The sequence below is a fragment of the Salvelinus namaycush genome, chromosome 18 (genome assembly GCF_016432855.1).
Source record: "Salvelinus namaycush isolate Seneca chromosome 18, SaNama_1.0, whole genome shotgun sequence".
Classification (NCBI taxonomy): Eukaryota; Metazoa; Chordata; class Actinopteri; order Salmoniformes; family Salmonidae; genus Salvelinus; species Salvelinus namaycush.
The window spans coordinates 37,880,194-37,952,282 of record NC_052324.1 but is presented as its reverse complement, the minus strand read 5'-3'; the positions used below and the strand labels follow the sequence as shown (position 1 = coordinate 37,952,282).

The 72,089-nt window shown below is 41.5% G+C and overlaps 3 protein-coding genes across 3 annotated transcripts in view; all 3 read left to right on the top strand.

Annotated features, from left to right (window-relative positions):
• Positions 1-30,616: 30,616 nt before the first annotated feature.
• Positions 30,617-39,660, top strand: fam169aa (family with sequence similarity 169 member Aa). The gene is made up of 9 exons (XM_039012994.1): positions 30,617-30,628; positions 30,794-30,893; positions 32,375-32,460; positions 32,735-32,906; positions 35,535-35,714; positions 35,865-35,987; positions 36,132-36,265; positions 39,521-39,555; positions 39,654-39,660. Exons 1-9 carry the CDS (start codon positions 30,617-30,619, stop codon positions 39,658-39,660), a joined length of 849 nt encoding a protein of 282 aa, XP_038868922.1.
• LOC120063419 (titin-like) lies at positions 39,660-63,200 on the top strand. Its single transcript, XM_039013787.1, has 7 exons — positions 39,660-39,747; positions 39,871-39,991; positions 40,105-41,189; positions 42,670-42,787; positions 42,883-46,088; positions 46,224-46,329; positions 52,077-63,200. The coding sequence occupies exons 1-7, from the start codon at positions 39,665-39,667 to the stop codon at positions 59,814-59,816; spliced, it is 12,459 nt and encodes a 4,152-aa protein (XP_038869715.1). The 5' UTR covers positions 39,660-39,664; the 3' UTR covers positions 59,817-63,200.
• An 8,192-nt stretch (positions 63,201-71,392) lies between these two features.
• Positions 71,393-72,089, top strand: part of LOC120062810 (ectoderm-neural cortex protein 1-like) — a 13,775-nt gene continuing 13,078 nt past the window's right edge. The window contains exon 1 of the mRNA XM_039012883.1: positions 71,393-71,631. The gene's annotated coding sequence lies outside the window, so the exon portion shown is untranslated. The remainder of the gene's footprint in view (positions 71,632-72,089) is intronic.

Genomic DNA, 72,089 nt, shown 5'->3' with positions numbered 1-72,089 from the left:
ACACTATATAGTCTACACTGTGTTATACTATAGTCTACACTGTGTTATACTATAGTCTACACTGTGTTGTACTATAGTCTACACTGTGTTGTACTATAGTCTACACTGTGTTGTACTATATAGTCTACACTGTGTTATACTATAGTCTACACTGTGTTATACTATATAGTCTACACTGTGTTGTACTATAGTCTACACTGTGTTATACTATAGTCTACACTGTGTTATACTATATAGTCTACACTGTGTTATACTATATAGTCTACACTGTGTTATACTATATAGTCTACACTGTGTTATACTATATAGTCTACACTGTGTTATACTATAGACTACACTGGGTAATACTATATAGTCTACACTGTGTTATAATATATAGTCTACACGGTGTTATACTATAGTCTACACGGTGTTATACTATATAGTCTACACTGTGTTATACTATATAGTCTACACTGTGTTATACTATATAGTCTACACTGTGTTATACTATAGACTACACTGGGTAATACTATATAGTCTACACTGTGTTATACTATAGTCTACACTGTGTTATAATATATAGTCTACACGGTGTTATACTATAGTCTACACTGTGTTATACTATAGACTACACTGGGTAATACTATATAGTCTACACTGTGTTATACTATAGTCTACACTGTGTTATAATATATAGTCTACACTGTGTTATAATATATAGTCTACACTGTGTTATAATATATAGTCTACACGGTGTTATACTATAGTCTACACTGTGTTATACTATAGTCTACACTGTGTTATACTATAGTCTACACTATGTTATACTATATAGTCTACACTGTGTTATACTATATAGTCTACACTGTGTTATACTATATAGTCTACACTGTGTTATACTATATAGTCTACACTGTGTTATACTATATAGTCTACACTGTGTTATACTATATAGTCTACACTGTGTTATACTATAGTCTACACTGTGTTATACTATATAGTCTACACTGTGTTATACTATATAGTCTACACTGTGTTATACTATATAGTCTACACTGTGTTATACTATATAGTCTACACTGTGTTATACTATATAGTCTACACTGTGGTATACTATATAGTCTACACTGTGGTATACTATATAGTCTACACTGTGGTATACTATATAGTCTACACTGTGTTATACTATAGTCTACACTGTGTTATACTATAGTCTACACTGTGTTATACTATAGACTACACTGTGTTATACTATATAGTCTACACTGTGTTATACTATAGACTACACTGTGTTATACTATATAGTCTACACTGTGGTATACTATAGCCTACACTGTGTTATACTATATAGTCTACACTGTGGTATACTATAGTCTACACTGTGTTATACTATAGACTACACTGTGTTATACTATATAGTCTACACTGTGTTATACTATAGTCTACACTGTGTTATACTATATAGTCTACACTGTGTTATACTATATAGTCTACACTGTGTTATACTATAGTCTACACTGTGTTATACTATAGTCTACACTGTGTTATACTATAGTCTACACTGTGTTATACTATATAGTCTACACTGTGTTATACTATATAGTCTACACTGTGTTATACTATATAGTCTACACTGTGTTATACTATATAGTCTACACTGTGTTATACTATAGTCTACACTGTGTTATACTATAGTCTACACTGTGTTATACTATAGTCTACACTGTGTTATACTATATAGTCTACACTGTGTTATACTATAGTCTACACTGTGTTATACTATATAGTCTACACTGTGTTATACTATATAGTCTACACTGTGTTATACTATATAGTCTACACTGTGGTATACTATATAGTCTACACTGTGGTATACTATATAGTCTACACTGTGGTATACTATATAGTCTACACTGTGTTATACTATAGTCTACACTGTGTTATACTATAGTCTACACTGTGTTATACTATAGACTACACTGTGTTATACTATATAGTCTACACTGTGTTATACTATAGACTACACTGTGTTATACTATATAGTCTACACTGTGGTATACTATAGCCTACACTGTGTTATACTATATAGTCTACACTGTGGTATACTATAGTCTACACTGTGTTATACTATAGACTACACTGTGTTATACTATATAGTCTACACTGTGTTATACTATAGTCTACACTGTGTTATACTATATAGTCTACACTGTGTTATACTATATAGTCTACACTGTGTTATACTATAGTCTACACTGTGTTATACTATAGTCTACACTGTGTTATACTATAGTCTACACTGTGTTATACTATATAGTCTACACTGTGTTATACTATATAGTCTACACTGTGTTATACTATATAGTCTACACTGTGTTATACTATATAGTCTACACTGTGTTATACTATATAGTCTACACTGTGTTATACTATAGTCTACACTGTGTTATACTATAGTCTACACTGTGTTATACTATAGTCTACACTGTGTTATACTATATAGTCTACACTGTGTTATACTATAGTCTACACTGTGTTATACTATATAGTCTACACTGTGTTATACTATATAGTCTACACTGTGTGTTGAGACTACTGCAGTGTGGCATCATGAACATGACACACTGATGGCCAGTGAGAGACATTCTTTATGATAAAACTTTGCAAAGCCAACACAAAGAAGGCTGCCGGACGGTCTGGAATGTCTGGATTGTGGTAACACATCACAAGCCCAGGGTAGTAAAGGATCCCATTCACTCATGTCATGGTTGGTAAACACGCTTTGAGTAAGGGCATTGTGTTTCAAGAGGACCAATATATTACTATTTCAAAGCAATAACTCCATTCATCTTGATACCACCGTTGAGGAGCTGCCGAGGTAACCCAACACCCTGTATTCCTCTCCCTAACACACTGCAACGATTGTTGACGCAAAATGTCATAGTCTCCATTTTGATCATTGTCTGCGTCCCAAATAGCACACTATTGCTTACTTAGTGCATTATACGGAACAGGGTCCCACTGGAGATGCATCCCGAGTCTCTGTTTAGTCAGTCTAGTGGGTAATTACAGGATATTGTCTGCTGACTTACTTTATTCATTTATTCAACAGGCTGGCAGGGTTTCAGTTTAATAATTGATTGTAAGTCTTGTGTGTCCTGTCCCCACACACGCACACTCTCTGTCTCTCTCTCTGTCTCTGTCTCTCTCTCTCTGTTTCTGTCTCTCTCTCTCTGTCTCTCTCTCTCTGTCTCTCTCTCTGTCTCTCTCTCTGTCTCTGTCTCTGTCTCTGTCTCTGTCTCTGTCTCTATCTCTGTCTCTGTCTCTCTCTCTGTCTCTGTCTCTCTCTCTGTCTCTCTTTCTCTCTCTCTGTCTCTCTTTCGTTCTTTCTTTCTTTCTCTCTTTCTTTCACTCTCCCATCACCCAATTAGGTATGTTCATGTGGGGGATCCATTCAAAAGCAGTGTCTGTCTGTCTTTCTGTCTGTCTGCCTGTCTGCCTGTCTGCCTGTCTGCCTGTCTGTCTGCCTGCCTGTCTGTCTGTCTGTCTGTCTGTCTGTCTGTCTGTCTGTCTGTCTGTCTGTCTGTCTGTCTGTCTTTATTTGTATGTCTCTGGCGGTGTGAGTTGAGAGGCGTGAGCACAGACAGTAGCCTGACAGACAGTAGCCTAACAGGCAGTAGCCTAACAGACAGTAGCCTAACAGGCAGTAGCCTGACAGGCAGTAGCCTGACAGACAGTAGCCTAACAGACAGTAGCCTGGCAGACAGTAGACTAGCAGGCAATAGCCTGGCAGACAGTAGACTAGCAGACAGTAGCCTAACAGGCAATAGCCTGACAGGCAGTAGACAGTGGCCTGACAGACAGTAGCCTAACAGACAGTAGCCTGGCAGACAGTAGACTAGCAGACAGTAGCCTAACAGGCAATAGCCTGACAGGCAGTAGACAGTGGCCTGACAGACAGTAGCCTAACACACAGTAGCCTAACAGACAGACAGTAGCCTAACAGACAGACAGTAGCCTAACAGACAGACAGTAGCCTAACAGACAGTAGCCTAACAGACAGTAGCCTAACAGACAGTAGCCTGACAGACAGTAGCCTAACAGACAGTAGCCTAACAGACAGTAGCCTAACAGGCAGTAGCCTGACAGGGGAATACCATATGCCATATAGGATGTGGTGTGGGTGTCATGAGGTAGGCGGAGCTCCAGTTACCCCTCCAGCCTCATTCAGCAGCACCCCACACACACACACACAAACCACCCCCAGCAGCCTGACAGTATATTCAGCATTGATGACATGATGACAACCACATGTGACCAGAAATGACCCCTCAACCCAACTCCCTCTGGTGGTGTATTAGATAATTCCTCTCCACTGTTGTTATGGACAGGTCTAATGATGTTATAGACAGGTCTAATGATGTTGCTATGGACAGGTCTAATGATGTTGCTATAGACAGGTCTAATGATTTTGCTATGGACAGGTCTAATGATGTTGCTATGGACAGGTCTAATGATGTTGCTATGGACAGGTCTAATGATGTTATAGACAGGTCTAATGATGTTGTTATAGACAGGTCTAATGATGTTGCTATGGACAGGTCTAATGATGTTGCTATGGACAGGTCTAATGATGTTGCTATAGACAGGTCTAATGATGTTGTTATAGACAGGTCTAATGATGTTGCTATGGACAGGTCTAATGATGTTGCTATGGACAGGTCTAATGATGCTGCTATGGACAGGTCTAATGATGTTGCTATGGACAGGTCTAATGATGTTGCTATAGACAGGTCTAATGATGTTGTTATAGACAGGTCTAATGATGTTGTTATAGACAGGTCTAATGATGTTGCTATGGACAGGTCTAATGATGTTGCTATAGACAGGTCTAATGATGTTGCTATGGACAGGTCTAATGATGTTGTTATAGACAGGTCTAATGATGTTGCTATAGACAGGTCTAATGATGTTGCTATGGACAGGTCTAATGATGTTGCTATAGACAGGTCTAATGATGTTGCTATGGACAGGTCTAATGATGTTGCTATGGACAGGTCTAATGATGTTATAGACAGGTCTAATGATGTTGCTATGGACAGGTCTAATGATGTTGTTATGGACAGGTCTAATGATGTTGCTATGGACAGGTCAAATGATGTTGTTATAGACAGGTCTAATGATGTTGCTATGGACATGATGTTGCTATGGTCTACTGTACCAACATGAGGTGGTTGGATCCACTCTCAACTTATTCTCAGTTCTTTGTATTTCACAAATTAAATGTTATGCTATGCCCTAGTCAACTACATTTTGGTAACTGTGGCATAAAGGTATTTGTCCCCAAATGTTATTCCATGAAATGCAGGTAATTTAATCCAGGAATTAGAAAAGGTTCTTCAGAATGCCATTGGATGTCGTTCTATGTGTCTTTGTCTCCATACACACACACACACACACACACACACACACACACACACACACACACACACACACACACACACACACACACACACACACACACACACACACACACACACACAACCATAAAGATTTAAGTAATGAGACACCAGATACATGTGATTTTCAAAGTTTATGTTCACTGAATATGTTTCCTTTTGTGGGGACGAGGTGAAGGCAGACAACGTACTGAGACTCGAGCTGAGACAGACAGTGCTGAGTTAACGGTCTGTAGCCTTTCAACTGCTGGATCGACATCACCACCTGTTGGCAGAGAGGCGGCTGCACTGTTGGCCGTTCTTCACCTCCAACCCAATAACTTGTATTTGAAACGGGCCAGCTACAAGCCAGTGCTGCCATCTTGTGGTAACCTTTTTTATACAGTTTACGGGATCAAACAGAGAAAAACTAACAGACAGTTACAAATTATTAAAGCTACAGTCTGGAACTTGGGAATCTGTTCAATGGTTATTTAAATTCTTTACAGTCTTGTATCTGGAGAGCTGTCCATGAATTTGAGAGGAGTTCCATTTCCCTCGCAACCCTCATCCCTCAAATGTATTAGTTTATGTTGAAGTGGTATGCAATGGTTCTTTGTATACCAATTACATACTGTTGTAGTCATGTGATACACTATATATACAGCAGTATGTGGACACCCCTTAAAATAAGTGGATTCAGCTATTTCAGCCACACCCGTTGCTGACAGGTATATAAAATCGAGCACACAGCCATGCAATCTCCGTAGACAAACATTGGCAGTAGAATGGCCTTACTGAAGAGCTCAATGACTTTCAACGTGGCACCATCATAAGATTCCACCTTTTCGACAAGTCAGTACATCCAATTTCTGCCCTGCTAGAGCTGCCCCGGTCAACAGTAAGTGCTGTTCTTGTGAAGTGGAAACGTCTAGGAGCAACAACGGCTCAGCCTCGAAATGGTAGGCCACACAAGCTCACAGAACGGGGCCGTCGAGTGCTGAAGCGCATAGCGTGTAAAACTCGTCTGACCTCGGTTGCAACACTCACTAACGAGTTCCAAACTGTCTCTGGGAGCAACGTCAGCACAAGAACTGTTTGTCGAGAGCTCCCTGAAATCTCTGGAGTGATGACTTACGTTTCACCATCTGGCAGTCTGATGGACAAATATGGGTTTGGCGGATACCAGGAGAACGCTACCTGCCCCAATGCATAGTGCCAACTGTAAAGTTTGGTGATGGAGGAATAATGACATTGAAATATTCTCAAACAGAATGAGAAGTTTGATCAATTCCATTTAGATAGAATACATGTGTGTTGAGAGGAAGTTATAGTTGCATTTGTTTACATTTGAGTAATTTAGCAGACGCTCTAATCCAGAGCGATTACAAGCGCTTCGAACCAGCGACGTTTCGGGTTACTGGCCCAACGCTCTTAACCACTAGCTAGCTACCTGCCGCCCTGCACTGTTTAACTGGTTTAGAGAAAACCCATCAATAACATCTGACATACAAACATGTGTTGATCAATTCTTCGTGTCATTTGTTGTCTCTCCTGTTTCCCTTTTCAGGAAACTTCAGACTCAGGTCACTCAAATGTCTTGCTATGTACGCTTTTATTTGATTATTTTCTCAGCTATCTTAATTTTTTTTTTTTTTAAATACCTTCATTGAAGAGATGACTGAATTCATTCAAATTTTAATTACATTGTAATGACATGATCAGAAATCCTTATTTTGACACATCAGACATTACCCCGACCAAAGACGCAGGCTATCGCCCAGTAATAGGCGATGCTGATTGGCTAGAGAGGTTTAACAATGTATCAATTTACAAAATATTTCGCGGAATAGTTTATATGTTGTGTCATTAACAGCCTATATAAGTATTTTTATTTCAATATTTTCTAATTCAATAGGCTATTAGTCTGATAATTCATCAAACAGAAGATACACAGTATTGTCTTTTGGGGTCATTTAAATGTTTTAAAATGTATTTTGACTGCAGGCAAAGTCGATTATGTAACGAGATTGTGTGTGCGCACTCATCTCCAGTTGGCCGCTTGGGCACGCAATTATGGGTAACTGCACCGGGCAATGTGAGGCGAGCATGCGCTAAAGCAAGCACAGACTTACGTAGGCCCAACACATAATAATACCATCACTGATGTTTACGTACGGAATTTAAATAAATCAAATACTTATTCGCGGAGAAAACATTCTTCAACAGAACGAACGTGAGTTATATTGTTATTTTACGGCTCTTTTACGCGCCGCACTCGTTTAGTATGGGTGAATAATTCGGTATTTTTATTGTGCGTTTATTGAGCAAGTTTGATCAGCATCTCGGACGCACTGGTTGGATTAGGGATTGTTTGAACCGTCACTCCAGAAAGCTTTTTCAAAACAAACGGAGCCCCTACTACGTTGTATAAACAGCTGAATTTATCTTAGATCAAAGCTTTTTACTCAACTTGCAGAGAGAATATATGACCTCAATTGGTCGAGAACAAAATGTTCCAAGCTCAGGACGTGGACTTTGTTAAATGTCCGTCAGACCGTGATTTCATCCCGATTCCATGGGAAGTATGTTGCAGAATACGTTATGTAACGGATGCGGAACGGAGGGTATTTAGGTAATAGAGTTAATGCTATAGAAAACGACGGTAATTTCGCAACCCAGGTCTAGCAAAGGTAAAATGCATGTCGCTCTCCCGCCAAATCGGTTCCGTAGGCTAAATGCAAATTCGTAGATTGTTATGTTTAGATAAAGCCTATATTCTGCCAATGTATTGGTTTATTAAAAGGGGCAGTAGACCAATGTTTTCCTTGTGAATTGGTTTAAAGATCGAATGTATTGTCGTGCGAAATACAGTAAATCCAACAAGCCATTCAACTTGCACTACTTGATTTCTGTGTGATCAGCTGGTTGACAGGTTCGAACGAAGTAGACCGACCACTTGCTTCACAATGGTCTTTGCGTGGCTTTATTTTGATCATTATTTCATAACTTATTTTTTTGAGTAGTATGTATGTATGTGTGTGTGTGTGTTTTGGTGGCTCGTGGTTGCAATCCTTGGATTCTAGTCTTGCAGCATGGCTACAAGGCAGAGTAGAGTACACACCCACTCTTTGTGTTCGCAAAAAATAACCCCCCTTTTCTTTCTTCTCACTCTCTCTTGGTTTCCCCATTCTGTGTTGTTGAACTCTTTGTTCCAAACGTGAGAGAGAGCCTAGTAATGTCGGTATATTGAGAAAGGTGTGCATAATCACTGCAAATGTTATGCCTTCATATCGTGAAAGAACAGGATTTAAATATTTCAGCGCGCCACCTATGCAAACGTGTGCGTGATAACTGCGCAGTCAGCATTTTATGCAGTTCTGCTTTTTTGTTGTTGCGTTGGATACATTTTGTTACATTCTAGACATACTCTTCGGTTTGATTTTCATGTTGACTTGGTTACTTTTGGATTTAGCTCGACGGCAGTTCAAATGTGTAGCCTATTTTGAAGAAGCATTTAATTTTTATTGTGATTTAAAACGGTTTTGGTCCCAAAATGCACAATAAATGTGAAATGTTATGTGAAGTAGGGGACAAAGAGGGTATTTCAAATGTTATCTGCATTTCACTGTACTTGTTACATTGAACTTGCATTTGCAATGCCCCCCTCCACCCTGTTTGTACCCTATGCAATGGCAATGGCTAAAGGGGTAGTTCACTATTTTCAACATGATGTTAGATGTTTCCTCACCATAAAAGTAGTCTATGGGACATGAGAAATTGTAATCCAGTATTCTTTTTTAAAATTTCTTTTTTTAACAGCCACTACAAATTTAGCTAACTTTAGCCACCCCTAGCTAAAAATCTATGGATGTGAAGGGGGGCAAAATCACTTGAAAACAACTCCATATTTGGTTTGATGTTACTTAAAAGTGATTAGATCATTTAAAAAAAACATGTTCACATGCCCCTATCACTATCATTGATTTTTAGCTAGCGGTGGTTATAATTAGCTGATGTTTGTTGTGGCTGTTTAAAGAAAACCGAACCATGGATTACAGTTTCTCCTGGCCCATTGACTATGTTCAGGGTGATGAACCATCTAACATTTATCTTGTAAAATAGTGAACTACTCCTTTATCTACATCCTGCACATAGCTGTCAATCGGTACATGCAAACAGTTGCCAACTTCTACATATAGAGCCTGTTGCCCAACTATTAGGTACTTTAGTTATGTTGTCTTCAAGATATCACTTTCTCTCCTAAATTTACTTAATATTTTATTTGGGTTCTAGTGATGGGAAGTTCGGCTCTTTTTACTGACTCTGATCTATTTGACTCATTCAGTCAAAAGAGTAAAATCTTTCAACTAATTTTGTTCATTTGAGTCAGTAATGCCCAGAGCGTGCAGGACCCCCAACCGACGAACAATGAACTGAAAACTCAAAAAGAGTCATGATTGTTAGTTTATTTTTTTTATTTCTATTCTATTTATTCCATTCCAGCCATTATTATGAGCACATCCTCCCCAATTAAGGTGACACCAGCCGCCTGTGCTGTAAACTCATAAACGTGACGTATACAGTGGTCCGGGGAAAGACAGATTATGGTCAAACACAATGAATATAAGACAAAAGAGAAAGAATGACTAGACCCAAAATAGATGATCTCTACATTAAAACACTCTCCACTCCCGATCACAGAGAATCAAAATGATCTTCTCAGCTTGAGGAAATAGTTAATCACCAGCCTGAATCCTCCTGGTTGTTGTGGCCTATCAGGCTCCAGTAGAAAGCGGCTGTCTTTTATAAAGGAAGGAGGATAGATCACTCTAGTATTCACTAAAAACACCCTGTCCTGGGGGTGTGTAGAGAGAGAAAGAGAGACAGGAATGGAGTACAGTATTCACTACTAACACCCTGTCCTGCGGGTGTGTAGGGAGAGAGAGGAGTGGAGTACATCTGGGTTTCAATGGAATTACACACATGGGGCCTGATTCCGACCCGAGTTAAGCTCGCTTAAATGGAACGTAATTCCCTTTTTATGCTCTTTTCTTTCTATGCATATTTTGAGCTTAAGCATGAGCATAGTGTGTCATGTGGTTGTTGCTGAGGATCATTAGTAACAGGTGATAATATAAAAAAGACATGTAGGCTAATTAAATCGTTATGGAGCGCAGACCAAGCCATAACAGTTTGAACCCAACACATGGTGCAATAGTTGGCTGTGTCGTCACACAGTTCAATGGTTAGTACAGGAAATAGATGAGGGTATATCCTACTATTGTACACTATTCTCCCTATTATAATTCTATGTACACTAATCTTCCAACATTGCCATGGATTAATGAACTGAATGTGGAAATGTCAGAATTAATCAAACCATCGTTTTTTTTTTTTTTGGTTGTGTGTAAAGGCTCTCCAAACCAGTTGTTTATGACTCATAAATACTTTCATAACCCTAAATAATCTACAAGATCAGAGTATGTTTTTAAATCTACCAGTTGGTGCTGAAACAGAGACTAATATCCATATATTGAGATGGCTTTCTTTCATTGGTCCATAATATTCTCAACCTGTTCTCTCCATATATTCTATTGAGTCTGTAGAGAAAATTCTAATTAAAGGTAAACCGTATCTAAATGGATGGCTTAAGATAAATATACTGAAAACCATATTGAATGAAAACTCCACAAGAAAATCTGTTGACCAGCAAGTAGGAAGTTTTTAAGCGGTTGAATTTATTGGAATTTATTTATTCAGCGTTTCCAAGGAACCACGCCTGCGAAGCCTGTTATGCACCTTCATAAGGTAAGTCTGAACACCAACTACTGAGAGGTGCGTAAGAAAGGCGTAAAGTTTGAATCGGGCCCACACTTACTTTGGCTTTCTCTCACTTACAGACATGTTGGTCTGCCTCGCTGCCATACTTTCTTTCTCTCTCAAACACACACAACACAGACTTTATGCTTGGCTGTTAATGGCCTCTGACATTACAGAGTGTGCCAGCAGAAACCGTGATGGTGGTGGATGAGACAGACTGACAGACAGAAATAAGGGATTTGAGCCTGTCACCATTCAGTTCAAATGAAAACACACACACAGCTGGAGCTCTATACACTCGACTCTATATAATGACCTGTTACAGCCCTGTTTTCTCCGTTCATATGTGATGTTACACGGATGTTTGTGAGGCAGTGACACAAAACTTAGATACCTACACACTGCATTCTGAGTCTGTTCTCTTGGTTGTGGAGGAAGTAGCACAAACATATAGCTTCAACTTGTTCTTGATAACCCAGACACAAGTAGCATTGTGATGAGTCAAGTTGTGTACAAGTGGGTGCTGCACATTGGTGGTGGATGAGGTGAGTTTCCTCCTTACTAAAGACCTATTATTATTATTATTATAGCCTTCTGATGATATCGGAGGGGGAAACTACAAAGCTAGCTAGATCTACTCAAGGTTTACTAAAGCTAACTAGCGTTAGTTAGATCCACATTCCAGCTCTGATGTCTGGTCAAAAAGAGTATGACATTGTTGCTGCCCGTAGCACTGAATGCAAGGGAAGCCAGCGAGCATTTGGCCTCCTTTTGATATTTAAAAAAATAAAATAATAGCCAATTAGCATTGAGCTAAACAGAGAGCTCAGAGAGCTCAGCTGTGAATGGTCCTGGCACAAAAAAGTGCCGAGCATTTGACACACCAAAAAAGTGTCAAGGGAAGTCAGTTTGGATTTGGCTTCAGACCAATCACATCAGAAGGCAAACGTCAATGACAGAAAACTAGAACAGTGTGCGGGGGTACAGGTTAGTCGAGGTAATTTATAGATGTAGGTAGGGGTGAAATGACTATGCATAGATAATAAACAGCATAGCAGCAGTGTAAGAAAACAAATGGTGGGGGGGGAGTGTCAATGTAATGCCCTGCGGTAGCAGAGAAAACAGTCTATGACTTAGGTGACTGGGTTCTTTGACAATGTTTTGGGCTTTCCTCTGACACCGCCTAGTCACTAGTATATACAGTTGAAGTCGGAAGTTTACATACACTTAGGTTGGAGTCATTAAAACTCATTTTTCAACCACTCCACAAATGTCTTGTTAACAAACTATAGTTTTGGCAAGTCGGTTAGGACATCTACTTTGTGCATGACACAAGTAATTTTTCCAACAATTGTTTACAGACAGATTATTTCACTTATCATTCACTGTATCACAATTCCGGTGGGTCAGAAGTTTACGTACACTAAGTTGACTGTGCCTTTAAACAGCTTGGAAAATTCTAGAAAATTATGTCATGGCGTTAGAAGCTTCTGATAGGCTAATTGACATCATTTGAGTCAATTGGAGGTGTACCTGTGGATGTATTTCAAGGCCTACCTTCAAACTCAGTGCCGCTTTTCTTGATATCATGGGGAAATCAAAAGAAATCAGCCAAGACCTCCACAAGACTGGTTCATCCTTGGGAGCAATTTCCAAATGCCTGAAGGTACCATGTTCATCTGTACAAACAATAGTACGCAAGTATAAACACCATAGGACCACGCAGCCGTCATACCACTCAGGAAGGAGTGTCTCCTAGAGATAAATGTACTTTGGTGCGAAAAGTGTAAATCAATCCCAGAACAACAGCAAAGGACCTTGTGAAGATGCTGGAGGAAACAGTCACAAAAGTTTATTTAAATGTTTTTATTTCACCTTTATAGGCTAGTTGAGAACAAGTTCTCATTTACAACTGCGACTTGGCCAAGATAAAGCATAGCAGTTCGACACATACAACAACACAGAGTTACACATGGAATATACAAAACATACAGTAGAAAAAAGTATATTTGCAGTGAGTGCAAATGAGGTAAGATAAGGGAGGTAAGGCAATAAATAGGCCATGGTGGCGAGGTAACTTACAATATAGCAATTAAACACTGGAATGGTAGATGAATGTGCAAGTAGAGATACTGGGGTGCAAAGGAGCAAGATAAATAAATAAATACAGTATGGGGATGAGGTAGTTGGATGGGCTGTTTACAGATGGGCTATGTACAGGTGCAGTGATATGTGAGCTGCTCTGACAGCTGGTGCTTAAAGCTAGTGAGGGAGATATGAGTCTCCAGCTTCAGTGATTTTTGCAGCTCGTTCCAGTCATTGGCAGCAGAGAACTGGAAGGAAAGGCGGCCAAAGAGGAATTGGCTTTGGAGGTGACCAGTGAGATATACCTGCTGCCAAAGAGACTTGTCTGCCAAAATTGTTTCTGCCAAAATTTTAGAAAGAGAAGGTCCAGGTTGTCTAGCCTGGCTGATTTGTAGGGGTCCAGATTTTGCAGCTCTTTCAGAACATCAGCTATCTGGATTTGGGTGAAGGAGAAATGGGGGAGGCTTGGGCGAGTTCCTGCGGGGAGTGCAGGGCTGTTGACCAGGGTAGGGGTAGCCAGGTGGAAAGCATGGCCAGCCTTAGAAAAATGCTTATTGAAATTCTCAATTATAGTGGATTTATTGGTGGTGACAGTGTTTCCTAGCCTCAGTGCAGTGGGCAGCTGGGAGGAGGTGCTCTTATTCTCCATGAATTTTACAGTGACCCAGAACTTTTCTGTGTTTGTGATACAGGATGCAAATTTCTGCTTGATAAAGCTAGCCTTAGTTTTCCTAACTGCCTGTGTATATTGGTTCCTAACTTCTCTGAAAAGTTGCATATCACAGGGGCTATTTGATGCTAATGCAGAACGCCACAGGATGTTTTTGTGCTGATCAAGGGCAGTCAGGTCTGGAGAGAACCAAGGGCTATATCTGTTCCTGGTTCTACATTTTTTGAAAGGGGCATGCTTATTTAAGATGGTGAGGAAGGCACTTTTTAAAGAAATACCAGGCATCTTCTACTGACGGGATGAGGTTAATATCCTTCCAGGATACCCAGGCCAGGTCGATTAGAAAGGCCTGCTCGCTGAAGTGTTTTATGGAGTGTTTGACAGTGATGAGGGGTGGTCGTTTGACCGCGGACCCATTACGGATGCAGGCAATGAGGCAGTGATCGCTGAGATCTTGGTTGAAAACAGCAGTGGTGTATTTGGAGGGCAAGTTGTTTAGGATGCTATCTATGAGGGTGCCCGTGTTTACGGATTTGGGGTTGTACCTGGTGGTTTCATTGATAATTTGTGTGAGATTGAGGGCATCAAGCTTAGATTGTAGGATGGCTGGGGTGTTAAGCATGTCCCAGTTTAGGTCACCTAGCAGCACGAGCTCTGAAGATAGATGGGGGGCAATCAGTTCACATATTGTGTCCAGGGACATCTGGGGGCAGAGGGTGGTCTATAGCAGGCGGCAACGGTGAGAGACTTGTTTCTGGAAAGGTGGATTTTTAAAAGTAGAAGCTCGAATTGTTTGGGTACAGACCTGGATAGTAAGACAGACCTCTGCAGGCTATCTTTGCAGTAGATTGCAACACTGCCCCCTTTGGCAGTTCTATCTTGTCGGAAAATGTTATAGTTAGGGATGGAAATTTCAGGCTTTTTGGTGGTCTTCCTGAGCCAGGATTCAGACACGACTAGGACATCCGGGTTGGCAGAGTGTGCTAGGGCAGTGAATAAAACAAACTTAGGGAGGAGGCTTCTAATGTTAACATGCATGAAACCAAGGCTTTTTCAGTTACAGAAGTCAACAAATGATAGCGCCTGGGGAATGGGAGTGGAGCTAGGCACTGCAGGGCTTGGATTAACCTCCACATCACCACAGGAACAGAGGAGGAGTAGGATAAGGGTATGGCTAAAGGCTAAAAGAACTGGTCGCCTAGTACATTCAGAACAGAGAGTAAAAGAAGCAGATTTCTTGGCACGGTAGAGTAGATTAAAGGCATAATGTACAGACAAAGGTATGGTAGGATGCGAATACAGTGGGGGTGAACCTGTGCATAGAGTGACGATGAAAGAGATATTGTCTCTAGAAACATAATTTAAACCAGGTGATGTCATCGCATGTGTGGTAGGTGGAACTAAAGTGTTAAATAAGGCGTATTGAGCAGGGCTAGAGGCTCTACAGTGAAATAAGGCAATAAGTACTAACCAAAACAGCAATGGACAAGGCATATTGACGTTAGCGAGAGGCATGCGTAGCCGAGTGAATCATAGGAGTCCAATGAGTGGCTTCAGGCAGTTAGCGGGCCGGGGCTAGCAAGCTAGCAGAAAGGGCCTTGGAGGGACGTCGCGACGGACGAAAGTCTGTTGGGGCCCCCTCGTGCTATTACGTCGGCAGACGGATCAGCAGGGCTCCGTGTGGTAAACCAGGCCAATTGGCAAAATAGGTATGGTTGTCAAAGAAATTGTCCGATGGGCTTCTTAAGCTAAAAGTCTGATGTGCTCTGGACAGCTAGCAGGCCGCTGTTAACAGGCTAACAGATGGGCATTCAGGGGGACGACGCAACGGCGGAGCCAGTTGAGAAAACCCCTCAGGCAGATCACATCGGTGGTCCAGTCGTGATGGGTCGGGGCCGGTTGGCAAAATAGGTATTGTAGCCCAGGGAGTGGCTGATGGACCTCTATTGGCTAGCTGGGAGATGGGCCTGGCAAGGCTAGCTCCAGGCTAATTGGTTCTTGCTTCGAGACCGGGACTTTAGCCAGGAGTAGCCACTCGGATAGCAGCTAGCTAGCTGCGATGATCCAGGTGAATAAAAAATAAAAAGGTTCAGAGCTTGCGGTAGGAATCCGGAGATATGGAGAAAAATAAGTCAGATTTGCTCTGGTTTGAGTCGCGCTGTGCAGACTGGTGAAAGTTTCCGTGCTAGAGGTAGCTGATGACCGCTAGCGGTGACTAGCTGACTACTAGCTAAGTATCTATAAAAAAAAAGTATCTATATCCACAGTAAAACGAGTCCTATATCGACATAACCTGAAAGGCCGCTCAGCAAGGAAGAAGCTACTGCTCCAAAAACCGCCATAAAAAAGCCAGACTACGGTTTGCAACTGCACATGGGGACGAAGATCATACTTTTTGGAGAAATGTCCTCTGGTCTGATGAAACAAAAACAGAACTGTTTGGCCATAATGACCATCATTATGTTTGGAGGAAAAAGGGGGAGGCTTGCAAGCCGAAGAACACGGGGATGGCAGCATCATGTTGTACTTTGCTGCAGGAGGGACTGGTGCACTTCACAAAATAGATGGCATCATGAGGGAGGGAAATTATGTGGATATGTTGAAGCAACATCTCAAGACATCAGTCATGAAGTTAAAGCTTGGTCGCAAATGGGTCTTCTGAATGGACAATGACCTCAAGCATACTTCCAATGTTGTGACAAAATGGCTTAAGGACAACAAAGTCAAGGTATTGGAGTGGCCATCACAAAGCCCTGACCTCAATCCTATAGAAAATTTGTGGGCAGAACTGAAAAAGCGTGTGCGAGCAAGGAGGCCTACAAACTTGACTCAGTTATACCAACTCTGTGAGTAGGAATGGGCCAAAATTCACCCAACTTATTGTGGGAAGCTTGTGGAAGGCTACTCGAAACGTTTCACCCAAGTTAAATAATTTAAAGGCAATGCTACCAAATACTAATTGAGTGTATGTAAACTTCTGACCCACTGGGAATGTGATGAAAGAAATAGAAGCTGAAATAAATCATTCTCTCTACTATTATTCTGACATTTCACATTCTTAAAATGAAGTGGTGATCCTAACTGACCTAAGACAGAGAATTTTTACTAGGATTAAATCTCAAGATTTGTGAGAAACAGAGTTTAAATGTATTTGGCTAAGGTGTATGTAAACTTCCGACTTCAACTGTAGGTCCTGGATGTCAGGAAGCTTGGCCCCAGTGATGTACTGGGCCGTACACACTACCCACCTGTAGCGACTTGCGGTCAGATTCCAAGCACTTGCCATACCAGGCGGTGATGCATCCAGTCAGAGTGCTCTTCATGGTGCAGCTGTAGAACTTTTTTCGTATCTGGGGACCCATGTCGCGGATCCCTCCGGAACTTTCATCACACACACCTGTCCCCTCTTCCCACTGATTGAATTTATATATAGGTGCCCTTTGTTCACCATGGTCTTGTCGATTATTGTTACTATGTCCGTTGGTGTGTGTAAGTACCTGTGCTGTGTGTTTTGAGCTTTCATGCCCTTGTGGATTGCGCAGATGATCACGGGTCTCGTCCCGTATGATAATCATTGTGCGCTTGTGTTATTTATTCAAGGTACTCCTCGCTCTTTTGTTAGGGTTACTACCCTATGTTTTGAAATGTGTTTGTTTGGTCTTCGTCCCTGTGCCTTTACACGGCACGCCGTAATTTGGGCTTAATAAAAAAACTATTACACATTCCTGCGCCTGTCTCCCGAATCATTTATACCAGCGTGACGACACATGACTAATCTTTTCAGTCTCCTGCGCGGTGAAAGGTGTTGTCGTGTCCTCTTCATCACTGTCCTGGTGTGTTTGGACCATGATAGTTTGTTGGTGATGTGGACACCAAGGAACTTGAAACTCTCGACCCTCACTCTCCGCTACAGCCCCGTCAAGGTTAATGGGGGCCTGTTCTGCCCGCCTTTTCTTGTAGTTCATGATCAGCTCCTTTGTCTTGCTCACATTGAGGGGGAGGTTGTTGTCCTGGCACCACACTGCCAGGTCTCTGACCTCCTCCCTATAGGCTGTCTCATCGTTGTCGGTGATCAGGCCTAACACTGTTGTGTCGTCAGCAAACTTAATGATGGTGTTGGAGTTGTGCTTAGCCACGCAGTTGTGGGTGTACAGGGAGTATAGGAGGGGACTAAGCACACACCCATGAGGGGCCCCCATGTTGAGGATCAGTGTGGCAGATGTGTTGTTGCCTACCCTCACCACCTGGGGGCGGTCTGTCAGGAAGTCCAGGATCCAGTTGCAGAGGGAGGTGTTTAGTCCCAGGGTCCTTAGTTTAGTGATGAGCTTTGAGGGCACTATGGTGTTGAATGCTGAGCTGTAGTCAATTAAAATAATTCTCACATATGTATGTGTTCCTTTTGTCACGGTGGGAAAGGGCAGTGTGGAGTGCAATAGCAATTGCGTTATCTGTTTGGGCGGTATATTAATTGGAGTGGGTCTAGGGGTTCTGCGAAGATGGTGTGACCAGCCTTTCAAAGCACTTCATGGCTACAGATGTGAGTGCTACGAGTCGGTAGTCATTTAGGCAGGTTACTTTGGCATTCTTGGCCACAGGGACTATGGTGGTCTGATTCAAACATGTAGGTATTACAGACTTGGTCAGGGAGAGGTTGAAAATGTCAGTGAAGACACTTTCCAGTTGGTCAGCGCATGCTCGGAGTACACATCCTGGTAATCCGTCTGGTCCTGCGGCCTTGTGAATGTTGACCTGTTTAAAGGTCTTACTCACATCGGCTGCGGAGAGCGTGATCACACAGTCGTCTGGAACAGCTGATGCGCTCGTGCATGCTTCAGTGTTGCTTGCCTCGAAGCGAGCATAGAAGTAATTTAGTACATGTCCTGGTAATCCGTCTGGTCCTGTGAATGTTGGCCTTGTCACGCCTGCTCCCGATCCCCCTCCCTGGCGCTCGAGGGCACCAAGCTACTCTTATCTACATGCACCTGTCACCATCTTTACGCGCAGCAGCGCTCATTGGACTCACCTGGATTCCTTCCCGTGGTTGATTACCCCCTGTATATATGTCTGTTCCTCTGTAGTGTTCCCTGTGTCCCCATTAATTGTTAAGTGTTCATGTCCAGACGCTGTTCCTGTTCAGTTGCATGTCCGTCAGCTATTAAACCTTCACTCCCTGTACCTGCTTCTCGTCTCCTACGTTGCTTCTTACAGGCCTGTTTCATAGTGTAGGGCTAAGATGTGAGGAGGAATATATTGAGTGAGATTTGTCACGTGAATTTATTTGACTCATTGACAGACACCATGTGAAAGTGCACATTCTGTCAATAAAGAAGGGCGGAGATTGAGGAAACCCGTTGTGCAAGTACAGGAAACTTTATGGTGCGCTCGCTGCTGATCTTAATGTCTGAAGGGACTGAGGGGCGAGAAAGTGGAACAGGGACTGAGGAGAGAGAGAGAGAGGGGTATGCACTGGAACAGGGACTGAGGAGAGAGCGAGAGGTCTGGACTGGAACAGGGACTGAGGAGAGAGAGAGAGGGGTCTGCACTGGAACAGGGACTGAGGTGAGAGAGAGAGGGGTCTGCACTGGAACAGGGACTGAGGAGAGAGCGAGAGGTCTGGACTGGAACAGGGACTGAGGAGAGAGCGAGAGGTCTGGACTGGAACAGGGACTGAGGAGAGAGAGAGAGGGGTCTGCACTGGAACAGGGACTGAGGTGAGAGAGAGAGGGGTCTGCACTGGAACAGGGACTGAGGAGAGAGAGAGAGAGGGGGGTCTGCACTGGAACAGGGACTGGAACAGACCACATGGAAAGTGTTTGTGTATATATGTGTAAATTCGTACCATAGACTGTAGTCCATTATTGTGTGTTTATATTTATTCAGGTGTCCATACATATGTTTTTGTTTGTTGATTATGTATGTTGTTTGTGGTTTATGTTTGTTGTTTGTTTGTGTTTGTTGTTTATGTTTGTTTGTTGTTTGTGTTTGTTGTTTATGTTTTGAATCTTTACATGTATTGAGTGTTTATTATATGGCCTTGTGTGTATATGTTTATTTGCGTATGTTCACTGGTGCATGTGTGTGTGTGCTCAATAGTGTGTGTGTATGTGTGTGTGTGCTCAATAGTGTGTGTGTGTGTGTGTGTGCGTGTGCATATAGTGTGTTTATTTCTTCATGTGTATTTCTGTGTGAATCACAGGAGGTTGGTGGCACCGTAATTGGGGAGGACGCGGTCGTGGTAATGACTGGAGCGGAATCAGTGGAACGGTATCAAATACCTCAAACACATGGTTTCCACGGTGTCCAGGTGTTTGATGCCATTCCATTTGCTCCGTTCCGTTATTATGAGCCGTTCTGCCCTGTTGTGTATGTAGATATCTGTGTACCAGGGGTTCCGCTGCTGTCATGTAGCTGTGGCGCTGCGTTGAAGCGCAGGTTGAAGACGGTAGAACAGTCCCTCTGCAAACAAAACGAGTGATGACTACAACAATCTGACAACCCCACAGTAGAATAGTATATTTAATTACCTAGTTGGCTCGTTGTTGTGTGTTTTATTCAAGATAAATATTTATCTCGAGGCGCATGCAAGTTACGAATGCCACAGGGAGAGAAACATGCATTCTGACAAGCAGTCAATGCACAACAATTCCTGCAATCGCGGGCAACATAGTAGTTTTTATGGTCTTTGTTAAAAAGAGGGGGATCCCAGCTTTCCATTCCTACTTGATTTATTTCGCTACACTTAAATATGTGTGAACTGCACCATTTAAAACCCAGAGTTTTTAGCAGTGGCATGGTTAAGCACGTTACCACTCCACAATTCACCCTGAGTGCATAGGGGAGATGTAGAGGTCCTGGGCTGGTGTGGTTACACATTGTCTGCGGTTGTGAGGCCGGTTGGACGTACTGCCAAATTCTCTAAAACTACATTGGAGGTGGCTCTGGTGGACATTCCTGCAGTCAGCATTCCAATAGCACGCTCCCTGAAATCTTGAGACCTCTGTGGCTTTGTGACAAAACTGCACATTTTGGAGTGACCTTTTATTTTCCCCCAGCACAAGGTGTTCCTGTTTAATGATCATGCTGTTTAATCAGGTGGATAGATTATCTCGGCAAAGGAGAAATGCTCACTAACAGGGATTTAAACACGTGTGTCGGCACAAAATTTGAGAGAAATAAGCTTTTTGTGCATATAGAACATTTCTGGGTTCTTTTATTTCAGCTCATGAAACATGGAACCGACACGTTACATGTTGCGTTTCTATTTTTGTTCAGTATAGATAAATGCCTGCTTTGTTGACAAACTCAGTATATTGTTGAATTAATTGTACTGAAGGTCACAAACGGAGATCCTAACCAGTTATTGTCCATTGTTACTTCGGTTCAGCGTGTACTACATTTTGCATCATAGTTTAGTTGACTTGTCCTTGACAGTCTACAGGTAGATTTAAACATAGGCTGGTCTTATGTCATAACAGGATAATCAACTTGCAGAACTTGTGTTTGCTTGTTGGAGAAATGCTAGCTAGAACTTAGTGTTCTTTCTGGTTCTCAACAAGTGTTGAGGAAGCAAAAACAGATTGAGAAGAGCCCATTATCAAATGATCCAACTGACGTTATTAACTGAAGATGTTATCACATCTTTAAGAAGTCACTGTCTCTCGGCCGTGAGGTTTGGAACTCTGACAGTAGATCCATTCTGCTGTTATAACTGAAAACAGATTTAGTGTTCTCTCTCTCTCTCAGCATGTGGTGGCCTGTTTTTATTCCCTTGGCGGTTCTTCTCTCAGAGCAGTTTGGAACATTAGCATAGTGTTAACGTTAGCTTACTGTTCCTCATCAGGTGTGATTACCTCTTCAAAGAGTATCTTAAATAAGACATCTCAGTCTTACCCCCCGCATGCATTTTTAAAAACGTATTTTCCTAATAGCACCGACTTTGCTGATAACGTCTTTATTGAGGAAAAATGTACTGACTACAACTGTGTAATGTGGTTTTCTCAACTAGCTATCTTAAGATGAATGCACTAACTGTAAGTCGCTCTGGATAAGAGAATCTGCTAAATGACAAAACTGTTTTAAAAAATGGTAATGTAAAGTGATTTGAGATGTTAGCCTACAATGTTAGCTTCGGAGGCAGTTTGGTGTGCCTCTAAGTCAGACAAACGTGTTCAACCTGTTCTTAGTATTGGTATGGTAATGGTTAATAGAGGCATATGACAGGTTACATTTTTGCTAATTATTATGTTTGTATGACTGACATGACATTGGAGTGTGTGTGTGTGTGACTGTGTTTTTAGTCCACAGAGTAGTTCCACCTCAAAAAGCACCAGAAAGAGGACTTCAACACCCACCATCTCAGATTGTTCTGAAACGGTTTCTATCGTTAGAAACAGAAGATTAACATTCCTGAAACATTATTTTGTTGAAAGATGATTTGAACACTGAGAAATTAAGCTAATTTATTGCACCCAATTTGGCCATTTCAATTTATAGGATTCATACAATATTCAATAAATATAGTACTCAATATCTGATTTGGACCAAAACTCTTCTAAACAGTGATTAAGGAATCTAAATGAATGGTCAAAAGCCATCCAAGGACCCCAACATCCAGTATACATCATCAGTGCTTTATGTTTGACAAGTAGTATGAACCTGCGGCTTGGAGTACTGTTTATTCATACTATGTAATGTATTCTTTTTTAAATGTAAAAAATTCTTAGTGAATTCGATAGTTTTTTCCCCCTGTTCAGAGAAATTAGCCATTGAAGTAGCTTGCATTTTCCCCCATAAATTAATGTTAAAGTACCAGGTTTTGCCCACTAGATGTTACTGTTCCTGCTACTGCCACACCCTTTTATCATTTTTTCTGGTCTCTTGCATTTATTCAATGGATCACAACATTTTCTTTACAACTTTGGGTAGAAAACCAATAGCTTTTGCTTTTAGTGAAAATAAATTGTGTGGTTATCCTCAAGTCAAACCTCAAGTCCTCCATGAAAGCAATTTCGTTTTTCCTTCTCTTAGCAGCTAATGCTTCAAGCCAACTGACCTTGAAGAGTCCAACAAATGGCAGCTCTCTGAGAGGGCTATCCCTATGGTGCAATGAAGACTTTTCCTACAAGCCCAAACAAATATATTGAGAAATGGACTAGTGACTGTTGCATGGCAGTTTTCTGTTTGTCAATAAAAGTATTAAAACACCTCTTTATATGTCGTGCGATTAGTGTAATTTACCATCAAACCCAACCCAATACCATTACCATTGTAAAACACTATACAGTATGTGCTTTGGACTTTTACAATTGAAGACCTTTAGAGACCATAACATTGAAACCATTATAACTGCTGTAGCCTAATGATTTGCTTGTTCACCAGGAATGGTCTAATCCAGACCTTTTTTTTAAAAGGGAATAAATCATAAACACAGGGGCCATTTCCTGGACTAAGATTAAACCTAAGAGAAGGACAAACTGCTTTGGTTTCATGGAGGACTGGCTTGAATTGTGAGAATGACATTATTATTATTATTTTCAACATGAGCTAAAGCGATTGTTTTTTTTTACCCAAAGTTGTAAAGAAAATGTTGTGCTCATGAGACAAGCAACATTGATAAAAGGGTGTGGCAGTAGCAGCAACAGCATCTAGTGGGCAAAACCTAGTACTTTAAAGCCAGGCAACACACACTCATAGGGCAATTTTTCCCCTTAATCAAATAATAATCACATTTTACCAGTTTAATGTAGACCAAAATATAATACTTTTTTGGGTTAAACATTTTATGAAATATTTTATTACAACATGCAAATGAGGCAATAGCTCATTAAATATGCACATATTTGCATATCGCACAAATACATTTTTTCTGGACACTGGATGAAGTCAGCCTAAATATTTTGGTTGCATTTTGTCCAGAGCAGATTGTGGATAAATACTTTTAAAATCTTTCTATTTGTAAAATAAGAAATATTTTTTCCCCAAAATAAAATGTTATCTACAGTGCCTTCAGAAATAATGCACACCCCTTGAATTTGTCCACATTTTGTTGTGTTACAGCCTCAATTTAAAATGGATTAAATAGAGATTATTTGTCACTGGCCTACACACAATACTCCATAATGCCAAAGTGGAATTATGTTTTTCAAATTTTTTACTAACGAATTAAAAATGAAAAGCTGAAATATCTTGAGTCAATAAGTATTCAACACCTTTGTTATGACAAGCCTAAATAGATTCATTAGTAAAAATGTGCTTCACAAGTCACAAGTTGCATGGACTCACTTTGTGTGCAATAATAGTGTTTAACATCATTTCTGAATGACTGCCTCTTCTCTGTATCCAACACATACAATTATCAGCAAGGTCAGATAACCAGTTATTAAATGCAAGGGTTTTACATACTTTTCCCAACCTACACTGTGAATGTTTAAATTAGGTATTCAATATAGACAACACACAAATAATTGTATTTTTCTTATTAGTTTAAGCGCGCCGTGTTTGTCTATTGTTGTGACTAAGAGGAAGATCAGATCAAATTGTATGACTAATTTATGCAGAAATTGCAAAGGGTTCACATACTTTTATTTGCCACTATGTAAATGTACTGTGTGTAAATTAGATATCTAGACCCAATCTCTTCAAAGAACGTTACTAAACATAGTCCAGTTTTTAACATTCTCTATGAAATGGTCTTGTAAATTATGTGTAATTTAATGTTATGAGCTTTGAAATTATTGCTGTATTTTAAAGGGGTTAAAATTTATGAAAATGTTGATGACGGTAGTATGACAAACTAAAGAAAATATACATTTTCATAAAGTTTTTGAAATGTATATGTTAAAATTCTATCGGGGAAATTTTTATTTCAGGCTGTTTTGCCTGGTCTTAAGACTAATTTATGGGGGAAATGTAAGCTGCATCAATGGCTAATTTCTCTGAACAGGAGGGGAAAAACATCACGTAATTCACTGAGAATACATTATATAGTATGAATAAACAATATTCAAATAAAACATTACAAAACCTGGATGGATCATTTAAAGTCATCAGTCTCAAGTCAAAGTCAAGTCCCGAGTGTTGAGGCTCCAAGTCAAGTCTCAAGTTATTTTATTTTCTATCCAGTCTCAAATCATCAAATTTGTGACTTGAGTCAGACTCAAGTCCAAGTCAATGTGACTCTAGTATCTACTGTCTATTTACTTTCTCTTTTGTTGTCTATATGAAGCTGAAATGACCTTGACCGCTCTTTAGTTGGACACGCACACACACACACACACACACACGTAAGCATGAAAGATCAAAGCAGGATTATTGGTATTTGTTGTGACAAGTGGATTAGATTCGATGACAATGACAGCTCAGTAGAAGAGTAATCTCCTCCTTCCCTGCGTAGATGAAACCACGCTAGTCTCGACTATTGTTTGAATGTACTGTATATACAATATACAAACTGAATGATCAAGGCTGGTGGTAGAGATATATGTTTTCTTTGTTCGAAAATGCTATTGTCCTAATAACGTAATCTACTTTGGGCTGTTCAGATGGTCATGAGAAATTCATTAGACTAATATAATTATTATGATAGACTTCAATAGACTAATGTAATCAAATAAATAGATAACAGCGCATCATTTAATTACAAAATAGAATGTTATAATACAAATGTTAGAGGATACACAGATGACTGCATTCCTTTTGTTGTGAAAGTCCCAAAACTGCAGTCACTTTCTGAAGATCTGTCACAGTCTTGTCTGCGAACTGCTAGTCAACAAGTAGTAAGAATTCAACTATCAGCTTGTTGGAGCTACATCAGCTCATCCACCAATGGCCTACTTGATTCTCTTGCATTTTGGGAGATGTTGTTTTTAGAACCACTGCTCTGTAGTCTGTAAGTGTACACTGAGTGTACAAAACCTTAGGAACTATTTCCTAATATTTAGTTGCACTCCATTTTGCCCTCAGAACAGCCTCAATTCTTCGGGGCATGGACTATTTTATTTTTTATTTATTTAACCTTTATTTAAATAGGCAAGTCAGTTAAAGAACAAATTCTTATTTACAATGACGGCCTACCAAAAGGCAAAAGGCCTCCTGCAGGGACGGGGGCTGGGATAAAATAAATAAATATATATAAGACAAAACACACATCACGACAAGAGAGACAACACAATACTACATAAAGAGAGACCTAAGGCAACAACACATGAAAACACAGCATGGTAGCAACACAACATGACAACATCATGGTAGCAACATAACATGACAACAACATGGTATCAGCACAACATGGTACAAACATTATTGGGCACAGACAACAGCACAAAGGGCAAGAAGGTAGAGACAACAATACATCACACAAAGCAGCCACAACTGTCAGTAAGACTGTCCATGATTAAGTCTTTGAATGAAGAGATTGAGATAAAACTGTCCAGTTTGAGTGTTTGTTGCAGCTCGTTCCAGTCGCTAGCTGCAGCGAACTGAAAAGAGGAGTGACCCAGGGATGCCTGTGCTTTGGGGACTACAAGGTGTCGAAAGCTTCCCACAGTTGTCAAGTTGGCTGGATGTCCTTTGGGTGGTGGACCATTCTTGATACACACAGGGAAACTGTTGAGCTTGAAAAACCCAGCAGTGTTGCAGTTCCTTCTTTAACCCAGCAGTGTTGCAAAAATCCTTCTTTAACCTGTCTCCTCCCCTTCATCTACACTGATTTGAAGTGGATTTGACAAGTGACATCAATAAGGGATCATAGCTTTCACTTGGATTCATCTGGTCAGGCTATGTCATGGAAAGAGCATGTTTTGCACACTGTCTAGTTTATGCCTGCAGGGATGGAGGCAGGTCACGTCAATGATTCCCTGTACTGCCTGGTACCATTAGAGCTGCATGTCAATCTGAAACTTGCATATATGAAAAGGGCTTATTGCTCAGTTCCAAACAGTTGACCTAGTGTACTCCCAAAATAAGCATCATGTCTGTGTCACTGCCTTTTTCAAAGTCCCCCCAGTCCCATGACAATGACACGTCACGTGTGAAATGTAGGATTATATAAAGAGAAAAAATATGTGTGTGTCTTCACACTGCTTGTCTGTGAACTGAGTGCTCTGTGTTCCTGTAGGGATGGAGTTCCCTGTGGACGGCCTGGTCAGCGTGAGCCAAGAGATCCTGGAGAGATCAGCCCAGGACTACATGAACAGCCTTCTCCACAGCCCCCTTCACTCACCACAACACCTCACCCTCGCAAACAACACACAGGTAAATATCAAATCAAATGTTATTGGTCACATACACATGGTTAGCAGATGTTAATGCGAGTGTAGCGAAATGCTTGTGCTTCTAGTTCCGACACTGCAGTAATATCTAACAAGTAATATAACCTAACAATTTCACAACAACTACCTTATACACACATATCTAAAAGGGGTAAATGAGAATATGTACATATAAATATATGGATGAGCGATGGCCGAGCGGCATAGGCAAGGCGCAATAGATGGTATAAAATACAGTATATACATATGATATGAGTAATGTAAGATATGTAAACATTATTAAAGTGGCATTATTTAAAGTGACTAGTGATCCCTTTGTTAAAGTAGCCAGTGATTGGATCTCCATGTAGGCAGCAGGCTCTCTGAGTTAGTGATGGCTGTTTAGCAGTCTGATGGCCTTGAGATAGAAGTTGTTCTTCAGTCTCTATCCTCACTCGGCCACACTCTACACAGGTAAATAAACCCTCACTCTGCCACACTCTACACAAATAGACCCTCACTCTGCCACACTCTACACAGGTAAATAAACCCTCACTCTGTCACACTCTACACAGGTAAATAAACCCTCACTCTGCCACACTCTACACAAATAGACCCTCACTCTGCCACACTCTACACAGGTAAATAAACCCTCACTCTGCCACACTCTACACAGGTAAATAAACCCTCACTCTGCCACACTCTACACAGGTAAATAAACCCTCACTCTGCCACACTCTACACAGGTAAATAAACCCTCACTCTGCCACACTCTACACAAATAGACCCTCACTCTGCCACACTCTACACAAATAGACCCTCACTCTGCCACACTCTACACAAATAAACCCTCACTCTGACACACTCTACACAAATAGACCCTCACTCTGTCACACTCTACACAAATAGACCCTCACTCTGCCAAACTCTACACAAATAAACCCTCACTCTGCCACACTCTACACAAATAAACCCTCACTCTGCCACACTCTACACAAATAGACCCTCATTCTGTCACACTCTATACAGGTAAGTAGACCCTCACTCTGTCACACTCTACACAGGTAAATAAACCCTCACTCTGTCACACTCTACACAGGTAAATAAACCCTCACTCTGCCACACTCTACACAAATAGACCCTCACTCTGCTACACTCTACACAAATAGACCCTCACTCTGTCACACTCTACACAAATAGACCCTCACTCTGTCACACTCTACACAAATAGACCCTCACTCTGCCACACTCTACACAAATAAACCCTCACTCTGCCACACTCTACACAAATAGACCCTCACTCTGCCACACTACACAGGTAAATAAACCCTCACTCTGTCACACTCTACACAAATAGACCCTCACTCTGCTACACTCTACACAGGTAAATAAACCCTCACTCTGTCACACTCTACACAGGTAAATAAACCAGATGAAACAGATAAAATAACTGTGTAGAGTTTGACATGTGTTACAGTTAAAGCTAGCTAGCTAGCAATTCCATGGCCACAACAAAGTAATGTGCTGTGGGTGAGAAGCTTGGATCCAGTGCTGCACAACATCAAATCAAATGTATTTATAAAGCCCTTTTTACATCAGCCGATGTCACAAAGTTCTATACAGAAACCCAGCCTAAAACCCCAAACAGCAAGCAATGCAGATGTAGAAGCATGGTGGCTTGGAAAAACTCCCTAGAAAGGCAGGAACCTAGGAAGAAACCTAGAGAGGAACCAGGCTCTGAGGGGTGGCCAGTCCTCTTCTGGCTGTGCCGGGTGGAGATTATAACATGCATAGATAACGTGCATAGATGACCAGCAGGGTTAAATAATAATAATCACAGTGGTTGTAGAGGGTGCAACAGGTCAGCACCTCAGGAGTATATGTCAGTTGGCTTTTCTTAGCTGATCAGACAGCAGGTGCGGTAGAGAGAGAGAGAGAGAGAGTCGAAAACAACAGGTCTGGGACAGGTAGCACGTCCGGTGAATAGGTCAGGGTTCCATAGCCGCAGGCAGAACAGTTGAAACTGGAGCAGCAGCACGACCAGGTGGATTGGGGACAACAAGGAGTCATCAGGCCAGGTAGTCCTGAGGCGTGGTCCTAGGGCTCAGGTCCTCCTCAGAGAGAGAGACAGAGATAATTAGAGGGAGCATACTTAAATTCACATAGGACACTGGATAAGACAGGATAAATACTCCAGATAGAACTGACTGACACAAACTATTGCAGCATAAATACTGGAGGCTGAGACAGGAGGGGTTGGGGGACACTGTGGCCCCGTCCGACGATACCCCCGGACAGGGCCAACCAGGCAGGATATAACCCCACCCACTTTGCCAAGGCACAGCCCCCACACCACAACAGGGATATCTTCAAAACACCAACTTACTACCGAGACAAGGCCGAGGATAGCCCACAAAGATCTCCCCCACGGCACGAACCCAAGTGGGGCGCCAACCCGGACAGGAAGATCACGTCAGTGACTCAACCCACTTCAGTGATGCACCCCTCCTAGGGACGGCATGGAAGAGCACCAGTTAGCCAGTGACTCAGCCCCCGTAAATAGGGTCAGAGGCAGAGAACCCCAGTGCAGAGAGGAGAACCGGCCAGGCAGAGACAGCAATGGCGGTTCGTCACTCCAATGCCTTGCCGTTCACCTTCACACCCCTGGGCCAGACTACACTCAATCATAGGACCTACTGAAGAGATGAGTCTTCAATAAAGACTTAAAGTTCGAGACCGAGTCTGTGTCTCTCACATGGATTGGCAGACCATTCCATAAAAATGTAGCTCTATAGGAGAAAGCCCTGCCTCCAGCTGTTTACTTAGATATTCTAGGAACAATAAGGAGGCCTGCGTCTTGTGACCATAGCGTACGTGTATGTAAGTACGGCAGGACCAAATTGGAAAGATAGGTAGGAGCAAGCCCATGTAATGCTTTGTAGGTTAGCAGTAAAACCTTGAAATCAGCCCTAGCCTTAACAGGAAGCCAGTGTAAAGAGGCTAGCACTGGAGTAATATGATCACATTTTTGGTTCTAGTCAAGATTCTAGCAGCCGTGTTTAGCACTAACTGAAGTTTATTCAGTGCTTTTTTGTAGCCGGAAAGTGGAGCATTGCAGTAGTCTAATCTAGAAGTGACAAAAGCATGGATTAATATTTCTGCATCATTTTTGGACAGAAGGTTTCTGATTTTTGCAATGTCACGTAGATGGAAAAAAGCTGTCCTTGAAACAGTCTTGATATGTTCATCAAACGAGAGATCAGGGTCCAGAGTAATGCCGAGGTCCTTCACAGTTTTTTATTTGAGACGACTGTACAACCATCAAGGTTAATTGTCGGATCCAACAGAAGATCGCTTTGTTTCTTGGGACCATGTCCTCTGGGGTATGTTGTCTTGAAACCAGGGGAAACCAGCTGCAGACATTCAGGGACAGGAGTTGCTCTTTGGTCTGGCAAATATGATATAATTCATATAATTGAAATATTCTGTGACGTTGATACTATAAGCTAATGTTTGAACTTTGACCTTGTGCTCATGTCCTCTCCCAGGTGCCCATTGGTCTTTCCAATGTGGGTTTCGTTCCTCTATATGGAGACAACATGAGACAGAAAGTCCTCGCCCTATTCTCCCAACAGGACCAGTTTACAGGTGACTGAGTGACTCACACTGTTTTATGGGGAAAGTGTTGCTGGTGTTGACAAAATGGAGACGGCTCATGGTTAAACTGGGCTAGTTTAGTTTGAAACATGGTTTGTTCAAATCTTCTCTCCTAACAAATAATTGTGTAATGCCCCAATCTATGTTTTGTTTCTTCAGGAACAACATGACTTATATATTATATATATATATATATAGCCAGCTCCAAAATTATTGGCACCCTTGATATATAAGGAGGAGCAAAAATACTGAGCAAAATAGCCCCATAACATCAAAGATCCATCACCATATTTTACAGTAGGTACGGAGACATTTTATGCTTATCGCATCCTTTGTTCAACGTCAAACCCACCACTGGTGTGTGTGGCCAAATAGCTATATTTTCCTATCATCCAACAAAATGTAAACGCCTTGGGTGTTTGCTAAACGGCAATGGCAATTGGATCGGAACCATCGCTATGGTCAGATGACATGAAAATAGAGCTCTTTGGCAATGCACACCAGTGGTGGGTTTCACGTTGAAAGAAGGATGCATAGGCTGAAAAGAACCCCACTGCTTAATATGGTTTTGGATCTTTGCTGTTATGGGGCTATTTTGCTTCCACTGGTCCTGGGGCCTTCTATTAAGGTCAACAACATCATGAACTTTACTCAGTACCAGGACATTTTAGTCAAAAACCTGGTTGCCTCTGCCAGGAGGCTGTAACTTGGCAACTTGGCAGCAAGTGGGTCTTCCAGCAATACAATAACCCCAAACAACACATATCAAAATCCACAAATAAATGGTTCATTGACCACAAAATCAACATTTGGCCATCTCAGTGTCCGGACTTGAACCCCATTGAAAACCTGTGGTTTGAACTGAAGAGGACAGTCTATAAGCGCAGACGAAGGATATCAAAGATCTGGAAAGATTCTGTATGGAGGAATGATCTAAGATCCCTCCCAATGTGTTCTCCAATCTGATAAAACATTTTTTTAGAAAAAGGCTCCTTGCAAGGTGAGGTATTGAAAGGTATTGAAAACAGTGGTGCCAATGAACTTGTTTAACCAAATCTCTTTTTCTGAGCAATTGCTTTTTTTTGCATACAATATAGCTCAGAATTTTTATAATTTATTTTATACAGTCTTTTTTGCACATCTTTATCGAGGGTGCAAATAATTGTGGACCTGACTGTATTTACCAAATTGAATAGTTAAAAAAAATATATATAATAGTTTGTTATTTAACTAGTCAAGTCAGTTTTGAACAAATTCTTATTGAGTGGTAATGAAATATAAGGAACTGCCTTGTTCAGGGGCAGAACGACAGATTTTTACCTTGTCAGCTCAGGGATTTGATCTAGCAACCTTTCGGTTACTGGCCCAACGCTCTAACCACTAGGCTACCTACCGCCCCCAAATGTTTAAAAGGAGTTTATATATAGTTGATATGTTGTATTTATCTACTGTTTTTGTCTGTTTTCTCTTAGCGGTGGGGCTGTACCTGTTGGATCAATGGTGGTCACTGGAGAATATCTTAAAAACAGCAGACTCTGCCAAAGATGGAGCTGTGGCGGTATGATTAGTTGTCTCTACTTTGAAAACAAAATGACTGCTGCTTGTGGGAATTAGACCACCCGGTTATAGAGATATACAAAATAGCACGTGCATCAGTTTTCACTATTGTTGTAAAAGTTATTATACTATTATAACAAAGTTAAATAGTTTGAAAATAAGATGCAATCAGGATAGCTCAAAGATACAATTTTGTGGGTTTATTTGATTATGTCTTATTGGAGAATGTGACAGTATGAGTCAGTGAATGTGTTTTTCTGTGTGTTTGTCTTCAGGTGGAGACCATAGGGGAGCGGGTAGTTCTGTACGTTTTGAACCGTGTGGTGTACAGAGCCAAGGAGATTAGTTCAGGCGAACTACCTTTCCTCTGCCACGGAGAGAACGACTACGCCAAGATCCTTTGGAAAGATGGACAGGCTGTCGGCTTCTACTCAGTCAAACCTTCAGGTACCAAACAGCTTTTATTGTTGTGAGTAACTAACCATTATCCACCTCCACTAAGTGGCACCTTTTTGGGTGATGCATGGCACTCATCTTAGGCTAGAATCCTCATCACATATGAGATATTGCGTGGTAGCGCTGAGGTTATGTGCTTTAAGTGTTAGTTATGGTGCTGTTAAATAAACTATGGTTGACCATTAATAATGAATTATTCTGATACTGAAGATCATATGTGTGCATTGTATAACACAGATAATGCTTAACTCACATAGCCAATTTTCACTTCTCATAGATGTTTCTATTTATGTACTGTATGCAGGGATGTTGTGCAATTTGAGAATACATGGAGCTGGTAGAAATATTTCTGGAAAATGTATTCTGATCAATTCTAAATAAATTATATTTCATTACCACTCAATTTCAATCAAAACGATAGATGGCATACTAAATAGTGTAAATATCTAGGCTATAGCAGCCTATAGGTAGGTTTCTAAAACGTCTGTCTTAGAGATCACTTGCCCTACTCTCCGAGTGCTTAGCTTACAGAAACGTACCACACTCTATAGCGTATGCAGACAAACATGAACCTTATCATCACACCCACGAGATCTAGGATCCAAATTCACCGTGAGTCTGCCTTGACGTTCATAAAACTCCATGGACCCCCTCTTGTGCAGTGGAACCCAGAACAATATGTGACCCACACTGCATTCTGGGACAGGACTGCCCTTTAACCACCATCATTTAAAGGGCGCTGAAATCGCTTAAAATAACCCTCAACAAGATCTGCTGCCTACGTCTAATAGTCCTACTCATCACTTATTATTATTACAAATAGAAGGTGATCACTTCTTACAATGGTGCCCCTTTTAGTAAAGTTCAAAGCTGAATTAATATCTCGCAAGATCACATAATGATTCATTAGTTGGCCTATTTTCCATAACAGAACCACATATAATAATAGTAGGCTATAACATGTTACACCAAAAACATGTATTATTTGAAGCTGAATAGTATAAAAAATGTAATTCTCATGTGGCCAAAACTCAATAGCGTACAACACTAAGCAGGCCTATGTGGCCTGTGTTTTGATTGGAACTAAATAGGTCTACAAGAAAAGTGAATGATTTTCACCGGTAAAACGTGAAGAATTATCATTCACAATTGACAGTGATGACGGCCTATTTTGAAATGAGGTATGTCTAACTTGGTGTTTTGAGGGTATTAAAAATATAACATTTTCTGCTGGCAATCGGTGTGGGAATAGAAAGAGGTTGCAATGGGAGGATGCATTTTGTGCATAGACCTATTCTATAATCAATCAATCAATCAATCAATCAAGTTTATTTTATATAGCCCTTCGTACATCAGCTAATATCTCGAAGTGCTGTACAGAAACCCAGCCTAAAACCCCAAACAGCAAGCAATGCAGGGTGTAGAAGCACGGTGGCTAGGAAAAACTCCCTAGAAAGGCCAAAACCTAGGAAGAAACCTAGAGAGGAACCAGGCTATGAGGGGTGGCCAGTCCTCTTCTGGCTGTGCCGGGTGGAGATTATAACAGAACTATGCCAAGATGTTCAAAATGTTCATAAGTGACAAGCATGGTCAAATAATAATCATGAATAATTTTCAGTTGGCTTTTCATAGCCGATCATTAAGAGTTGAAAACAGCAGGTCTGGGACAGGTGGCGGTTCCATAACCGCAGGCGGAATAGCAGCAAGGCCAGGCGGACTGGGGACAGCAAGGAGTCATCATGCCCGGTAGTCCTGACGTATGGTCCTAGGGCTCAGGTCCTCCGAGAGAGAGAAAGAAAGAGAGAAGGAGAGAATTAGAGAGAGCCAAGATTTTCAAAATGTTCATAAATGACAAGCATGGTCAAATAATAATCAGGAATAAAAGTCAGTTGGCTTTTCATAGCCGATCATTAAGAGTTGAAAGCAGCAGGTCTGGGACAGGTAGGGGTTCCATAACCGCAGGCAGAGCAGTTGAAACTGGAACAGCAGCAAGGCCAGGTGGACTGGGGACAGCAAGGAGTCATCATGCCCGGTTTGCCGTGACGTATGGTCCTAGGGCTCAGGTTCTCAGAGAAAGAGAAAGAAAGAGAGAACGAGAGAATTAGAGAGAGCATACTTAAATTCACACAGGACACTGGATAAGACAGGAGAAGTACTCCAGGTATAACCAACTGACCCTAGCCCCCTGACACATAAACTACTGCAGCATAAATACTGGAGGCTGAGACAGGAGCGGTCAGGAGACACTGTGGCCCCATCCGAAGATACCCCCGGACAGGGCCAAACAGGAAGGATATAACCCCACCCACTTTGCCAAAGCACAGCCCCCGCACCACTAGAGGGATATCTTCAACCACCAACTTACAATCCTGAGACAAGGCCGAGTATAGCCCACAAAGATCTCCACCACAGCACAAACCAAGGGGGGGGGGGGGAATATAATGATATTCAATAGGTCACATCTGTCGGTACAAGCTTTGATTGAGAAATGACAATGATTTTTAACTAAAGGCCCCCTCACCTAAAAAAAAAGAACACTACACCACTGACTGTATGTATGCTGTCTATAATGTATGTCTGGCTATCTTGACATCTCATCTCCATTTGTTTTCCCTATAGGCAGCTTGTGCAGTTCCTTCTTAACCCAATGTTATCACATTCCTGTCATGGATTCCATATTCGTCAGGAAGTGTCACCGTGGCAACGGTCTGGGTCTTCAGATGCTGGAGAACTTTGTTGACAGTTTCAAAGAGGAATACCTTGGGTTGAGATACCCCCTTTCAAAAGCTATGTACAAAGGTAATCATCAACCTTTTTTACTAGTTGTACACACATAGAAATACAAGGGTGGTTGAAAGATCTCAAAACTTCCCAGATTTCCCTAACTTGCGGCCATCAGCCTACAGTACAAGTCCACTTTCCTAACAACTGCTCTGTATTGTTCTCCAGTGTGTGGGAAGTATCTGAGCCTGTACCCAGCCCACAGAGACCTACTGTGGGAAGTGGAGAGTGTTGGAGGACCCAGCCAGAGGACCAACATAGCCAACAAGATCCAGGCCATGGCCATGAGCAGTATGTTTATCACAGATTTAAAATGGAAGATGTGCACGTCCCCTAAGTGTCTTGATTTCTGTATTTAGGTGGCTAGATTGACTCCTCATTATATGCCTTAAACATAGACAATTCTCAATAAAACAATGGAATTTCTTCCCTCAGCCTCATCCAAGAACCTGTCTTTTACGGAGCACTCTGTAGTGAACCGTGACGTGGTTGAAAACGAGGTGGTTATGGAGGAAGTGACTTCACACTTACAGGAACAGGAAGCCATGGAGTACACCGTTGAAATTGTGGTATGTTTTATAAATCTAACAATAGATTTAAGGTAAATAAGTAGGGCTGGGGATGCACGGACCGGTTTGGGTTTTCACTTTAACTTCTATAATGTTATTTCAATGTTTAGTCTGTTAAATGTGATATGCAACTCCAGCGTGTGTAATATCAGTTTTTATAGTTTACTCCGTTTGCTACTTGAGTCGTCTTTCTCCGACTTCTCCTGCTGCATGCCACTTCCCACACCAAGCCCCGCCCCCTGTCACTCAAGGAGAGAACAGTTGCTCAACCATGGAGTCCCAAGCACCTCCTTGCAGTTCACTATGCAGTGCAGTCAGTCTGCATGGTCAGATAGATGCAATAAGATGTTGGTGACATGTGTTCAAGCACCTCCTTGCAGTGCAGTCAGTCTGCATGGCCAGATAGATGCAACAAAATGTTGGTGACATGTGTTCTATAATTACACTATTCATTTGTGTTTATTTACTGCTAGTTTGTCTTTTGTTATCAAGTTGTGTCTAAAATAAATATTGTTAGCCTCTAATGCTAACTGCTAATTAGCTGGCTAGCAAGCTTGCTAAATGTACTTAGAGTCAGAGCAAACACAGCTATCTAATACAGCCTTGTACCAACGCTGGTGTAGGCATAGATAAGCATTTTGTTTATACAACAGTGTCTTCTATGTCAAAGAGGAATAGGCAAAGCATGAAAATGTTAGCTAGCTACATGAGGTAAGAAAACATGTAATGCAACATCTAATTAGGGTCATGTGGAAACACAGACCAACAATTTGGTTCATACCATGTCAAGAATTCCTCCCTGGCTTATTCATTCGTTGTCATGTCAAACAACAATGTATTCAAGGTGCTCCCCACTATATTCAAACTCTAGAATTAGAATAATCGCTCTATTTCCAACAGTTCACAATTACCTAGGCCTATATGTTTGCCCATATCATGCAGCGCTGTGTGGCACAGTGTGGAAATGATAACAAAAGTGCATGAAATGCAGAAATTCATGAAAATGCTTTTTTTTTTTTTTTGAAGTTGGATTGAACAGTATAAAACAAAACAGAAAGGAGAAAACCAGATTGAAATCACATAATGATTCTGTTGCCACCCTAGGATCATGAACTGCTCACTACAGACCGGGATCAAACCCCGGTCTATAGTGACGCCTCAAGCACTGCAATGCAGTGCCTTTGCCCCAGAAGCATTGAACTGCAGGGTACTATCTCATCATATGAAGGAATGTGCCTACCTGATTTTGGGTAGACAGTGAACAGTGGGAGTTCGGGCCAATTTCATCATAAAACATTTCCTTGATGTTAAATACAGCCTGTGAGCAAATTTAAAATGTATATGTTGATGGTTTGGATTACGGGATGCCAAGGTCATGTTTTTCCAGATTCTGTTCCAGTTGAAGGGTTATTCAGATTCAATTAGATATGTGGACCATATTGTTTTAATGGCTAGCTCAGAATATGAGCAAATACAAAAGTTGTTTATATATTATAGCGATCAGTCCTTTCGGGAGCCCAGATAGTTTAAAAAAAAAATCCCATCTTTGGATGGTTTGGTAGTTGGGTTTCCAAAGAGACAGCATAGCTGACTTAAGTTGTAAATATAGAAAAAAGAAGTTGCCTGGTAATGTGTATGTATCTTTCAAATCTTGGAATGTTCTCAAATAGTTATTGTTCATGATATTGGTAAAGGACCATTGGTAAAGGACCATCCAAAAGTGTGACTGGAAATACAATTAAACGTTTGGTGGACGATAGTCCCCCTACAGTACATCTTTCCCTCTTTGTAAATTTGTTCATTTTATCCGGGATTGTTTACCTTGTCATATAGATTTTTAACCCACACTATGAATTTTATCCTAATAGCCAGATGGGGGAGCAATGGGAAGCATTGAACTACAGAAATTCAGTCGTGGCAATATATTCATTTTGACAATAGATATTCTGCCGGTTAAAGCAACTGGAATATTATTCCATCTACTGAGGTCGGATTCAATTGATTTGAAGAAAGAGATTAGGGCTGAGCGATATGGACATATCATATCACAATATTTTTCAAATTTTTGACAGTATGACAGTATTTTACTGTTGGAATCATGAAAATAGAATGATTGTTCTAATTCTATAGAAGCACATAGATTACATTGTTGTTTGACATTGAAAATGAAAAGAAAGAAAAGAAACTAGCATCTGTAAGGAATGACGCTGGAGAAGAGAAGCAGGTACAGGGAGTCAACATTTATTCGGAACAGACATGAAAACAGGACAGGAACAGCGTCAGAACCGGTTAAAACACAGACGTAAGACAATCGATGCAGCAGCGGGGAACAGAGTTGGGGAAGTGACAAATATAGGGGAGGTAATAAACAGGTGATTGAGTCCAGGTGAGTCCAATAATTCGCTGATGGGCATGACGAGGGAAGGCAGGTGTGCGTAATCATGGTGGCAGGAGTGCGTAATGCAGGGCAGCGAGCGCCAGGGGGGAAGAGCGTGAGCAGGCGTCGTTGCGTCCATCTGACCATGCAGAGTGAACGGCAAGAAGGTACTCGTGACTCCGTGGTCGAACAACTTCTCTCCCTTTTGAGTGACAGGAGGCAGGGCTTGGTGTGGTTTGTAGTGGCATGCAGCAGCAAGAGGGAGAGAGATGACACAAGTAGCAAATGGAGTAAAGTATAAAAGGGACATTATACGCACCATAGTTGTGTATCACATTTAACAAACCAAACATTCAACTACCGTTATAGAAGGTAAAGTAAAAACAACAGTTCCGTACCTCAACACTGGCATATAGTCAAATAGCATAGCACCCTGTACCAGTAGAGATATAGTCAAATATGGTCTGCGTATAATGAGATGAAGTGTATCTGTACATCGGTGTTATTTCCTTTGATTGAGGAATTGCCTGGGCCAGGGGATAATAAGAATAGCAAAGGTGAAATTGGATCGCCTTTTCTGGTGATTCTGAACGGAGCAGAGCAGATATTGCTTGTTATAACCATGGCTGAGGGATTGGCATATAGTATTTTAATCACCTCTTTTTTTTACAAGACAGTTTACCCACCTTTTGGGGAAAAATGCATTGAAAGTTATAGGGAGCATACATTTTTTACTGCGACCGGCGATCCGAGTTGACCCACATATATTTTTTGTACCACTACATCAATGTGTACAATGTAATTATGTTTTTCTTTCATAAAATTATACCTGATTCACTCTTAACACATGGTCTACAATCACATTTCTCTGTTCATAGGAGGAAGTTACACTGGTCAGGGTGACAAAAGGCAAGTATCGGTTGATTCATTTACTGGATCTTCACGATAACATACAAAATCTAACAATTAGACTTTTCTCTTCCTAACGCCAATTGTGGTGAATGTTTTCAGAGAATGAAGAAATGCCGGTTACAACCAGAGGAAGGAGCAGCGGCCTCAAACGCAAGAAGATGTTAGAGGAAAGCAAATCAGAGAAAGTCCTCAGGTAGCAGAGAATGTGAATATTGCTTTGTTTCAAATGTTGATGGAATACAGTAAAACACATGAACAGTTAAATAGATATTGCCTAAATGAAGGTAATTCACTTTGGCATGTCTGTGTTGTTTAGGATTGAGGATATTGAAGCAGAGGTGGAGACTCCCAAAGAGAAGCCAGTGGCAGAGCATCAGCAAGAGAATAAAGACGAAGTTGCTGCTGTTGCTGAATCCGACAAAGAGGAGTTAGCTGAGGTACAAATACGATTCATACGATTCGTAAACAATTAATCTTTGTTTTTCAAGTGTCCAGGAGTAAGGAGTCTTATTAAGTGACACACTCTCTTCAAATTTTTTTTTTTGGACAGGATGTCATTGACACAGCCACAGAGGACACAGCAGTAGAGCCTGAGCTTGGAGAGGAGATTGGAGAGACTGTTACAACACGGACACTTCAGATTCAGAAAGCCTCTGTGTTGCTGGTGGACCTGAAAGAAACCTTGCAACCACAAGTGGAGGTAGAAAATGTGGCCTCAGAGGTGGAGGAGATGGAGGCTCCAAAGGAGGTGGCAGAAACCGATGAAGAAACAGCCGAAAAAGAATCATCTAATGAGGAAAAGAAAAGAAGAGAGAGACCAAGATCCACTCGTCTCATAAAACCTTTTGAGGCTGAGGAGGAGACAGTGAAAGAAGAGCAGCCAGCAGTTGAGAAACCTGCTGAGGTAAAGGAGAAGATCTCACCACCTGAAAAGGAAGTGGTAGCTCCAGTGGTAGAAACAAGAGTCCTGAAGAGAGGAAGAAAAAGTGTACCAGCCACCCAGACTCCAAAACGCAAGTCCACAAGAAGAGTCAAACAACCTGTGGAAGAGGAGAAGGAGGAAGAGGTGGCTGAGGAAGAAGTAAAGGCAGCTGTAGTGGAAGCCAAAGTTCTGAGAAGAGGAAGGAGATCTGCCCCTCCTGCCTCTGCCACACCTGGATGCAAATCCACTCCAACTGTTGTTGAAGCGGAAGAGGCAGAAAAAACAGATGAAACGACAGAGGAGGAAGTAGACGACAAAGTCCAGGACAAAGCTGTTGAGGAAGAGAAGGCTGCAACAACAACAAGCCAAGAGGAAGAGGAAGTGGAAGCAGAAAGCATTGAGGAGGTTGTGGAAGTTCCTCCGGTTGTGGAAACTGGAGCTAAGAGGGGCAGGACAAAAACAGTCGCAGCAGCCACACCCAAACGAAAGTCCTTACGAAGCAAGTCCTTTGTGGATTATAAGGAACAAGATGCAGAGGAGGAGGAAACAGGAAATGAACCCACAGTGGAAGAAGGGGAGGATAATGTAGTGGCAGAAGAGGCGAGCATAGTAGAGGAGGAAGAACAAGAGGAATGGGCCACGGTGGCTGAGGTTGCTGTTGTTGAGGAGACGGAGAAGCAGCCTGAGGAACACAAATCAGAGAAAGTTATCAGGTAACAGAGAATGGGAATATTGCTTTGTTTCAAGTGTTTATGAAATACAGTAAAACATGAAAAGTTAAATGCAGTGGTTTCAGAAAGTATTCATACCTGCTGACTTGTTCTACATGTTCTTGTGTTACAGCCTAGATACAAAATTGATTAAATATATATTCTTTCTTACCCATCTACACATAATACCCCATAATGACAAAGTGAATACATGTTTTTAGACATTTTAGCACATTTATTGAAAATGAAATACAGAAATATCTAATTTATATAAGTATTTACACCCCTGAGTCAATACATGTTGGAATCACCTTTGGCAGTGATTACAGCTGTGAGTCTTTTTCTGGGTAAGTCTCTGAGAGCTTTGCATACCTGGATTCACAATATTTGCACATTGTGCTTTTAAAAATTCTTCAAGCTCTGTCAAATTGGTTATTGATCATTGCTAGACAACCATTTTCAATTCTTGCTATATATTTTCAAGCAGATTTAAGTCAAAAATGTAACTCGGCCACTCAAGAACATACACCTTTTTTCTTAGTAAGCAACTCCATTGTAGATTTTGCCTTGTGTTTTAGGTTATTGTCCTGCTGAATTAATCTCCCAGTATCTGGTGGAAAGTAGACTAAACCAGGTTTTCCTCTAGGATTTTGCCTGTGCTTAGCCCCATTCATTTTTTTTATCCTGAAAAACTCCCCAGTTCTTAACAATTATAACCATACCCATAACATGATTCAGCCACCACTTTGCTTGAAAATATGGAGAGTGGTAGTAATATGTTGTATTTGATTTGCCCCAAACATAACACTTTGTGTTGAGGACAAAAAGTGAATTGCTTTGCCACAATTTTTTAAGTATTACTTTAGTGCCTTGTTGCAAACAGAATATTTTTTATTCTGTACCTGCTTCCTTCTTTTCACTCTGTCAGTATCAGGAATCAAGGTAAGACCCAGATGCAGACCGTGTCGAAGTAACAATGTTTATTACAGCAACAGGGGCAAAGGAACAGGACGGCAGGCAGGCTCAGGGTCAGGTCAGGCAGCGGTCGGTAATCCAGAGGTGGGGCAAAGGTACAGGACGGTAGGCTCAGGGTCAGGGCAGGCGGGTACAGGGTCAGGACAGGCAATGGTCAAAAACCAGGAGGATGAGATAAGAGATCGGGGAAAAGCAAGAGCTCACACAAAAACGCTGGTTGGGTTGACAAACAAGACGAACTGGCAACAGACAAACAGAGAACACAGGTATGAATACACAGGGGATAATGGGGAAGATGAGCGACACATGGAGGGGGGTGGAGACAATCACAAAGACAGGTGAAACAGATCAGGGTGTGACAGTCAGTTAGGTTAGTGTTACCAAATTTAAATTGAGTCTGTAACACATCAACATGTTGGAAAAGTCAAGGGGTGTGAATACTTTCTGAAGGTACTGTAACTATTGCCTAAACTAAGGTCTTTCACTTTGGCATATCTGTATGGTTTAGGATTGAGGATATTGAAACCGAGGTGGAGACTCCCAAAGAGAAGCCAGTGGCAGAGCATCAGCAAGAGAATAAAGAAGTTGTTGCTGTTGCTGAATCTGACAAAAAGGAGTTAGCTGAGGTACAAATGTGATTCATACGATTCGTAAAACAAGTGTCCAGGAGTAAGGAGTCTTAAGTGACACACTATCTTTTTCTTTTTCCAATAATTGACAGGATGTTGTTCACACAGCCACAGAGGACACAGCAGTAGAGCCTGAGCTTAGAGAGGAGATTGCAGAGACTGTTACAACACAGACACTCAAGCTTCAGAAGGCCATTGTGGTACTAGTGGACCTGAAGAAAACCTTGCAACCACAAGTGGAGGTAGAAAATGTGGCATCAGAGATAGAGGTGGAAGAAGAGGCTCCAAAGGAGGTGTCAGGAACCGATGAAGAAGAAAAAGAAACAGCCAAAGAACCCTCTAAGGAGGAAAAGAAAAGAAGAGGACGACCAAGATCCACTCATCTCAGAACACCTGTTGAGGCTGAGGAGGAGACAGTGAACGAGGAGCAGCCAGCAGTTGAGAAACCTGCTGAGGGAAAGGAGAAGATCTCACCACCTGAAGAGGAAGAGGCAGGTCCAGTGGTAGAAACAAGAGTCCTGAGGAGAGGAAGAAAAAGTATTCCAGCTACCCCGACTCCAAAACGCAAGTACACACGAAGAGGCAAACAACCCAAAGAAGAGAAGGAAGGGGAGGAAGAGCCAGCTGAGGAAGATGAAGATGCACCGGTAGTGGAAACCATAGTTCTGAAGAGAGATGGGGGCAGATTTTCTGCTCTTGCTCCTGCCAATCCCAGACGCAAATCCACACAAGCCTGCAAAGAACCTGAGGAAGAGGAGGAGAAGGAAGGGGAGTTGGCTAAACCTGTTCAGGAAGCTTTGGAAGAAAATGTAGAGAAAGAGAAAGCAGTGGATGAAGCAGCAGCTGCAACATTGGAGAGTGTGGGGAAGGAAAAGGGGGCAGAGGAAGCAAGAACTGAGGAAGAGGAAAAGGTGGAGGAAGAGAAGGAAGCGGAAACTGAAGCTGCAGCTGAAACTGTACCAGTGGAAGAGGAGAGTGTTGCAGAAGAAAAGGTGGTGGAGGGAGAAACAATTCAGGAGGAGGAAAAGGTAGAGGAAGAAAAGGAGATTGCAGAAACTATTACAACACAGACACTCAAGCTTCAGAAAGCCACTGCAGTGCTGGTGGACTTGAAAAAAACTGTGGCCTCAGAGATGGAGGAGGAGGCTCCAAACGAGGTGTCAGGAACCGATGAAGACGAAGAAGAGATCAAAGAAGAAACAGCCAAAGAACCCTCTAAGGAGGAAAAGAAAAGAAGAGGGCGACCAAGATCCACTCATCTCAGAACACCTGTTGAGGCTGAGGAGGAGACAGTGAACGAGGAGCAGCCAGCAGTTGAGAAACCTGCTGAGGGAAAGGAGAAGATCTCACCACCTGAAGAGGAAGAGGCAGGTCCAGTGGTAGAAACAAGAGTCCTGAGGAGAGGAAGAAAAAGTATTCCAGCTACCCCGACTCCAAAACGCAAGTACACACGAAGAGGCAAACAACCCAAAGAAGAGAAGGAAGGGGAGGAAGAGCCAGCTGAGGAAGATGAAGATGCACCGGTAGTGGAAACCATAGTTCTGAAGAGAGATGGGGGCAGATTTTCTGCTCTTGCTCCTGCCAATCCCAGACGCAAATCCACACAAGCCTGCAAAGAACCTGAGGAAGAGGAGGAGAAGGAAGGGGAGTTGGCTAAACCTGTTCAGGAAGCTTTGGAAGAAAATGTAGAGAAAGAGAAAGCAGTGGATGAAGCAGCAGCTGCAACATTGGAGAGTGTGGGGAAGGAAAAGGGGGCAGAGGAAGCAAGAACTGAGGAAGAGGAAAAGGTGGAGGAAGAGAAGGAAGCGGAAACTGAAGCTGCAGCTGAAACTGTACCAGTGGAAGAGGAGAGTGTTGCAGAAGAAAAGGTGGTGGAGGGAGAAACAATTCAGGAGGAGGAAAAGGTAGAGGAAGAAAAGGAGATTGCAGAAACTATTACAACACAGACACTCAAGCTTCAGAAAGCCACTGCAGTGCTGGTGGACTTGAAAAAAACTGTGGCCTCAGAGATGGAGGAGGAGGCTCCAAACGAGGTGTCAGGAACCGATGAAGACGAAGAAGAGATCAAAGAAGAAACAGCCAAAGAACCCTCTAAGGAGGAAAAGAAAAGAAGAGGACGACCAAGATCCACTCATCTCAGAACACCTGTTGAGGCTGAGGAGGAGACAGTGAACGAGGAGCAGCCAGCAGTTGAGAAACCTGCTGAGGGAAAGGAGAAGATCTCACCACCTGAAGAGGAAGAGGCAGGTCCAGTGGTAGAAACAAGAGTCCTGAGGAGAGGAAGAAAAAGTATTCCAGCTACCCCGACTCCAAAACGCAAGTACACACGAAGAGGCAAACAACCCAAAGAAGAGAAGGAAGGGGAGGAAGACCCAGCTGAGGAAGATGAAGATGCACCGGTAGTGAAAACCATAGTTCTGAAGAGAGATAGGGGCAGATTTTCTGCTCTTGCTCCTGCCAATCCCAGACGCAAATCCACACAAGCCTGCAAAGAACCTGAGGAAGAGGAGGAGAAGGAAGGGGAGTTGGCTAAACCTGTTCAGGAAGCTTCAGCAGCCAAAGAACCCTCTAAGGAGGAAAAGAAAAGAAGAGGACGACCAAGATCCACTCATCTCAGAACACCTGTTGAGGCTGAGGAGGAGACAGTGAACGAGGAGCAGCCAGCAGTTGAGAAATCTGCTGAGGAAAAGGAGAAGATCTCACCACCTGAAGAGGAAGAGGCAGGTGGGGAAGAAGAAGCACTGGCACCAGTAGTGGAAGCCAAAGTTCTGAGGAGCGAAAGGACATCTGCCTCTCCTCCTGCCCCTGCTACACCTAGACGCAAATCCACACCAACTGTTGTTGAAGCGGAAGAGGCAGAAAAACCAGATGAAACGACAGAGGAGGAAGTAGATGACAAAGCCCAGGAAAAAGCTGTTGAGGAAGAGAAAGCCACAACAACAAACCAGGAGGAAGAGGAAGTGGAAGCAGAAAGCATTGAGGAGGTTGTGAAAGTTCCTCCAGTTGAGGAAACTAGAGCTAAGAGGAGCAGGACAAAAACAGTCGCAGCAGCCACACCCAAACGAAAGTCCTTACGAAGCAAGTCCTTTGTGGATTATAAGGAACAAGATGCAGAGGAGGAGGAAACAGGAAATGAACCCACAGTGGAAGAAGGGGAGGATAATGTAGAGGCAGAAGAGGCGAGTGTAGTAGAGGAGGAGGAAAAAGAAAAAGAGGAAGGCTTCCCGGTGACTGAGGTTGCTTTTGTCGAGGAGTCAGAGAAGCAGCCTGAGGAACACAAATCAGAGAAAGTCATCAGGTAACAGAGAATGGGAATATTGCTTTTTTTGTGTTCATAGCTATTTCAGTTAAATAGCTATTGTCTAATTTAAGGTAATTCACTTTGGCATGTCTGTATGGTTTAGGATTGAGGATATATTTCTGTGTGGTATAGGATCGAGGTGGAGACTCCCAAAGAGAAGCCAATGGCAGAGCATCAGCAAGAGAATAAAGAAGGAGATGCTGCTGTTGCTGAATCCGACAAAGAGGAGTTAGCTGAGGTATGTATACTATGGGTGTGAACGTTTAAACGTTCAAACGTTTCAACGAAATTGGGATCCTTACTGAACTTCTTAGGGCTGCAATCGCGTTAACGGGATCGATATGACAACAGCCAGTGAAAGTGCAGGGCGCCAAATTCAAACAACAGAAATCTCATAATTAAAATTCCTCAAACATACAACTATTTAATACCATTTTAAAGGTAATCTTGTTGTTAATCCCACCACAGTGTCCGATTTCAAAAAGGCTTTACAGCGAAAGCACCACAAACGATTATGTTAGGTCACCGCCAAATCACAGAAAAACACAGCCATTTTTCCAGCCAAAGAGAGGAGTCACAAAAAGCAGAAATAGAGATAAAATGAATCACTAACCTTTGATGATCTTCATCAGATGACACTCATAGGACTTCATGTTACACAATACATGTATGTTTTGTTCGGTAAAGTTCATATTTATATAAAAAAATCTGAGTTTACATTGACGCGTTATGTTCAGTAGTTCCAAAAACATCCGGTGATTTTGCAGAGAGCCACATCAATTTCCAGAAATACTCATAATAAACGTTAATCAAAGATCAAGTGTTATACATGGAATTTTAGATCCACTTCTCCTTAATACAACCTCTGTGTCAGATTTCAAAAAAGCTTTACGGAAAAAGCAAAAACCATGCAATAATCTGAGGTCGGCGCTCAGAGCCCAATCAAGCCATACAGGTACCCGCCATATTGTGCAGTCAACAGAAGTCAGAAATAACATTATAAATATTCACTTACCTTTGATGATCTTCATCATAATGCACTCCCAGGAATCCCAGTTCCACAATAAATGTTTGATTTGTTCGGTAATGTCCATCATATATGTCCAAATAGCTACTTTTGTTAGTGCGTCTGGTAAACAAATCCAAAGTCACGAAGCGCGTTCACTAAAAGCAGACAAAATGTCAAAAAGTTCCGTAACAGTCAGTAGAAACATATCAAACGATGTATTGAATAAATCTTCAATAATGTTCCAACCGGAGAATTCTTTTGTCTTCAGAAATGCGATAGAACAGAGCTCGCTCTCACATGAACGCGCATGGTCAGCGCATGTTCAGCTCATGATAGACCTTACTCAATCCCCTCTCCTTCGGCCCCACTTTACAGTAGAAGCATCAGACAAGGTTCTAAAGACTGTTGACATCTAGTGGAAGATGGGAAGTGCAAAATGACCCATATCCCGCTGTGTATTCGATAAGCGATGAGTTGAAAACCTACAAACCACAGATTTCCCACTTCCTGGTTGGATTTTTTCGCAGGTTTTTGCCTGCCATATGAGTTCTGTTATACTCACAGACATCATTCAAACATTTTTAGAAACTTCAGAGTGTTTTCTATCCAAATAGACTAATAATATGCATATATTAGCAACTGGGACTGAGGAGCAGGCAGTTTACTCTGGGCACCTTTTCATCCAAGCTACTCAATACTGCCCCTGCAGCCATAATAAGTTAAGACAAAATCCCTAACCGATAAACAATATAATATTTTTCCTCACAAAATTCGAATCACAGTGCAGTCATCTCAAAACAACAACTAACTTGTCCCGATCATCATCATCATTCAAAGTGTAACAAGTACTTTTGGGTGTCAGGGAAAATGTACAGTGGTTCTTCCTTTAAAGGTACGAGTTTATGCTGCGACTGTTAGTGGTAGATGGTGGCATTCTGTCATTGCACCACACTATCACAAGGGGGAGTTCGAACGCTGATCTATCGGCAGTCTGAACTGTGGCAATTAATGGATACGTTTTCAGTCTGAGAGTCTCCCTCTGGCACTAGAGTCCTGCATCAGGCAAGAACAACATAAACTGTCGGTGGTCCTGGACTTAAGCGAGAACTTGGGTAATACAATGGGGAAATATTACTTGACATGTGGATTGACAATTTTACAAAAAATAGGCACGGTGGGCTTTTGGTTTCTCTCCCTTTTAAAAACAGAAATAAATAATTCTAAATAACAAACAGGCTTTATTTACAAATGAGTAAGGATGACTCACCACATGTTCAAAAATTGCCTTTTTCCCTTTATTCAGATTGCAATCGCTCACCTTCGGTTATTTGAAATGAAATCATCTCCAATATCATTATTTTTTAAACAAAGCGATTATTATTATTATTATTATTATTATTAACCCTGCATTATAATTATATAAAAGCCCCTTAGATATTCTCAGAGATCAGATTTGCCCTAACGAAAAATGCCCCTTAGATATTAATTTAGAATAATCCAATCATCTAAATGTAATTATTGGCGGAGAGCCACTTCATTGGAAAGTCAGGCGGCATTGATGGAGTTGAAGAGGGTGAGGAACGAAATGGAGTCACAATCCATGCCACGCAAACATGCAGATGATTTCAACTACATTTTAGTTGCAACAAGTTCGATCGGGTTTAAATAAGGACACCTACATGTAGAGTTGAAACAAATATTTTTTAGATATACTGCCTACCGTAGGCGACATGAGTCTCACTGGTGTTGAATAATGTGCTGTTAAAAGTGTTGTAGGTCTTATTTATTGATTTTTATTTAACCTTTTTTACTACATAAAGGTCTACTTAATCTGCTGGCGTCTTGACCCAGTTTATGCCCTCATTTGCACTGCAAACCATAACAAATTACTATGGGAATGAATGGAAGAGGCAAGTGGAAGGGGGGGATAGTAAGGAAATTCTGTCGGCCCTGGAGGCCTTTTGAAAACATGTTTTCACAAGGGCTATTAGCAGGACAATAAACATGATGTGGTCCCAAAAACACCTCTCTGACATAGAGTCCAGCATGTCTCTTGATGATGATTGGGCTCGGGCCGATTCCGGTGTTATCTGGCACAAATGTATCACTTGGAGCTCGGGCCGATTGTGGCTACTCTCTGGCATATGATTTCACGGGCTGCTTTATATAATTTCATTTCATTCAATAATTTCATTATTTATTTATTTTTTCATATTTTCTCATTTTTTCTGTGATCAAAAAATCAAATGAACATTTAAATTAAATTCTTTAAGAGTCCTGTTTAAGTAGTATTTTAGTATTTTGATACTTTGTGCAAGGTTTGGTCAGCCAGCTAACGTTAGCTAGCCAGCTAACGTTAGCTAGCTAACAGTACACTTTAACTTGAAATGAAAATACTTTGTCAAAATTAGAGTGGAGTCGTTTGTTAAGACATGTAGCTAGCTAGCTAGTTAAACAATGGACCACAATCACAACTCATGACGTTACTACCCTGCATAAATCTGCAGGTAGCTAACCAGCCAGGTTATATGGCTATAACTAGTCAAGCAAATGTGTCTGAGATACGAAGAATAAAATCATACACATAACGTTAGCTAGCGACCCAGCTAGCTAACGTTAGCTAGCTAACAGTACACTTGAAATGAAACCACTTTCTGTCAACATTAGAAACATGTAATCTTACCAGTATACATCATGGTTGGACGCGTCTCCTGTCTGATGCCATGCATGGTTGCCTTAGTTTCACGATGTAATCCAGACTGGTGTTTAATCCATCTCCTTAACTATCATACTAAAATTCCACTGATTTCAAAACTCGGTCCTCCAGAAAGTGGAGAGCATACACATAACGTTAGCTAGCGAGACATCGAGCTAACGTTAGTTAGCTAACAGTACACTTTAACTTGACATTAGGTTTATGCAGTTTTACTACGCGATACAAAAAAAAAAAAGCTGCGTTCGACATGAGTACCTAAACATACTGACCAGCTCCAATAGACAGACGCGTGCTATATGGTAGACCAATCCAAACTCATCTCTCGGCATGCCCAGCCCACTCATTATCTCAGCAAATGATGGCTAGCCGGAAGGTTGCTCTCTTTTTCTGTGGCCAACTAGGCTCGTAATTTAACGATTTTATTTGTATTTACAGATGGCATACAAGTTTGATATTAAGGCACATGGAAGTTCACATGTTCCAGAAGGAATTTCTGCCAAAAAACACATTTTGATATGAATAAAATAAAAATCACTTTCAAACAGCTCTCCTGTCGTGACTTGCGACATACTGAATCGGGTCACAAATGTAATCTATCCACGGAAGGGCGCGATGTAGACCATCTGTTTTGTGAATACGCATGGATTTTTCGGGAAAAACAATCAAATAAAAGTTATCTTAAACGTAAAAAGAAAATGGCTCATTTGTCACATCCCTAATGTATGTGATTCATATTATTGGTAAACTATTCATCTTTGTTTTTCAAGTGTCCAGGAGTGAAGAGTCTTAAAACTTCTTATGGCTGCAGTCCCGGTAACGGGACCGATATGACAACAGCCAGTCGAAGTACAGGGCGCCAAATTCAAAAAACAGAAATCTCATAATTAAAATTCCTCAGACATTCATGTGTCTTATATCATTTTAAAGGTAATCTTGTTGTTAATCCCACCAAAGTGTCCGATTTCAAATAGGCTTTTCAGCGAAAGCACTACAAACGATTATGTTAGGTCACCACAAACCACAATAAGCATAGCCATTTTTTCCAGCTAAAGATAGCTTCACAAAAACCAGAATAGAGATAACATTTATCACTAACCTTCGATTATTTTCATCAGATGACACTCATAGGACTTCATGTTACACAATACATGCATGTTTTGTTTGATTAAATTCATATTTATATCAAAAAATCGGAGTTTACATTGAGGCGACTAGATTCACTAGTTGCAAAAATATCAAGTGACTTTGCATAGCCCATCGTTTCAACAGAAATACTCATCATAAATATAGATGATAATATAAATTATACAGATTGAATTATAGATTTATCTCTCATTAATGCAACCGCTGTGTCAGATTTCAAAAAAACTTTACGGAAAAAGAAATGCACGCTATAATCTGAGACGGCGCTCAAAAGTAAAATACCACAGCTGCAAAGATGGCGTCACCATAAACAAGAAAATATATGATAAATATTCCCTTACCTTTGATGATCTACATCAGAAAGCACACCAGGAATCCCAGGTCCACAATAAATGTTTGTTTTGTTTGAAAAAATCCGTTATTTATGTCCAATTGTTAGCGGTAAACATTGGTAAACATGTCCAAACGCTAATTCTGGTCAGCTTTATATCGGACAAAAACTTCGAAATGTGATATTACCGGTCGAAGAAACATTTCAAACTAAGTACTGAATCAATCATTAGGATGTTTTTAACATATAGCTTCAATAAAGTTCCAACCTGAGTATTCTTTCTTGTCTGCGTGAGCACTGGAACGTAGGTGACTTCCATGATGAAAAAGCATGATCAGAAAATGGCTGCTTGATGGACACCTGACTGATTCTGCTATCATTCACTCCCACAACATCATAGAAGTCTCATTATAATTTCCATTGATGGTTGACATCTAGTGGAACCCCTAGGCAGTGCAACATCATTAATATCTCAATTGGATTTCATTCGGGACTCTGGTGAATACATACAAAGCTCAGATTTCTCACTTCCTGGTTTGATTTCAACTCAGGATTTTGCCTGCCAATATGATTTCTGGTTATCTCACAGACATAATTCAAACAGTTTTAGAAACTTTAGAGTGTTTTCTATCCAATACTAATAATAATATGCATATATTAGCAACTGAGACTGAGGAGCTGGCCGTTTACAATGGGCACCTTTTCATCCAAGCTACTCAATACTGCCCCTTCAGCCATAAGAAGTTTTTAAGTAACACACTCTTTTCTTTTTTCAACCATTGACAGGATGTTGTTCACACAGCCACGGCGGACACAGCAGTAGAAGCTGAGCTTGGAGTGGAGATTGGAGAGACTGTTGCAACACAGACACTCAAGCTTCAGAAAGCCACTGTGTTGCTGGTGGACCTGAAGAAAACCTTGCAAACACAAGTGGAGGTAGAACATGTGGCCTCAGAGATGGAGGAGAAGGCTCCAAAGGAGGTGGCAAGAACCAATGAAGACAAAGGAGAGAACAACGAAGAAACAGGCAGACCAAGATCCACTCGTATCACAAAACCTGTTGAGGCTGAGGAGGCAGTGGAAGAGGAGCAGCCAGCAGTTGAGGAACCTGCTGTGGAACTGGAGATCTCGCCACCTGAGAATGAAGAGGAGGCTCCAGTTGTAGAAACACGAGTCTTGAGTAGAGGAAGAAAAAGTGTTCCATTTACCCCGACTCCAAAACGCAAGTCCAAAAGAAGAGGCAAACAGCATGAGGAAGCCAGAGATCTGAGGAGAGGAAGGAAAGCTGCTTCTGCTCCTGGCACACCTAGACGCAAATCCACACATGCCACTAAAGAACCTGAAGAGGAGGAGTTGGCTGAATCTGTTCGGGAAGCTGTGGATGAAAAAGAGGAAGTAAAACCAGTGCAGGAGGAAAAGGCAGAGGAGAAAGCCACACTGATGGATAAAGAGGACATGGTGGACGAAGCTGCAACAGTGGAGAGTGTGGAGGAAGAAAGGGTGGCAGCGGAAGCCATAACTGAGGAAGACGGAAAGGTAGAGGAAGAGAAGGCAGAGGAAGCTGAAGCTGCAACAGTGGAGGAGGAGGAGAGTGTTGCAGAAGAAAATGTGGATGAAGAAGCAACAACTGAGGAAGAGGAAAAAGTAGAGGAAGAGAAGGAAGCGGAGAGAGTGGAAGAAGAAAATATTGAGGGAGCTGCAGTGGAAACTATTAGTGTGGAAGAAAAGATGGAGGAGGAAGTAGCAACCACAGAGGACGAAAAGGAAGAGGAAAAAGTAGAAGAAGAGAAGAAAGAGGAAACAGTTATTGAACTAGCTGTAGAAAAACTAGCTGAGGAAGTTGCTGTGGTAGAAGAGGCAGATAAAGTGGAGGAGAAAGAGGGAGCAAAGCCAGTTGAGGAAGAGAAGAAGACTTCACTCGAGGAGGAAGAGCAAGCTCCAGTAGAGGAGGAAGAGGATGCTCCAGTTGTAGAAACAAGAGTTTTGAGGAGAGGAAGAAAAAGTATTCCAGCTACTCTGACTGCAAAGCACAAGTCCACTAGAAGAGAGGAAGAGAAAGAGCCAGCTGTGGAAGAAAAGGAACCAGTAGTGGAAGCCAGAGTTATGAGGAGAGGAAGCAGAGGCAGATTTTCTGCTCCTGCCACTGCCACACACGGACGCAAATCCACAAGAGCCCGCAAACAACCTGAGGAGGAGAAGGAAGAGGAGGTGGAGGCAGAATTTGTAAATGAGCAAAAGGTGGAGGAGGTGGTTGCACCTGTTCAGGAAGCTGTGGAGGAAAAATTGGAGGAAGAGAAAGCAGTGGACGAAGCAGAAGCTGAAACTGCACCAGCGGAAGAGGAGAGTGTTGCTGAACAAAATGTGGAGGAAGAAGCAAACCCCACAGAGGAAGAAAAGGTGGAAAAAGCAACAACTGAGGAAGAGGAAAGAGTTGAGGAAGATAAGAAAGAGGTGGAAGCAGAAGAGGAAGAAATTGTTGAAATGAATGTAGAACAACGAGCAGATGTAGGTGAAGAGGCAGTTAAAGCAGAGGTGGTAACAGCAGTTGAAAGTGTTGCAGATGAAGTGGTAGAAAAGCCAGTTGAGGAACCTGCTGAGGAAGAAGAGAAGACCTCACCACCTGAGGAAGAAGAGAAGACCTCACCACCTGAGGAAGAAGAGAAGACCTCACCACCTGAGGAAGAAGAGAAGACCTCACCACCTGAGGAGGAAGAGGTGGCTCCAGTTGTAGAAACAAGAGTCCTGAGGAGAGGAAGAAAAAGCATTCCAGTAATGCCTCCAAAACGCAAGTACACACGAAGAGGCAAACAAGCTGAGGAAGAAGAGGAGGAAGTAAAGCCAGCTGTGGAAGAAGAGGCTGCAGTTGTGGAAAGTGCTGCAGATGACGAAGTAGAAAAAACAGTTGAGGAAGAGGAGAAGACCTCAGCACCTGAGGAGGAAGAGGTAGATGAGGAAGAACAAGCTCCAGTTGTAGAAGCAAGAGTTCTAAGGAGTGGAGGAAAAAGTGTTTCAGTTTCTCCTCCAAAAAGCAAGTCGAGAAGAAAAGGTAAACAGCCTGAGGAAGTGGAGAAGCTGGAGGAGCCAGAAGAGGAAGAGGCAACTGAGGAGGAAGAAGAGGCACTCGTAGTGGAAGCCAGAGTTCTCAGGAAAGGAAGGAGATCTGCCCCTACAACTGCCCTTGCTACACCTAAACGCAAATCCACACGAGCCAGCAAGCATCCTGAGGAAGAGGAGGATGTGGAGGCAACGGCTGAACCTGCACCAGAAGCAATGGAGGAAAAGGTGGAGGAAGAGAAGGAAGCGGAGATAGTGGAAGAGGAGAAGGTTGAGGAAGCTGCAGCTGAAACTGCACCAGTGGAAGAGGAGAGTGTTGCAGAAGAAAAGGTGGAAGAAGTAAAATCAGTGGAGGGAGAAGGAACAACTCTGGAAGAGGAAAAGGTGGAGGAAGAGAAGGAAACTGAGATAGTGGAAGAAGACGTTGAGGAAGCTGCAGCTGAAACTGCACCAGTGAAAGAAAATGTGGAGGAGGAAGCAGAAAAGGAAGCAATTGTTGAAATGACTGTAGAAAAACTAGCAGATCTAGGTGAAGAGGCAGAAAACGTGGAGTTGGTAACAGCAGTGGAAAGTGTTGCAGATGAAGTGATAAAAAAGCCTGTTGAGGAACCTGCTGAGGAAGAAGAGAAGACCTCACTACCTGAGGATGAAGACGAGACTCCAGTTGTAGAAACAAGATTCCTGAGGAGAGGAAGAAAAAGCATTCCAGTAACGCCTCCAAAACGCAAGTACACACGAAGAGGCAAACAACCTGAAGAAGAGAAAGATGCGGAGGAAGAGCCAGCTGAGGAAGAAGATGCACCAGTAGTGGAAACCATAGTTCTGAAGAGGGATAACGGAGGCAGATTTTCTGCTCTTGCCCCTGCTCCTGCCACACCCAGATGCAAATCCACAGACGCCCGCAAAAAACCTGAGGAAGAGGAGGAGAAGGAAGAAGAGTTGGAGGTGGAAAAGGTAGAGGAGGAAAAGATGGAGGCGGTGGCTGAACCTATTCAGGAAGCTTTGGAAGTAGTGGATGAAGCAGCAGCTGCAACAGTGAAGAGTGTGGGGGAAGAAAGGGTGGCAGAGGAACCAATAACTGAGGAGGAGGGAAAGGTGGAGGAAGAGAAGGAAGCAGAAACTGAAGCTGCAGCTGAAACTGTACCATTGGAAGAGGAGAGTGTTGCAGAAGAAAAAGTGGTGGAGGGAGAAACAATTCAGGAAGAGGGAAAGGTAGAGGAAGAAAAGGGAATTGCAGAAACTATTACAACACAGACACTCAAGCTTCAGAAAGTCACTGTGGTGCTGGTGGACTTGAAAAAAATCTTGCAACCACAAGTGGGGGTTGAAAATGTGGCCTCGGAGGGGGGGGCTCCGAAGGATGTGGCAGGAACTGATGAAGACAAAGTTGAGGAACCTGCTGTGGAAGTGGAGATCCCGCCACCTGAGGATGAAGAGGAGGCTCCAGTTGTAGAAACAAGAGTTTTGAGGAGAGGAAGAAAAAGTATTCCAGCTACTCCGACTCCAAAGCGCAAGTCCAAAAGAAGAGGCAAACAGCATGAGGAAGAGGAGAATGTGGAGGAGCCAGAGAAAAAAGAGGCAGCTGAGGAAGACGAAGAAGAGGCTCCAGTAGTGGAAGCCAGAGTTCTGAGGAGAGGTAGGAAATCTGCTTCTGCTCCTGCCACACCTCGATGCAAATCCACACATGCTACTAAAGAACCTGAAGAGGAGGAGTTGGCTGAATCTGTTCGGGAATCTTTGGATGAAAAAGAGGAAGTAAAACCAGTGGAGGAGGAAAGGGCAGAAGAGAAAGCCACACTAATGGATGAAGAGGACATGGTGGAGGAAGCTGCAACAGTGGAGAGTGCGGGGGAAGAAAGGGTGGCAGCGGAAGCCATAACTGAGGAAGACGGAAAGATAGAGGAAGAGAAGGAAGCGGAGAGAATGGAAGAAGAAAATATTGAGGGAGCTGCAGCGGAAACTATTAGTGTGGAAGAAAAGATGGAGGAGGAAGCAACAACCACAGTGGAAGAAAAGGAAGAGGAAGAAGAGAAGAAAGAGGAAACAGTTATTGAACTGGCTGTAGAAAAACTAGCTGAGGAAGTTGCTGTGGTAGAAGAGGCAGATAAAGTGGAGGAGAAAGAGGGAGCAAAGCCAGTTGAGGAAGAGAAGAAGACTTCACCACCTGAGGCGGAAGAGCAAGCTCCAGTAGAGGAGGAAGAGGATGCTCCAGTTGTAGAAACAAGAGTTTTGAGGAGAGGAAGAAAAAGTATTCCAGCTACTCCGACTCCAAAGCGCAAGTCCACTAGAAGAGACAAACAAGCAGAGGAGAAAAACCCAGCTGTGGAAGAAAAGGAACCAGTAGTGGAAACCAGAGCTCTGAGGAGAGGAAGCAGAGGCAGATTTTCTGCTCCTGTCCCTGCCACACACGGACGCAAATCCACAAGAGCCCGCAAACAACCTGAGGAGGAGAAGGATGAGGAGGTGGAGGCAGAATTTGTAAATGAGCAAAAGGTGGAGGAGGTGGTTGCACCTGTTCAGGAAGCTGTGGAGGAAATATTGGAGGAAGAAAAAACAGTGGACGAAGCAGAAGCTGAAACTGCACCAGCGGAAGAGGAGAGTGTTGCTGAACAAAAGGTGGTGGAGGGACAAACGATTCAGGAAGAGAAGACTGCTACTGTGGAAGAAAAGGTGGAAGAAAAAATACCTGAAAAAGAGGAAAAGGTTGAAGAAGGGAAGGAAGCTGAAGCTGAAACTGCACCAATAGAAGAGGAGCGTGTTGCAGAAGAAAAGGTGGAGGAAAAAGCAAAACCCACAGAGGAAGAAAAGGTGGAAAAAGCAACAACTGAGGAAGAGGAAAGAGTTGAGGAAGATAAGAAAGAGGTGGAAGCAGAAGAGGAAGAAATTGGTGAAATGGATGTAGAAAAACTAGCAGATGTAGGTGAAGAGGCAGTTAAAGCAGAGGTGGTAACAGCAGTGGAAAGTGTTGCAGATGAAGTGGTAGAAAAGCCAGTTGAGGAACCTGCTGAGGAAGAAGAGAAGACCTCACCACCTGAGGAAGAAGAGAAGACCTCACCACCTGAGGAAGAAGAGAAGACCTCACTACCTGAGGAGGAAGAGGAGGCTCCAGTTGTAGAAACAAGAGTCCTGAGGAGAGGAAGAAAAAGTGTTCAAGTTTCTCCTCCAAAACTTAAGGCCACAAAAAGAGGCAAACAAGTCCAGGAAGAGGAAAACATGGAGGAGCCAGAGGATGAAGAAGCACCAGTAGTGGAAACCAGAGTTATGAGAAAAGGAAAGAAATCTGTCCCTGCTCCTGCCCCTGCCACACCTGGACGCAAATCCAAACGAGCACGCAAAGAACCTGAAGAAGAGAAAGAGGAGAATGAGGAGGGAAAGGTAGACGATGCGGCTGCAACAGTGGAGAGTGTGGAGGAAGAAAAGGTGGAGGAGGCTGCGGTTGCAACAGTGGAGAGTGTGGAGGAAGAAAAGGTGGAGGAGGCTGCGGCTGCAACAGTGGAGAGTGTGGAGGAAGAAAAGGTGGAGGAGGCCGCGGCTGCAACAGTGGATAGTGTGGAGGAAGAAAAGGTGGAGGAGGCCACGGCTGCAACAGAGGAGAGTGTAGAGGAAGAAAAGGTGGAGGAGGCTGCGGCTGCAACAGTGGAGAGTGTGGAGGAAGAAAAGGTGGAGGAAGTGAATGAATTGGAGGCAGAAGAAAAGGTTGAAGAGGAAACAAAAGCTGTGGAAGAAGCAAGAACTGAGGAAGAAGAAAAGGTGGAAGAAGCAAGAACTGAGGAAGAAGAAAAGGTGGAAGAAGCAAGAACTGAGGAAGAAGAAAAGTTGGAAGAAGCAAGAACTGAGGAAGAAGAAAAGGTGGAAGAAGCAACAACTGAGGAAGAAGAAAAGGTGGAAGAAGCAACAACTAAGGAAGAAGAAAAGGTGGAAGAAGCAACAACTAAGGAAGAAGAAAAGGTGGAAGAAGCAACAACTGAGGAAGAAGAAAAGGTGGAAGAAGCAACAACTGAGGAAGAAGAAAAGGTGGAAGAAGCAACAACTGCGGGGGCTGTGGTAGAGGAGGCTGAAAAAGTGGAGGTGGCGGCAACAGTGATGGAAAGTGTTGCAGTAGAAGAGCCAGTTGAGGAAGCGAAGACCTCACAACCTGAGGAAGAAGCAGAGACTCCTGTTGTAGAAATAAGGGTCCTGAGGCGAGGGGAAAAAATAACTCCTGTAAATCCTCCAAAACGTAGGTTCACACCAAGAGGCAAGCAAGCCGAGGAAAAGGAGAAGGAGGAAGAAAAAGTAGAGGAGGTGGCTGAACATGTGCCGGAAGTTGTGGAGGAAAAGGAGGTGGCAGCTGAGGAAGATGAGGCACCATTAGTGGAAGCCAAAGTTCTGAGGAGAGGAAGGAGATCTGCCACACCAAGACGCAAATCCAAACGAGCCCGCAAAGAACCTGAAGAAGAGGAAAATGTAGAGGAGGAAAACGCAGTGGAGGAGAAAATGGTGGTTGAGGAGAATAAGATGGAGGAGGGAGAGGAAAAGGTTGAAGAGCCAGCAGAGAGTGCTGCTTCAGAGGCGAATGAGGAAGAAGCCATCGCACAGCAGTCAAAGGAGGTGGCAGAGCAAACAGAGTGGAAGGAAGAAGTAAAGATCACTGCTGAAACAGAAGAAGAAAAGGTAGCTGATAAAGAAACAGCTAAAGCGGTAGAGAAGAAGGAAGGAGACACCACCAATGTGGAAAAAAATACTGACAAGGCAACAGTAACTTCTGCTTCTCAAGATGAAGTAGCTGGTAATGCTTCAGAGGAAGAGAAGGGAGAAACTCCAGCGGTTGAAGCGGAAGAGGCAGAGAAAACAGAAGAAACGACAGAGGAAGTAGAAGACAAAGTCCAGGACAAAGCTGTTGAGGAAGAGGGTGAGAATGCCACAACAACAACAAGCCAAGAGGAAGTGGTAGCAGAGAGCCTTGAGGAAGTTGTGGAAGTTCCTCCAGTTGTGGAAACTAGAGCAACGAGGAGCAGGACAAAAACAGTTGCACCAGCCACACCCAAACGAAAGTCCTTACGAAGCAAGTCTTCTGTGGATTATAAGGAACAGGATGCAGAGGAGGAGGAAACAGGAAATGAACCCACAGTGGAAGAAGGGGAGGAAAATGTAATGGCAGAAGAGGCGAGCATAGTAGAGGAGGAGGAAAAAGAGGAGGAAGGGGCCCCGGTGGCTGAAGTTGCTGTTGTCGAGGAGACGGAGAATCAGCCTGTGGTAACGAGAGTTCTGAGAGTGAGGTTAACTGCCACGCCCATGGCCACACCCACACCCCAGCGTACATCCACAAAACGCAGCAAAATAGTTACACCTGAGAAGGTCGAGCCTGAGGTGGGCATGCTTTCATCAGATGAAGAGCAAGAAGAGAGCCCTGTGGAAAAGAGAAACCTCCGGAAGAGAAAAAGCATGGAACCAACACCTGTTCGCAGATCCAAGCGCCGCAGCAGAACTTAGACTGCGGAGAAAGTATTTTTTTGTTCAGTTTTAAAAAATGCATCTATTTAGTGAATATTTCCTATTAGACCAGATTGTTTTCTTCTGTCTATTTGTAAGTTTCTAAAAAGAAAAATAGAAAAAAACTATATCACTTAACATTTTTATGTAATTTTTCTGAAAGTCGATATGTAGTATATTTGATATCTTTTCATATTGTATATATATTTTACATTTAACTACAAGTCTGTGAACAGTTTTTTGACCTTAGTGGCTGGTAACACGATGCGTTTCAGTCTGATAGGCTTTGGTTTGGACATGATCGGCTAAAACAAAATTTATTCCCTCAAAATACTGCATCCATGATCTGCTAAGACATTTATTTCCTCAAAATACTGCATCCATGATCTGCTAAAACAACATTTATTCCCCTCAAAATACTGCATCCATGATCTGCTAAAACAACATTTATTCCCCTCAAAATACTGCATCCATGATCTGCTAAGACATTTATTTCCTCAAAATACTGCACCCATGATCTGCTAAGACATTTATTTCCTCAAAATACTGCATCCATGATCTGCTAAAACAACATTTATTCCCCTCAAAATACTGCATCCATGATCTGCTAAGACATTTATTTCCTCAAAATACTGCATCCATGATCTGCTAAAACAACATTTATTCCCCTCAAAATACTGCATCCATGATCTGCTAAAACAACATTTATTCCCCTCAAAATACTGCATCCATGATCTGCTAAGACATTTATTTCCTCAAAATACTGCATCCATGATCTGCTAAAACAACATTTATTCCCCTCAAAATACTGCATCCATGATCTGCTAAGACATTTATTTCCTCAAAATACTGCATCCATGATCGGCTATAACAACATTTATTCCCTCAAAATACTGCATCCATGATCTGCTAAGACATTTATTCCCTCGAAATACTGCATCCATGATCTGCTAAGACATTTATTCCCTCAAAATACTGCATCCATGATCTGCTAAGACATTTATTCCCTCAAAATACTGCATCCATGATCGGCTAAGACATTTATTTCCTCAAAATACTGCATCCATGATCTGCTAAAACAACATTTATTCCCCTCAAAATACTGCATCCATGATCTGCTAAGACATTTATTTCCTCAAAATACTGCATCCATGATCTGCTAAAACAACATTTATTCCCCTCAAAATACTGCATCCATGATCTGCTAAAACAACATTTATTCCCCTCAAAATACTGCATCCATGATCTGCTAAGACATTTATTCCCTCAAAATACTGCATCCATGATCTGCTAAGACATTTATTCCCTCAAAATACTGCATCCATGATCGGCTAAGACATTTATTTCCTCAAAATACTGCATCCATGATCTGCTAAAACAACATTTATTCCCCTCAAAATACTGCATCCATGATCTGCTAAGACATTTATTTCCTCAAAATACTGCATCCATGATCGGCTAAAACAACATTTATTCCCCTCAAAATACTGCATCCATGATCTGCTAAAACAACATTTATTCCCCTCAAAATACTGCATCCATGATCTGCTAAGACATTTATTTCCTCAAAATACTGCATCCATGATCTGCTAAGACATTTATTTCCTCAAAATACTGCATCCATGATCTGCTAAGACATTTATTCCCTCAAAATACTGCATCCATGATCTGCTAAGACATTTATTCCCTCAAAATACTGCATCCATGATCTGCTAAGACATTTATTTCCTCAAAATACTGCATCCATGATCGGCTAAAACAACATTTATTCCCCTCAAAATACTGCATCCATGATCTGCTAAAACAACATTTATTCCCCTCAAAATACTGCATCCATGATCTGCTAAGACATTTATTTCCTCAAAATACTGCATCCATGATCTGCTAAGACATTTATTTCCTCAAAATACTGCATCCATGATCGGCTATAACAACATTTATTCGCTCAAAATACTGCATCCATGATCTGCTAAGACATTTATTTCCTCAAAATACTGCATCCATGATCTGCTAAGACATTTATTCCCTCAAAATACTGCATCCATGATCTGCTAAGACATTTATTCCCTCAAAATACTGCATCCATGATCTGCTAAGACATTTATTCCCTCAAAATACTGCATCCATGATCGGCTATAACAACATTTATTCGCTCAAAATTATCCTAACTTCAGAATGCCAAATGGTGTCTCCTCTAATAAGAATCAAGAAGCCTGTAAATAAATAAATATATATTTTTAAATACAAATGTAGTTAGATTGGGACACACTAGCACTAATCGTCACTAAGAAAATATTTTGGGCCACCAGGCTCCATGCTCAATCTGGAATATTTTAGTAAATATTGCTATCTACAATAGTGCAAATACATAAAAAAAACGTCAATCGAAAGAACATTGCTCAGAGATGCACAAAAACAATAGAAAAGCTCCCCTTTGCTATAAGATTATTCATATTTTTTTTAAGCAAGCTATGTTTATTTTCATTTTTTCTACAAATTTCAGTGACATTTCTTGTGGAAATTTGGAACGCTTACATTTTTACCCATTATACAAATGTTTTCAACAGAACTCAGGATATAAAATCACATTTTATTCAACATAATTCTTAATTTGAAATGTCTAATGTCAACACATTGTGTTACATTTTGTGTGTATTGAAATAATTGGTACACTTTGAACATATTTAGTGTAAAAAAAACAACTAAATACACACTAAAATATTACCTCACTGAGCCGATGAGGTATACCATTTCAGTTTGTAATTTGAAAAGGATGTTGTTCCTGTATTAATGCAATATCATTTTATATACCAATACATGCATGTATATCTTCACATCTTGTATGTTAACATTTATCATTAAGGTTTTGATATACAGTAAGTAAAATTTTAATTACAGTAAAAATATGGTCATACAGAAGAGTTTGTAAAATAAAGTTTAAAAGTTTAAAATAAAGTTTATAATAAAATCTATAAACTGAGCTATGACGTTAAACTGTGAGGGTTTCTTTCTCGTGAGAGATGTGAAAATAGATAGAAACTATGAGTTTTCGTTTGTGTGTTATCATAATAATATGATATATCTTGTTTCAGACTTTCAATGCTTTTGTTATGTGTTTCAGTGCCCCACAAAGGCACAAGCCAGCTATAGCCAGCAGTAGCCTGTCTTGCTCAAACATTTTCATTTAGCAATGTTGTATTTTATGACAAACCTCTCCTTGCATTATGTGGAATGAACTTAGGTAACTTTTCTCCTCTGACAATGTGATTTGTTATGATCTTTGGTAGAAAATAAAGATTTTCACTGTTTTACCTATTTTTTATGTTTTCTTTGGTTTCCTTTCTGGCTGTGTTACAGGGCCATGTACAGACCTTTCAGGGAGCGGGAGCTCCAACAAAAAAAAGCGACTTTCATAATTAATGGGGCTTGCAAAGCAAGAGTCCCCACTTTAAATATTCAACATACTTCTTATTGTTATTATCTTACACCAGTTAATCTAGAAATGCTGTTCAAACTTAAAAACGTGTAGACTGGTGTGGATTGAGTTGCTTACATATAACTTTAAAAATATATATTTTATACGTTTTAAACTATTAAGATTTTTGGCCTTTTTTTGTCAATCTTTATTCACTTTCATGATTTTTTTCAGCATTTTAAAGTGATATCACTTCCAATAAGTAATCAATGGGAAAGCTGTTTTAGGAATCCGTCAACTGTAAGTCATGTCAGAAGCTTGCAGATTCAATTCTTCACAAACAAATTCCAATAAAACTACATCATGTATTGAAGTTCACTTTCCTTGCTTTGTCTAACACACTATCATGAATCTAGCAAATACTTTTTGTGGGTCAAAGTGCAGTATTTATTTACTTTCGTAGCATAAATGTTTGTTAGCATGTGTCTCACACTGGCTTTAGCCATGGAGGGAGCTGGGTTGCCAAGGCAACTGTTGCCTAGCGACACATGCCTCAGAGGGAGACAACTTCTTCATGGGCAACAAATTCCCATGATTTGTGAATCTGTTTTGGACTGAACAGCGAGCTCTAAAATGTCTAATGCTACCCAGGTTTGGATGACCTGGAATGATACAGAGAAGATTTCTAATGATCACTAGCTTCGTCCTCCTTCTCTGGATCGTGACCCGTGCTCTAAATAACTCAACAGGCTGGTTTGTCTGTCTGTAAAGAGAAGGGTGGCTGTACTTTGATACTACTGCTCTGGCTGGATAGAGCAAAGCTGTCTCCGTTCAATTGCTTCATATCTCACCTGATCACTTCTCATCGCATTTCTTTCAGTTTGGACACGCAACAACTGTAGTTTAGACACTTAAAACAACCACACAACTATTGATCACTCAACTACTGAACCACACAACTACTGACAACAACCACACAACTATTAAACATAACTACTGACCACAATTACTGACTACAACCCCACAACTACTGACCACAACTACCGACCACAACCACCCAACTACTGACCAGAACTACTGACCATTACAACACAATTACTAACACAACCTTTACTAACACAATTACAACACAACATAGCTACTGACCACAACTACTGACCACAACCATAACACTACTGACCACTAGTGACCACAACTACTGACTACAACTACTGACCACAACTATGAGGCTGTGGAGGGATCCAAATTGTGGATTTAAAAGAAAACATGAATCATCAGCGTACTATGACAACTTTGTTTTTAAACCATGGATTTCTAACCCCGTAATATTATTGTTGGATCTGATTTTAACAGCTAACATTTCGATGGCAATAATAAATAGATATGCCGATAGTGGGCAACCTTATTTTACTCCTCTTGACAATTCATAACTTTCTGACAAGTAGCCATTATTTACTATTTTACACATAGGGTTACTATATATAACTTTAACCCATTTTATAAGAGATTCTCCAAAAGTAAATTGCTTTTACTTTAGAGATGAATACTGAATTGCATGGCCTCTAAAGGCACATTTAAAAGTGTCCCATACAATAAGGGGATCTGCGGTACCTAAGCTATGTCAGAAAAAGTCAGTTATAAATTCTTCTGTACTAGTTATAAACTAGTTATCCTCCAATCGGCTTTGATTAAATTTCCAATATTCGCGCCCACGTGGAAATTCTGTGAGAGTAATATATATGCCAATTATGTGATGGTCTGACTGCATTCTGTCCCCTATCAACACTTTGTAAACTTTTGGTGCCAGAGAGAATGACATAAGAAAGTAGTCAAGACGACGAGCTTGATTGAGCCTCCGCCATGTATATCTCACTGGGTCAGGATATTTAAGCCGCCATACATCCAGTAGTTCCTATCATGTTTCAGGAGAAGACCCAGATGCAGATGCAGACAGTGTTGAAGTAATGAAGGAACAGGGGGCAGGGAAAACGACAGGTCAAGGGCAGGCCTGTCGACACCTGGAGGGGGGTGGAGACAAGCACAAAGACTGGTGAAACAGATCAGGGTGTCACAATTCCAGTAAAATCCATGACATTCGTGGTTTCCTTAAGTGCATCAGGGTGATAGTTTGTGGTGTGATGTCCTTTACGGTCCACAGAGGTATTAAAACCGTATCATATATTATAATCTCCCACCATGATAATAGAGTTTTGTATTGCTTGTACGGTTGATAAATTATTATATATATTTTCAAAGAAGCGTGGATCATCATTATTTGGACCGTATAGGTTAATGAGCCATATCTGTTTATGGTCCAATAATATATTTAAAATCATCCATCTACCTTGAAGATCTGCCTGGACAATTTGCACATTCGAATCAAAACTACTGTTAATCAATATCATCACTCCTTTTGAATTTTTTTGTCCATTGGAGAAATATATTTAGCCCCTCCCTATCCTTTTTCCACACAACTTCATCTAAAATTGTTGAATGAGTTTCCTGTAAACAATAGATATTGCTTCTCTTTTAGCCAGGTAAATACTGATCGTCTTTTGTTATTATCTGCTAAGCCATTACAATTATAACTGGCTATATTTATTTCACTATTTACCATAACGAGATACAAGCTTCAAATCTATTTATCATAATATATGTTTGTAAACTCACCATTAAAAAGTACAATAGTGACTGAGTGTCCATATAGCTGTACCATGATATTTGCATTGCTACTAAGTAAACCTCCAATTGAACCCCACTTTTCCACCCACTAAAACCCCTCCCCATCCCAATTTGATTTGTCAACCCAGTGACCAGCAGACCACTGCTGTCCCCCCGTATCCCAGGGCCCCCAAGAGACCGGGACCCATCCTTCAAAAAGAGCAAACAGTGCCACCCACAGAACAGAAGTAGATCAACCGCCAAAAGCATTTCCATCGCCCTCACTTCGATTTGCATTATATATAGGTATTTAAAAATATATATATATTAAAAATCCAGATTATTTTAATTTCCCTAATTAACATATAATATTCGTAAAAATGTAGGCAGGATTGTTACCTCTAACCATGATTGTCATTACAAAAATTACGTTTTTGGCACGCAAATATTATTTTTGCAAAAAATTATTGTGATTCATCCTATATTTACATTTTACATTTTAGTCATTTAGCAGATGCTCTTATCCAGAGCGACTTAGAGTAGAGCGCATACATTTTATTACATTTACATACTGAGACAAGGATATCCCTACCGGCCAAACCCTCCCTAACCCAGACAACGCTATGCCAATTGTGCATCGCCCCACAGACCTCCCGGTTGCGGCCGGCTGCGACAGAGCCTGGGCCTGGGCGTGAACCCAGAGACTCTGGTGGCGCAGCTAGCACTGCGATGCAGTGCCCTAGACCACTGCGCCACCCGGGAATATATTGTCCCTACCATCTTTACTCCCGAGCAACAGTTGTACTCCCTAGCAGCAATTCAATTCAATACATACACACATACGCACACAAACACTTTCCCCCACAAACAACCATAAACTCAGATGCTCAACAGTTTTTCCATCCCAGAGTCCAACTCAAGAAAGGACTTGATTTACGAATGCATATACAGTTGCAGCTGTTTGAGAAGGCTGGCAAAATTGAGCAAAATCTGGCAAAAAATGGGAGATTTGATTAACCATTGTCAAGTCCTAGGGGATGGAGATGAGATACACCCCCTTCCCCTGAAACACACACACACACTAGTCCCCCGTTGTGACCATATACCCAAGCATCTCTGTGCAGTCAGACCTTTGATTATTTTGTGGCACCAGGGCCAGAATAATATGCTCCCTCTCTGAATGTCCGAGTGTGACCCCCTCCCCATGGGTTATTGCAGCTAGTGTTGCCAGCACTGCCACTATCTGGTTGGGGGCAACCCACAGGAATCCCCACCGGCTAGGTATAAGGTCGTCAAGGTTTTCATTTGCAGCTTTTGTAATTTTGTTGTATATTATGCTCTCCCATCCGGGGGCTTTGGCTTTGTAGGACCAACCCTGCCAAGCAGGCTCAGAACCTTGAGGGGGCGCTGCTGCTCTAGTAGGTCTCTGATCACATTCATTTGTCTGATTTGGCTGAGTATAGACTACTTACAGTAGGCCCATAAAAACAGATAAGGACTTCTCCTTAGTGTATGGGTCACTCAGGTGGGTGTCTAGGGTATAGGGTTGCAGACCATTCCATCATGATAGGACAATAAATAAATAAATAAACTATGTTTATAATTAATTAAAAAATGTGTATATCCCATATCTGCAAGTCAGTTGTTCATTTGTTTACTGTGAAATAGCATTGTATCTGGTCAAACACAATTTTGTCCAAACGTTTACTAAGGGATGGTAGCAGGCTGATTGGTCGGCAGTTTGAGTCAGTAAAGGGTACTTTGCTATTCTTGGACATCGGCATGACTTTAGCTTCCCTCCAGGCCTGAGGGCACACTTTCCTGTAGGCTTAGACTGAAGAGATGGCAAATAAGAGTGGCAATATAGTCCGCTATCATCCTCAATAATTTCCCATCCATTTTCTCAGAGCTAGGTGGCTTGTCATTGTTGATAGACAACAATACTTTTTTAACACCTCTTCAAAACTCACTTTACACAATTCAAAATTACAATGCTTGTCTTTCATAATTTGGTGAGTTATGAATGGATGTGTAGGTTCAGAGTTTATTGTTGGCATGCCTAAGTTTGCTTACCTTGCCATTTAAAAAAGCATTAAAGTAGTTGGCAATATCAGTGGGTTTTGTGATGAATGAGCCATCTGATTCAATGAAGGAAGAGTGGAAGAGGCGAGAGGTTTTACCCCACCCAAAATCTGTCCACGAAAATAAACCCACGAGCCTTTCTGCCCAAATTGCCCAACATTCCTTTTGCCTCATCCCTCTCAATCATATAATTGTTCAATTCCTCATCAATCTATGGGGATTTAACTGTTTTTACAGTAATTGCCTTAATGAATGCATGCTTATTAGTAACTGGAATAAGCAATTTCAAAAATGTGTCAAGTGCACCGTCTGTTTGCTCCTCATTACACACCACAGACCAACAAATATTATTTACATCTTCAACATAGGAATCACTACAAAACCTCTTGTATGACCTCTTATACTGTACACTATATTAGGCCCAGCCTTTGGAACTTTGGTTTTCCTAGATATGGCTACCATATTATGGTCACTACATCCGATGGGTGTGGATACTGCTTTAAGGCAGATTTCTGCAGAATTAAAACTTCTTCGGGATTGGTGGGTCCCCTGCGGGACGGTTGAGCTAACGTAGGCTAATGCGATTAGCATGAGGTTGTTAGTAACAAGAACATTTCCCAGGACATAGACATATCTGATATTGGCAGAAAGCTTAAATTCTTGTTAATCTAACTACACTGTCCAATTTACAGTAGCTATTACAGTGAAAGAATACCATGTTATTGTTTGAGGAGAGTGCACAGTTTTGAACATGAAAAGTTATTAATAAACAAATTAGGCACATTTGGGCAGTCTTGATTTGGGCAGTAAACATTTTGAACAGAAATGCAATGGTTCATTGGATCAGACTAAAACTTTGCAAATACACTGCTGCCATCTAGTGGCCAATATCTAAATTGCACCTGAGCACCGGGGCCTTTCTCTTGCATTTCAAGATGATGGTACAAAAAAAATACAAAAAAACGGTTGTTTTTTTCTTTGTATTATCTTTTACCAGATCTAATGTGTTATATTCTCCTACAGTTCTTTCACATTTCCACAAACTTCAAAGTGTTTATTTTCAAAATGTACCAAGAAAATGCATATCCTTGCTTCAGGGCCTGAGCTATAGGCAGTTAGATTTGGGTATGTCATTTTAGGCCAAAAATGGAAAAAAAGGGTCAGATAAGGTTGTGAACAGTAGGAAGCAACTTTGTAATGGCCTGTACTCCTGCTCCAGGATAGCAAAGAACTGAGATGTTTCTCACCATAGAGCTGCCAATGATATGTGTATTGTTTTGCATTGTTCGATATTACTGCACTGTTGGAGCTACAAACATAAGCATTTCGCTGCGCCTGTGATAACATCTGCAAAAATAAAATATGCAACCAATAAATATTTGGTTACTGGCCCAAAGTTCCCTCATAAGTGGAGTTTGTTGCATAATACTTCTTTCAGTGTTGGTGGTTCAATTCCAGCAGGGATCACATGTAAATAATGTATATATATAATGTATATATCGTATGTAAATAATGTATGCACTCACTGCACCCTGCTCTGTACTTCACTTTGGATAAAAGCATCTGCTATAAGTGGAACACATGTTTGCTTTTAAAAACCAAGGGATCAAAGAAACACTCACCACAATACATACTCTGTTGCCACATCAAAAGAAGGGATGCTTCACTGATCAGAACATAATGCAAAATGGTACTCTTGGGCTGTGTCCAGGGCCTATAGGGCTCTGGTCAAAAGTAGTGCACTATTTTTGGGGGGATTTTACCTTTTTTTAACTAGGCAAGTCAGTTAAGAACAAATTCTTATTTTCAATGACAGCCTAGGAACAGTGGGTTAACTGCCTTGTTCAGGGGCAGAATGACAGATGTTTACCTTGTTAGCTCAGGGATTCGAGCTTACAACCTTCCGGTTACTAGTCCAACGCTCTAACCACTATGCTACCTGCCACCCCAATGTAGGGAATAGGGCAGGTTTCCCCAACTGGTGGCCCAGCAAGTTACACAAATAAAAATAAAAAATTCCATTATTTATTTTTTAAATTGTTGGACATAAAATACTAAAAACAAAAATATGTTCCAATGTATTCCCACCTATATAAATATGAAATATATGTGATCGTATATAAATGTAATCAAGGTTTGAAGTGATTATATTTTAGTCTAATATTATATCTGTTCGGGCTTCTTGCGGTCAATTTGCAGTCTACAAATGATGTGTAATTATGTTCTGGCCCCCTGACCATCCACTCAAGAAAAACTTGTCCCGGGACTGAATCTAGTTGATGATGGCTGGAATAGCGTGTCATTTAGGGCACAACCTGCATGAATCAGACAGGAGTTTTCAATGACATTGTTGTTGAATAATAATATGTTATGAAGAGTTGTGAGGTGAGATACATCAAGGGGGGTGTTGTTTGACACTTTGCCAAGAATGGTTTTGTTGGGAGAGTAATTATGACAATTAATTTACAGATCGGTGATGCCTGCCTGCCACGTAACTATTGAAATGCTAAAATGCTATAATTTCAATAAATAATAATAATACATTGTATTTAATGCCCCTTTCAAAAAACCCAAGGAGAGTCAGCAAGGAAGGACAGGTTTAGAGTACGTGTCATGAATGTTTTCATTCCCATAAATACGAAGACATGAGAGGCTTGGATAAACTTTTCAATATAGCCTCATAATATAAATGAATATGGCATTATACATGTTTATAAATCTTCACAAATAATGAAATACCTATTTATTAATCATCTATAAATATTGTATTAACGCTTATTCATAAAATATATTATGAAGTGTTACCAAGAGGTTTTCTGTAGACGCAGGAAGGATCTCCTTTTACGGCTTGATAGAATGTATACCGGGATTGAGACTACTTTCCAACAACAGGTGGTGCTATTCCCTATTTAATGGATGTGCTTGAACAAAACAGCTGAAAGCACTTATCACCAGTCAACCGGTAGGCATAGCAGCAATGTGTGTCAATGGTGGGCATCAGTACAGCAATTGGTATTTTAAGGTAAATTAGAATACTTTTTGTCATATAGCTAGATATTGTGTGGTGAATTATTTCAAAGCCATTTATCTTGCAACAACATTTGTCTTGGAAAGCTATTGCATGCAGGTCTTGTTCTAGCCCCCGCACTAAAACAGCTGACTCAGCTAATCAAAGTATTCATGATTATTTTAATCAGGTGTTTTAGAGCATAGATGTGGAACCAATGGCTGCACACCCTGTAACTCTTCAGGATGAGCAAGGAAGGGTTGGTGAGTGACCACGTTTAAAAAGCACTACTAGTTTGCATACGCCGCCCCCTTTCTTGAACATTGCCCCTCCCACATCACGCTTTAAAACCATCTCCTTTCTTTCCAGAGCTCTTTACCTCTCGCTGAGTCAAAGCGAAAGACATTCTATTACAAGACTGGCGACATTTCAGATCTCATAATGTGTATTGTAACAGAAGAAAACTAATATCTCATTCGTTTCAATGAACGAGATCACGCATCGAAACTACAGTAGAGAAGCGACAGATTACGCTGTTTTGGAGTCTAGCAGTGCAACTTTGTATCTTTTTCAAGAGGAGAGGAAATATCGGTCTCGAGAGCATCGTGGTTCTCACTGGACCGGAGTGTCATGCTCTTAGTCAGTCAGAGGTAAATGTCCATCTACTATTATCATCTGTGGTTCTGAAGATCTGCAGTGATCAGTATTGTTGTGAAAATAAGATATTATGGTTAGAAATTCAGGGGGCTACAACAACTTGTTGGTGCGATGCATTTCATTTTGGTTGTTGTTGTAATATTGTGGATATACTGTACATTTCAAAGCACTCCAGTTTTGAGCGCGAATTACTACAGGTCAGTGTTGTTGTGTGAGGGTAATATTTCCCCACACCACTTCTTTCATACCACAGCTACATTAAGGCTTGAGACTGGAGATTCAGAGACGATTACATGTAATAACACTTTAATAACAGCTGTAATAACTTGTTTTAAATAGACCTACATCATATTAATATCAGGGCTGTCAACACCATAGCATTACATATAGAACTGATTCATAGGATCTCTGTGGTCAAAACAACCTTGAGCTTCAACTGGTATGAGACCAT

What these genes read in the sequence shown, in the direction of transcription:
- fam169aa (XM_039012994.1), top strand. An exon ending in CCAACAGGACCAGTTTACAG is followed by an intron (nt 30,894 to 32,374) that starts GTGACTGAGTGA and finishes GTTTTCTCTTAG; the next exon opens with CGGTGGGGCTGTACCTGTTG. An exon ending in AGTACACCGTTGAAATTGTG is followed by an intron (nt 36,266 to 39,520) that starts GTATGTTTTATA and finishes CTCTGTTCATAG; the next exon opens with GAGGAAGTTACACTGGTCAG.
- LOC120063419 (XM_039013787.1), top strand. Translation starts at nt 39,665, where the DNA reads ATGCCGGTTACAACCAGAGGAAGGAGCAGCGGCCTCAAACGCAAGAAG. An exon ending in AAATCAGAGAAAGTCCTCAG is followed by an intron (nt 39,748 to 39,870) that starts GTAGCAGAGAAT and finishes TGTGTTGTTTAG; the next exon opens with GATTGAGGATATTGAAGCAG. An exon ending in AAATCAGAGAAAGTTATCAG is followed by an intron (nt 41,190 to 42,669) that starts GTAACAGAGAAT and finishes TGTATGGTTTAG; the next exon opens with GATTGAGGATATTGAAACCG.